The sequence below is a fragment of the Platalea leucorodia genome, assembly GCF_965183815.1.
Source record: "Platalea leucorodia genome assembly, chromosome: 4".
Classification (NCBI taxonomy): Eukaryota; Metazoa; Chordata; class Aves; order Pelecaniformes; family Threskiornithidae; genus Platalea; species Platalea leucorodia.
Window position 1 is genome coordinate 73,689,712 of NC_138826.1, and position 64,105 is coordinate 73,753,816.

General features: G+C 47.3%; 1 protein-coding gene across 1 annotated transcript; it reads right to left on the reverse strand.

Moving 5' to 3' along the window:
• Window positions 1-34,612: 34,612 nt before the first annotated feature.
• Window positions 34,613-48,885, reverse strand: EMP1 (epithelial membrane protein 1). The gene is made up of 5 exons (XM_082308913.1): window positions 48,765-48,885; window positions 37,303-37,420; window positions 36,282-36,384; window positions 36,034-36,174; window positions 34,613-35,424 (listed from the first exon to the last, which is right to left on the reverse strand). Exons 2-5 carry the CDS (start codon window positions 37,378-37,380, stop codon window positions 35,261-35,263), a joined length of 486 nt encoding a protein of 161 aa, XP_082165039.1. The 5' UTR covers window positions 37,381-37,420; window positions 48,765-48,885; the 3' UTR covers window positions 34,613-35,260.
• Window positions 48,886-64,105: the final 15,220 nt, after the last annotated feature.

Consider the following 64,105-nt stretch of genomic DNA (forward strand, 5'->3'; position numbering starts at 1 on the left):
GAGGGAGGGAGGAAGAGGAGCAGATGGGCTCTTGGAGGGAAGGCCAGTGGCAGCAGGAGCACTGCAAGGAGTGCCCTGCAGCGTGGCAGTGCTTGCTGCTGTCTCTCTGCTCCTTCCCCAGCAGGAGACGCTGACCACAGGAGAGGCAGCACTGGGCAGCTCTGCCTGAGTGGCTCAGGTACAGCCTGCATCGTGGTGTGAACCATGACTTACCACAACGTGCCTCAGCCCACGTGGCAGGCCTTGTATCATCCTTGTGCATCAGAGAGGTTAATCCAATCATTTACTGAGGAAAGGGGACACATCTTCTGTAACTCTAGTGGCCAAGACACGGACACGTGGACCTCCAAAGGACAATTCACCCTACTCTTAGAGATGTCCAAGTTAAAGCAGAGGTGTCAGACTCTGAAAGTGCATTTACTGTGGCCGGCTGGATTGATTCTCCACTTGTCTATATCTTCTGAGCGGACACCAGGCAGATACCCTGAGGGTTATTATCCTGCTTTGAAGGGGATTAGCATCTTGTTCCCTACCTTTTGCCAGTAGGAACTGGAGTCCAGCTGTAGGTGAGAAACTCAGGTTTCACAGGGAGTTGGCAGCTGTGATATGGTTGAGGAAGGAGCGTACAAGAGAAAGAGCAAGAGACAGAAGTGTATACTGCAAAGGAGAGATGCTAGTTTGTGCCTCAGTTAGCCAGGTATAGGCAAGGGGAGAGTCTAACCCCAGGCCACACCACCACTAAGGTTTAACAAAGATTTTGTGACTTAAAAAAAACGGTGGCCTGGTGCACTCTGGCCATGTGTGGCAAGGCATGGCAGAGGATTTCCAAGCTTGAGAATATGACATGAGCAAACCACATTTGGGTCACTTTTCCTTGGCACATTAGTATCACTTCTACTATGATTGCTAATGTGAGACTGGAGAGACTATGGTGCCCTGTTTTGCCTCTTACACCTGACTGCTGATCTTTCCAGCACTGCTGGAGGCTGCGGGCAACCAAACAAGCTATGATCTCTATTGCAATTCGGACAAGTGTCTGCTAATAGCCGGCCTGAGGTCCATTAATGTGTTTCCCTTTCACAGAAGCTCCCCGAACAGCCAGAAGATGGTGATGACCATGCAGCAAGAGCAGCAGGTTAGAAAGGCTGCAGCATTGCTCTCGTTTGAATTCAGAAGCAGATGCTATAAATTATCTTGCAAATGGAGCTGTAGGAATGATTTTCTGCCTCGCCTCCATAATTTGTTGGCACTTTATCTAGGTGCACAGCTGCGGGTGGGGTGTCCTCACAGGAGGGAGAAGGCACTGAGCTCTCTGCCCACTTATTAGCTTGTACTGGGAGAGATGATTATGGGCTGGGTGCAAGTCCTCTAGCAGAGAGGAGCTGATGAAAACCTGTTTTCCCCTAGGGCAGGCTGTGTGCAAGGCCGTACGCTGACTCCCACTCCCGATATGGTCTCCAGTGTAGGGGGCATCTCTAGCATGAGATAGGCCTAGAGAACCAGTTCTGTATTCAGAGCAGCCTGTGGGCTATGTAAAGCCATCAAATATTCAGATGGCCCCTATACTTCTCTAACTTTTGCAAGGAAAGGGGGTAATGGAAAGGGATAATTTAGTACTGGGCAGATGAGAATTACAGTGCTATGTTGACTTGAAGCCAGGCAGTTGGGATGCCCTCAGTGTTGGGCCAGGAGAGACTCCATGCCCTGTGGGTGTTCACAAGGAAGCCATGCTCCTGCTCCTCCTCAGGCCTTTTCCAGCTGCTGCTTCTCCCCCTCCAGAGTCCTCCTGCATGTTGAACTCAAACATGTGAACTCCCTGAGTTGGGCCTAGCAGGATGTGATACCTATACCTAAATGTGGAGATCTGAGGTGAGCTGCGAGGCAGATCATTTACAGGATCTTTGTGTTGCTTGTGGGATATTCAGTCCTGTCACATTTGTTAAGTCTGCGTGCCTTGAGTCCTGAACTCTGCGTCTTGCTCTGTGTGTCCCTGTGTCGCTGCCCTGCCTCTAAGGGCTACTGAAAATGCTTTTCCAGGATCACCTTCTGGCAGCTCTGCATAGTTGCAGAGGAGCCCTGTAGAAAAACCCTGCAGGTTTTCTCTGACTCTGCGTGGAGAATATTGCAAGGAAAAGAAATAAAAAAAGACGTGGTTGGCTCAAAATCTGCAACCCATCTTTTCAAATGGCCACCATGCTGTTCTGACGCCTGATCAGAGAAAGAAATCTACCTCATTGGTAATGTGATGGGCAATGTGATGTTGTCCTTAATGACTGTAGTGATATGAGGCTAACGGAGGCCTGTTGTGCACAGGCAGATGTAGATGTGTAGATTTTGTGTGTTCTGAGGGTTTACAAGAGAAATCCATGACAGGTGACTGGGGCAGAACATGAAAACAGGATGAACAAGATGCTACATGAGTTTTGCTGTTATGGTTTGTCACTGCCATGCTGGTGGTGGTGGCAGGGGTGAGTGAGTGGCACTTGACAAGGTAGGGTGAAAGAAGGGCTGGAGGCTAGCCTGTAGCACTAAGGAGGGAAAGCCTTGCAATGCAAAACTGCAGAGAGCGATGGGGCGATGTTATCTGTGGCCATCGGTCTCTGCCCTGTCTGCCTTCTGTAACTGCTTTGCCAGCTTCCAGCTGTGATTGGCATTTACTGCCAGTTTCTTCCCCAGAGAGAGGAAAGGGTACTGCTGTGCAGGCCCTAACGCCTATGTACATTTTTCCCTTCAGAATCCAGAGGTGCTAAGATTGCTCATTTGGAGCACAGTTTTGTAACCTGTTTGCCTGCTGCTGATCCTGGCACTGGTAGCTGAGAGCACATGTGCTTGTTTTCTCTAGCTATTGGCACACTTCAGTCTCCACTCCCCTCCTCCCCACGTTTTCTTTCCCAAAAGTTAGTCAGGCAGAGGCAAAAAGAGGAGGAACGACACTAGATAGACCTGCCCAACAGAAATTTTTCACAGCATGTCCTTTCAGGGTCTGGACCTTAAAATACAGAAGGTGGCTGTTGCTGCCATAAGTGACTGTACTGCAGCTGATCAGTGTAGAGATATCTTCCTTCCAGCTGGTAAATGCCCTCCTGCTTTCTCTATGTAATATGCTATTACAGCTGAAGGATGCTGGGTTATTTTTTTTTGTTTGTTTGTTTAGTTGGTACTGTTTCTAGTTTGGGAAGAAAATGTCTTTGCTGAAACCATGGTGGGCAGAGGATTGTCTGTCAGATTTCCATGGCCATGGAGCTGTTGTGCTGCCTGTATTTATTCCATCTGTATGATTATGCTGGGTCTCAGTGGCTGAGCTGTGTCTGCTGAATTCTTCAACCGAACACCTAGAGATACTACTCTGGAGATATTTATATCATTAGACATTTGGATGGAGGTCAGAAGCTTGTAGGTTCAACCACTTCTATCACAAACTTCCAGTGCAGCTTTAGACAAGGTGTTTTAACCTCTTACACCTCATCCTTGCCTCCCATCTGCAAAATATAGATATTGAAATCTTTCTCTTACCCACTTGGATTCTAAATTCTTTGGAGGAAAGGGCTTTTTTTACAACATGCGTAACAGTCTCTCTTTGGGCTTCTGAGCATCACCATACCACAGACAGATAGTTTCAGTTAGTATTAAAGCTGATCATTTTTAGTAAGCGATGATCTAATGATGCTCTTTGCAAGAGGATGAAAGCTATGCTTGGACTCCTGTTCCAGTTCTTCTTATATCAGTATCTTCTGTATCTCTTAAAGTCCCTCTCCTGTTTCGTATTCCCTTTTTCTCTTGAATTCTTTCATGCTGTTCTGCTGTGGCAAAACAGCTGTCACAGAGCACCTTGGCCTTGACATATATGTATACAGGCAATGGGAGGTGACAGATGGGAACAAAGTCCTCTTATCTTGGAAGAGAACTGCAACTTCGTAATCCAAAATCTGCAGTCAAGAAGGATTTTAGCTCTTAAGTTTCTGTTGACACCTTGGACCGTATTCATACACCGAAAAAGCATGGTAGAAGGGCAAAAACCGACAATGCACCCAAACCTTCACAGACATTTGGCCTGCAACAGTTACCTACATATGCCCAAGGAACTCACTCTCTGTCATCTATGGAGACAACCATTTCCAGGGGCTATGTAACATCTGAGCATTTACATACATCGAGTAGAATATTTACAAATGCACCCAGTTGAGGGAAAGGGTCTCTGTAATCATCTTTATCTTCACCAGCATCCCTAACAGGGAAAGTCCTCTTTCCCTGGTAGATTGCTTCAGCAGAAGCACCATAGGACCCGTTGCCATGGAAACAAAACCCTTTCCTTCTCATATTTCAATAATGTACTGAAGGTTTTCAGGGCCTTTTCCCCTTTTTCCTCTGCTTGGCCTTTCAGCATTTACTGTGCATCATATGCTGGAAGTGGAATGCTCTTATTCTTCAAAACCCAAACAAAAAACAACCCGCAAAATTGTTCTTCCATCTCAGCTGACTCTCTCTCTGCCATCCTTCCCTCTTATTCCTTGTCTCTGTCATTTGATGGCTTAGGCTTTCTATGGCAATCATCTAACTCAGAAACAGCAATTTGCTTTGTGTGATACAAAGTTCCTTTGCCTGTGCCCAAAAGCTCTCCCCAAGGGTGAGGGAGAAGGCCTGCTGCCATGGACCTGTCTTGCAGAAGAAGTTTTTCCCTGTTACACAATGCAGTTGAATGTCTTTTGGGGTATTGGGGGTGAGGAGGCAGGAGGTGTAAGGATTTCCACTCATGGGAAGAAAGTGATGAAATGTGCTTTCACAGCAATGATTTCCATCTCTGCAGTTTCAGTGCCTTACAGCCTCTGCTGTGAAACATACAACCCCATCCTGCTTGCTTCATTGCATAGAGCTAGGTGCACCTGCTCATTAGAGTCTTGGTTGTTGAATAGCACAACAGATGAAAGAAAGGATCTAGGAGCAGTCAGTCACTGAGCTTTAGAGATGGGCCTCACTATGCTGTGCAGCTGCCTGTTTCCTCGCATAGTCCATTCCTCTAACAAACCCTGCAGTTCCCTCTAAGCAATGCATGTCCCACCGCAGCTCCTCCCTTACAGTCCACAGGCGACTCCTGGCTTGTGAAAAGCCTAGAGAAGGGTCTTATGTTGGTGGTCATCATGGTACATCCCCTCAGCATTCATGGGCTGCACTTCAGATAAACATTATTATGAGCACATCCCCTAGTCACTGCTTCCCTCCACTCTTTATGTGCCCCTCCACAAGCACAGCTTTGGGTACCTTTGCTTTTACCTGCTAAGCTGACTACAAAGGATGTAGTATGTTTGGGTTTTGTTGCTTCTGAGTGTGTGGGAATAACTGTCAGCCCTAGAGGGCAAACAGTGTTTTCTAGAAGATTAAAAAAAGAAAAAGGCAATTTATTTGAATACAGCAGGGGTTTGGACAGCACTGAAGGTATCCTCTGACCCATCAAAGGAATAAGCTAGGACTTCAAAAAGCACTAGAGAATGCAGAGGGTTACTGCGTTTACCTGCCAAGAATAAGAACAGGAGCTGGCTCTCATGGCTGAGATACTGAGCTGGGATGACAAGAGAGCAGATAAACAATGACCAGTCTTAATGGGTGTTGGGCCCGCTGCAGAAAGAGAGAAAAATAAAAGGAGGGGCTTCCTATGATTCAAATTGCTCCTTTTTGATAGTATGGGAACACATGCCCTAAACCACTCATCAACCATCATCACTAACTCCCCATCATCTACAGCGATTGGCCCACTCCAGGAGAAGGGCCAGAGAGGAACATCAGCAGAGCCTGATGCGTGCACTGCTGGAAGGCTTAAGACTGCAAAAGCACGGCATACACGTGTGACTGCCTCCCAGGGAGATTAGTCTCTGCTGCGTTCTTATCTGTGCTCTCAAATGGAGTCAGGCTGAGCTAAGTCATTATTTGGTTAGGAGACCCGTAACTTGGGCTAGAAAAAGGTGTTGATGGATTCAGCGTTGGCGAAATTCCCACAGAGTCTGTGGAAACTGTTCGCAAGTCAAAGGTGTGCATTTGGCTGTGGGAGGTGCCTTCTTTCTGGGGAGCAGAACCACAACACCGAGCACTGAAGTCGTGGAAGGCTTTGCTCCCCACGTCCAAATGACACAGGGAGGCAAAAGTGCTAAACCACACTCTGAGTTCACAGCATAACGACAGAATTGTCTACCACCGAGGAAAGTGCTTGAGACTAAACCATTACGTAATTGCACTGTAAACTCATAATTACTTATTGTGTTTCCTTCCAAAGATGCAGGGCTGAACAGAGTGTCTCTTATTTTGTAGCAATTACTGATAACAAATGGTTTAGTTAAAGCTCAGTAAAGATACTTTTGGTCAAAGCCTTTATTTTTCCACCGTGGACTAGAACTTAATATTTTTGGCCTCAGCCCAAAGAGGTGACATTTCAAAGTATGAATAAAACTAGCATAACAACTTGCAATCGTGCGAGGACAACTAAGATCTACATTTCCTGTAATTCCTTCTGTTGTCTGCTGTTTTTTCTCATGATCTAGACCATCTCAGTTTGGTTAAACAGCCAAATAAAAAGGCAAGAGCCATCTTTCTGCTACAGTTTTGTCTAGTGCCTTGCACAAGAGCTGTTGGGGACTGCTGCTGGGGGCCAAGGTGTGGGGCCTCACCAGCAGAGATGAGACTACTGCTGCGAAGAGATGAGCAGAGACGGACTGCACAGAGCTGGGAGGGTGGTCCCATGGGAAATGTAATCATCACGCTGGTGCCAGTCACAGTTAGTGGCACTGGGGCTTAAATCCCCATCATCAGGGTTATCAGTGAGTGATCAGTGCTGGCAGGAAAAGGGGAGCAGTTTAAGCAGATGGGATATCTCTAATCTTCCTAGTAGCTGTGTTTGTGCGTTGGTGCCATGAGGGCAAATAATCTGGACATCTAAATCCCTTGTCTACACTTGGAGTGTATCCAAATGGATGTCAAGGTAAACAATCACAAATCCTGGCTTGGACTGTCTACCCTTGAGGCCTCCAGCAATGTCGCCAGGCTGGGCGGTTGCGGACTATGGTCCCTGCCAAATGTACACAAGGCGTACTCTGAATGTGTCCTTTGGAGCAGAGCAGTCTTCTGGGCATGGCTTTTAGGAGCCAATCCCTGCACTGGCACCCAAGCCAGTGTGCAGGCCTGTTTTGCAGTGGAAAAGGGCTCTGGGACTGATAAGGAGCAGGAATTTGGGAGAGCAGGGAGCTCATGGGTGACAACCTTTTCCAGGAGATTTTGCGTGCACACTGTTTTCCCCCGGCGAGGGTCTGTGCTCTCAGGCAACAGCAACACGAGGCTGTGGGGGCTTGGCTGGGCTGCTTCTGGCCCTCTGTTGTACTGATGTGCCGTAAGGCTGTGCTCTGGGGCTGCCTGGCTTCGAGGGTATAAATCGGCAGAGCTGTGTGGCATGGCGTAAGAGGCCAGTCTGCTTTCTGGGCAAGAGGGAGGCTGCCTGCGAGCACAGTTTGATTGCGGTAGGAGCAGACAGTGGGCATGCCTCTGCCCACCAAACCAGAGTCCCAGTTAGAGGTTCATTCCCCAGCCACCCCCACCCCAACTCAACACTGCTGGCCCCTTTCATCCCAGAGCCCGTAGCTGTCACACTGCTCTCTTAGAGCTTAAATGCTTCCTGCTTCCCTACCTCTCCAGAGGCTGCTTCCTACCCGCCCCGCAGACCGGCCCCAGCCCACCTTGCTTCTGTACCCCCCTCCCGGGCCCTTCCTAACTCCTTCAGAGCTGCCCACCTGGTATGTGAAGTCCGCCACAACCCCCTCAATGCCTTTTTTTCCAAACGTGTCCCTCTTTTCTCCATTCTTGTCAGTGAGTATTTCTGCTGGTTAGTGTGGCTGCTCCAGCCACCCCTCACCTGCCTCCCCCAGGGAATGATAGCTCCAGTGCATCCTGCAGATGTGGAAACAGCAGGATGCAGGAAGCACTTGCCAAAATTCCTCCTCTGCATGAATCAAAGACCGCAAAAAAAGACACGTCGAGGGAAGACTTGACGTATGCTAGTTCTATTGTTGTTGACTTCTGCTAGGGATACAGTAACTTTGTCTTATTTTTTTTTAAACTCTATCATGCATTTTTTTAAAAAATGAAGGGGTTTGGGTGGAGGAGACCAAACTAATTTGTAATTTGGCCTAGTTTGTGAAAAGATCTTGGAATTTTGAAACGGTTAATTTTGGACACAGCTAAAGATTTGATTCGGGTGATTTTGGAATAGGACTTAAAAATACTGAAAAATACAAATATTGTTTTAAAAAAAGTGATCTTTCTGAAAACAAGAAAAATAGGAACATCTTTTCAGAGTGATTAAATTACTCCAAATTGTAAGAAAGGTTGGTTTGGAATAAAATGAAAACGGTCAGGCTGGATCCAGCACAAACTACTTTACTTAAAATCTGCTTAAAAATATTGTTTCAGGTTGAATCTTATTGGAGGCTATATAAAAATGAATAAACCTCTCCCCAGCTCTACTTTACACAACAGTGAGAAATGCTAGAGGTGGACTTTCACACTTCTGAATGGAGACAACCCTATTTTTGCATGGTACAAAAAGAAAGAGACGGTCACAGCACAGAGGAATGTACAACCTCTAAAGAAAAGAACAGAAAGAAAAAGAAATACAGGGGGAAAGGATATATCCTGTCAGCAAAAAGGAAGCCTTGGTAATATGTATTTGTTTTATGGTGATATGTTTTATTAATGATTTTTTAAACAGTGTTTGGGCTTGTTTAAACACCAGTTTTATACAGATTTAACTAAATCGGTTTACAAAACAATTGAAATAAGTCAGGCAATCTCTTAGAGCACAGACACCTGTATTATAAGTGTTTGTATTGGCTTAGCTTGTGTCAGTAAATCATCCTTCCTTCACTGCCCAGCTTCTTCCCACGGCTGCCGTTTGATTGCATTGCAGGTGGCTTTGCCTCCCTCTCTCCCTCTGGAATCTGACTCCATCCCCCTGCAGCAGAAGAGCGGTGAGCTGGGAGAAGGACAGGATGAATGCAGGCCTGTCTCCCTGGTGGTCTTTTCGGAAGGTGGATCCTGAGGAGGAAAAAGAGGCAGAGGGGAGGGCTAGCAGCTTTGCAGACGCAATGCCTGCATCAGCTCAGAGATGCAGCTTGCAGCTGACTACGGTGGAGCGCTGGCTCTCCCAACAGCCATTTTAGTCACAAGAGCTCAGACCCAAGCGAAAAAGAAGTTGGGTTGTTTTTTTTTTTTTCAGAAAGTGAGCAGTGCATGTGAAGATACCACTTCTTCATGTTTTGTCCCTGTGCTGGCTAATTTTCCCCTGCCCCAAAACGTTTTGCAAAAATGTCTTTTTGCCCAGGTCACAGTGCTGCTGCTGTTATATATTTGCCTTTGACTCACACTGAAGCAGGATTCCTTGCTGGCTTCTGCAGCGCAGACCCCGGAGGGGTACAGAGCAGCAAGCGCTCCTTTCAAACCAACCTCTGTTGGTCGACATCCCTGACATTTTTGCACCTTCCTGTGGTTTACTTGTTGCCGGTCCCTGCACATTAGCAGGCGGCATTTCAGCCTCGGCCTATGACTGATGCGCAAGGAGGAAGAGAGATGGTGGCCAGGGTCCGCGGTGGAGCCACGCAGTTCCCAGCACCCGTCCTGGAGGACCGGCTGCCTTGCACTCAGCCTGTCTTCTGGTGCATCAGCTGAGGGAGCTGCGCGTACGTCTGCAGGCGATGTCGCTGTGTGGAAAAATAAGGAGTGGAGCTTTCCTGCAGTACAACAAACACACCTGTTAAAAGACACTTCTGTAGGCCTTCAATCAGGAAGGAGGAACGCGTGCCCCAACCGGTGTCTGGGTAACGTTATTTTTGCAGCGTTAATTTTGTAGCGACCTGCTGTACATGTCCCCTGCGGTGCAGGAGTGGCGTCCCAGACTGGACCAGGACGAACCTGTGCTGTCAGACCCACCGGCCCCTGGGGTGGGCGCAGGGGAGAAGGACCCTCCCAGGCCTCTCCTCCCGGACAGCAGCCGGGCAGCAAGCGGCGGAGGGGCAGGGGCAGCCCACCCTTCCAGCAGGACCCACCAGCAGCCTCGCTGCCCAGGGGTCAGCCAGAAGCCTGTGCGGGGAGGGGGGGGCTGCCCTCACCGCCGCCCCGGGGCTGGAGCGGGGCCGGACGGCGGGGCCGCAGCCGGGGAAGCGGCCGGGCCGCGCCGCCACCGGGGTGCGGCGGGCGCCACCTTGCGGGCGGCGGCGGGTGCGGCGGGTGCCGGCCCGCCCGGGCGGAGCGCGGCCGCGCCTCGGCGCCTCCGGGCTGCCCGCGGCCGCCGCTGCGCACCCCCCTGGGGCTGTGCCTGCGGGGCCCCGCACCTCCCCGGCCCCTTGGCGCCCTCCCTTGCCTGGCGGCACCGCTCCTGTCCCTTTATTAATTTCTGCTTCACACTTCCTCCCGCCTCGCCGCTGCAGCCGTCCAAGATGCTCGCTCTCACTAGGGCATCTTTCCCAATCTGGTACATATCAAGCTAAATGAGGCATAATTAGGAATAATTATGACATGACATGGTCTGGAATGAGAAGCAGATGGGGCTTCCCCCAGGATGCTCCAAGTCGGATTTCAGGGAGGAGGGGACAGGGACAGAGGGGGGACATGGCAGTCTGTCATGGTTTCCTACCTTTCATCCCCTCCGCTGGCAGGGGCTGGAGACAACATCCTGGCTGGCAAGGCGCTGCAGTGAGGCCCGCGTATGAGGTCTGTGCTGTGAGACACTCGTCTTGGTCACTCTGGCTACTCTGCAGCGGCATTACAAGTCACTCACTCTGTGTTAGAAGAGCAAAGCAGCACTTGTGTTTGGCCATGTGTGCTATCCCTCTGACTGTTCCTTCTATGCAACATTAGTCCTAATTTTACAGTAATGTATGGAGTTTTTCTCTAGGAAGGGGGTGGAAGAGGAAGAAGTGAGGAGTGGTGGCTCTTCGGAACAGCCGTAAGACTCTGGTGCTGAACTGCAGAGGTCAGGAAGGTGTTTTCACCTGTCCTTTGTGCCCCTTCTGAAGGACACTCAGCTGCTTTTTATGGTGGGCTGTGCATGAGCAGCGATGCTGAAGAGGTGCTGGGCACCACGAAGAAGAGGGATATTTAAGGGAAACCTCAGCCTTTGGCTTTTCTGGGAAGATGCTCCTTGGAAAGGGGGTAAGGGAGAGGCCCTTGCTTGTGATGTTTCTGGCACATTTATTTGCCGTGGTGCCTGTACAGGGACAGGAGGGAATGTGGGTTTTGACTGAAGATGTGTGGCGCAGTGGATCCACATGGCTGTGTTATGGAAGGGTAAGAGTGCGAGTTGTCACGTGAGCATCGATTTCTCATTAAAAACTGATGTCATCCACAAGAAAATCCAGTATTAATGGAATTTATAACCGTTCTCTTTTCCCATTACAATAATGTGAGATGTTGGAAGGCTTTATCACTGGCATTTTGTCACTCTTGCATATCTGGGTACACCCCTCTGGGGAGAGAGACAAACCTTACCACACAGAAGATGGTGATAGCATGGGGTAGACTTCAACGCCAACTAAAGCACTGCACTTGTGCATCTCTTTAGCTACCTTGCTGTCTGGAGGCACAGACAGGTAGCAAGAGGCCAGACTAGCCCAGGTCTCAGATCAGGTGGTTGGGAGTCAGGATGGGTGGCAATGCAGGAGAATTGTGCTGCTCTCACGTTCATCTGTCCTCTGCTCCCCAGCTCCCCAGCCATGCCCCCAAGGCAATACCTTCCATGCAGAACAACTGGTTTACTTTCACCCCTTGCTATACAACCTTGGCTGCAGGGAGAGCATCCAGAGGGAGTAGTTGTTTCCCTTTCCTCCGGGTTAAATCTTGCTTGTTGCTGAGAGGCATTTTGCACCTAGTTTTTCAAGCAGCCATTCTTTAAGCTGCTCCTGCCTCTAGTTACCAAATTATAGATTTGCTGTTCCTAGCAAAAAGTCTTTTTTCTACAAAAATGAAGGCAAAGTGAGATTTTCTTAAGAATGTTATGGGAGATGGAGGGATGCATCCAGGAGTACTCAGGAGCTGCAGGCTAGTTCTGCTTGGACATACGGTGATCCCATGTCTGCTTCTGTTCAGCTAGTGTTGCTTGTGACATCTCCAGTACCCCCCATGGTTGAATTCAGCCTGCTGACCACTACTCTCACCATCTTGGTGTAGATTAGCTAGCACCAGGTCTTCTTGCTTGTTGCAAGGTTTCTGCCATGTCTCATATGTAAATGGACTGCTCGGTTCAACAGTGGACTTGCAGAATAATTCCTCCTAAGGAGCTACCTCTGCACTGTGATAGTGCTGGCTGTAGGTTTTTAGTTTGCTGGGGCTTGGAAGCTCTGGCTTTGCCAAAGTCTATGGCTTCTTGACATTTTTCCTGGTGAGTGGGAATGAAAAGCAGTGTTTCTGATTCTTCCTCCGCAGGGAATTTTCAAAATGAAACTGAAGAATCACTTCTGGAAAATCAGTCTTGTCATCTCAGAGTTCTTTAAAAGTGCCATGCTGTTAACATCTTTTCATGCCAGAGCAGTTGAAATATCTATTATTCTTATTTCATTTTCAAAACCACTAAAGGGAGGATTTTTCTTAGTATCTCCTGAAACCCACTTTCTAGAATAGCTGCTTCTGTTTCTTTTATAGAGAAATATTTTAACACACTGATAGAAAGGGAGGGTGGGTTCATCTCGTTCAACTTTACTCATAGAAAAGTTAAGCATTTAAGCACAGCTTGTTGTTTGGGGTCCTTTCACAGTCAGGGAGAGAAACATGAATCAACAGCATGCTCCAGTGAGGTCATGCTGTAACTTGAGCAAGAAGAGATACACCTCCATCTCACAGAGCACTGAGAGAGTAGTACTGCCCACTTCTTGTTTGTTTTGTGATCAGACCCACTGAATCGCCCTCTGATGTTTCGGTTTCTCCTCTTCTGCTATAGAGGGAACCAAAATGATTAGTTTTGCGCAGATGCCTAATTGTTAGATAGCTAAAAGTAGTGTGATGACTGTTACGCCACAGGTCTAGTTCAAATTTGAAAATGGGAATCAGGTATTTATGTCATTTGGACATTTTCGAAAATATCCTCACTGGTAAACACAGTCATCAGTACCCTCCATACCCCTTGAGTGTGCATAACTGAAGCTTGGCTACTTCGGGAGATATTGCTTGGCTTCTCGGAGAGATATTGCTCATGAGCATAATGCTGTTGTTTGCTTATACACTGTGACAGATGCTGTGTTCACACACACTGATTGTGCCCCCCTCGGGCATCCTAGATAGCACTTTTTCTGTGATGGCATCTTTCATCATGTCCAGTTTTAAGAACTATCTTCATCAGCAACACAAACTGGGGAACATTTTATGCTAGAATCATTCTAAGAATAGAAATCTGCTGGATATCTATGCAAGATGCCTCCTGGGTTTATTGCCCTGTGGGCTCTTGGATCCTTTCTTGGAAGTACAGGTAGACACTCTCTTTGAAGCAAATCAAACTGGAAGATTTCTCTGTGCTGGCTTTTTCATGTAGCCCCACAGGTTATAGACTTGTAGCAGTATATGTACCTTGAACTTGCCCAGCGCTGGGTTCTGGCAAGCTTTCCAAGCTGAGTTTACTACAGTTTGTAATAACTGAGACAGAGTGGGGACAATCCACTTGAATGGTGGTTATGGAATGGAAATAATCTCACCTTCCCTGGACTGCTGGACACCTAAGGGTCAGCATCTGTAATTTAGATACCAAATCAGGTTTAGAAAAGATACATGTGCCTAAGGTTGGCTTCTCATGTGATCTATAGATGCCCCCAGGTAAATTAGTTAAAGAAGGCTGATGAGGAGATATCTACCTCTCTTAGACTTTTTTTTTTTTTTAATAAATGCCTTTATCTGCATTTTTAGGTTTCTGAATATTTTTGTAGATATGATCTACTCTCATCTCTATCATTCCAGCTCCAGTTTGAAAAACCCAACCTGGCATAAGCAAGCATCGATTCTAGTTCCTCTTGGTTCTGGCTGGGGGTTGCTTCTAACATGGAGAGGTGATGGGGCAGCTCAGTCCACATGATAGGAATTACTGTCTTTGCTGTTGTCTCAGTTTATGCACTGCAGGCTGACTCTGATGAATAATAGATAATGCAAACTACCTCTCCTTTCTCTGCCTCTTCTCCACATTTTGGCACTTACCAGCTGATACAGGGACATGGCTCTGCCTGGAAAAGTTGGGAGGAAGCACAGCATTAACTGTTCACTGATCAGATATTGTAGAGACTCCTGGTTACTGACCATTCCCACAATGGTTTTGTTCTGTCTTCATCATCCTCAGTCGTAGCAGCTGATAGGATGTGCACCAGTAAGGATATTTGCTGCTCAGCATATGGCTGAGTTTCACCTTGAGACCTTAGTTCTGTCAGCAGTTTAAAGATTAAATGCCACCTCTCTAAGTGAGTGTCAGAATCACCAAAAAAATCGCTGAGAGGTAAGAGACATAATCCCTTAGGAGCATCTCATTGATCCTCTCATGGTTCCCAAGCAGTGCGTAGTCCTGAACGCATGACTGTCCATTTCACCAGATTAGTTGATTTAGTTACACATCGCTTGGGCTTGTCAGGGGGGAAATTTGTATCCTTGGAAAGAAGCAAAAGTCAAATAAAAGCCACTCCAAACCATACCAAACAGCATTACTTGCTGCGGTAAAGTGCAGGTGTCTCCTGGGACTGGAAAGCAGCTATTTCTGTTGGTCCTGCTGAAACCAGCCCAATTCTGCTGTCTCCAGTGGAACAGTGCATGCTGTGCAGCTTGGTTGTTGCTGCTGGCTTCCAGCATGGGGTCTAAAAGCTGCTGTGCTGAAGAGAGATCTATCTTTATGTCTTCACCCAGATTCAGAGGGTCTAGGACCACATTCTGCCCCTAGCCAGCTGGTGAATGGGTGTGTCTACGTGCAGTGCCCTTGAGAATCGTTGACAGATGCCCTGCATATTGCATGAATGACGCTCTCCCAGGGAAACATTCTCTTTTCCCTTTCTTTGCTTCCCCTCCCTCCACTCCCTTCCTCCCTCTCTTCCTGTTTTCTGATATTCAGTCTGTGAAGATGAAAGGTGGTGCTTGTCCTGGATGTGAAGGCATGGAGACAGCAGTCATATTACTGGGGCAGTGTTCATGAGCATTTTCTCCAAAAAAATGTTGAGAAAAATTTTTCCTCTTGGTTTTTTTTTTTATTGCATATGAGGAAACGCAATGAATGGGGAGACTTGCCTGGTATTTAGCATACACAGGCGTTTTGGTATGAATTAAGGTGTCGACTTCAGCTGATCGTTTCTCACACATACCCAGAGCCCTCTGGTGGTCACTGAAGATCTTAAATTTCCTTTTTTTGAGTTTCATCCAAACGTACAGAGCCATTTGTAAGACTTATTTTGTGTGTGTGTGTTTTTTAAGGGGAAAGTTTGCAAATGTTGGTGTAACATTTTTTTCATTATTTTGCCACACACTTTTACCATTTCTGTCTTTTAAAAATTGTATTGTTCTGTTGCCCAGTAATGTTTACTTGGAAAATTGGCTTGGCCTGAGAAGTGCCATATTTACTCTGCAGGCAATGGAAGCTGTTGCTGTGCAGTTAAAGAAAATTCAGGGAGTGTTTTGGAGTTGGAATTAATTTCAAATTAGCATGTACTGAAACTATGACTTTGCCATAACATTTCCTTTTAAACCTCCAGCTCAGAAGCAGATTTTTAACTACTCTCCAAGGGTGGCTGACTCTGTGAAGGAGAACAGGGCGAGTGGTGGAAGAAGGGGAGAGGAAGGACACATGAAGAGTCAACACAGAGTTCTGCTGCATTTTCTAGATGTCACCTTTCCTTCAGCCTTTTCTTCTTAAGCACTTTAGCTGAAACAGCACCACTGGCTGGCTGGTTACCCCAGACTCTTAAAAAGCTAAGACTGGCCATGCTTGCTTAGACCAGAGGAACATCTCTTCTGGTGTCATGCCTTCAAGAGACATCATGATCAGAAGGCGGTTCTCCCAGGTTAGACTCGCATCTTGAGCTCCAGGTGTGCTGATCCCTGTTATATCAAGCTATGGAGCAGCTCTCTGTCTGTATCTGAAAAACCAAACGTTCCTCTTCATGCTGTTGTCAGACTTTGACCCTCCCATAGTCTACAGGACACAATGGAGGTCATCTCTGCAGGTCTATCTAGAGAATAGGAGCTGTTCTCCGTTAAGAAATCACAGGATACTGTCAATTATGATGTAAATATTCCCCTCAAGATCTCTGTCATTCAGGGTCCCTCATCTGTGTGTTTCTGGGACATCCCAGTACAGACCAATACAGGACCTCTGGAAGAAACTGCCTTCTTCTGAATGAGTGGGGCTGTGATTTGTGTGCGGGGCTGGCCAATGAAAGGCTGCTAGCAGTGGAAATCCAGCAGGGAACAATGAGATATTTCCTTTTTTGCCAGCTGAGGAAGGAGGCAGCTGCCCCTTGGGAGGAAGAGGCAAGGGTCAGCTTGGAAGGAAGGCAAGAGACTGACTTATAGCAGGAAGAGAGTAAATAGTGCTTGAGAGGGCACATGTGATCTTTTTGGTATTCAACATGCAGTAAGCTTTTGTGCGTGTGTTTATGTGCATGCACACCCAGGGGAACTTAAAAACCTATTCCCAGAAGGCTCAGATAAACCTATGCCTTTTAACCTTTTGGGGGCAAGGCAGCCATGTAGTCCCTTTGGGGTGCTGGCAGTGAGCTCATCGCTTGGTGGTTGCAGGACGGATTATGAATGATGTGATGTGTTCAAGGCCAACCAAGGAGCAGCTGGAGGGGAGACCTACTGCAGAGCTGGGGCCAACCTGATGCTGCTGCTCCTGCCATCATGCTGAGAACTGTAGCAGATTTGGATTGCTTGCTTTCTAGTTAGGCACCACCCCAATCTGATTACTAAAATGCTGCCTATTTGCACATAAGTGGGCAAAAGAATTATTGCGGTCACTTATGAAATATCACTCTGGCAGCACTAGGCATCTGAAGAAGCAGCCGGGGGGGCAGACAGTTTGTATGAATTTTCTCATGACATGGATTGAGTCTTCATCTTGTTGCTAAATTGGGTGGAAGCTGTAGGGGTCAGGAGGAGGCCTGGGAGCCAGGCTGTTCTCGGGTCACTGTCCTGCTTGTACTCTAAGTAATCTCTCAGCCACAATTCTCTCTTGCATTGAATAGCAATAATAGCCATTACCTGCCCTTCCAGGCTGCTGAGAAAACTGAACAGTTAATCAATTTGAAGATACTATGATATCGCAAGCCAGGCAGATCTGGGCCTGATCTACCTTTGGCAGAGAGATCTGGGTGATACAGAGGACGACATTAGGATCCTGTCTGTGACATAGTGCAGATGATGGCCCCTTTGTGGTCCAATAATTTGTATCAAGCAAGAGAGTCTTAGTTCCTTTCTTATCACAGGCTCGTTAGCATTTTCACAATTGTATGGCGTGGTGTGAACCGATGACCTTGCCTTTCTTTAGTCTCCTAAGCCAGCCCCTGATACAAGCTAAAAAAAGATTCTCTTTTCCGATCTCAGAGAGAAAAAAAATCAAGTCCCTACAGAACAAAGAACCTCAAAGTGCTACAGAGCAGTAGGAAGCCAAGTCAAGCTATTGGACAGCATGAGAGCTTTGAAAGCCTGGATTAAATTGGCAACTTGCTGAACAACCCTCCTGAAGAGAAGAGATGTCACCTTTCACTCAGAGGTGGAAACTTGTCCTCCTCAGTGCGTGCATGCATGTGTGAGGGAGGCAGGCAAGGAGGGGGAGGAACAAGGCTGGTGTAGCACCGCAGACTCCTATCAGGAGCAGAGTGCACTGGGTTAAGCAATTTGCAGCAGCTGAGATGGTCTGTGCTGGCTTATGAGCTGCAGAGTAGGTCTGTCCAAGTCCTCTAGCAGGTAACTAACTTACCTAGCTGTCCGTTCTCTGTTATATTTTCTCAGACAGCAGATGGCTGCTTTTCCCTATCCTGGTCATCTTTCAGATTTCTGGGGTGGTAAGGGACACAGGACAAAAGAGAGGTGGTTTTGCTCCAGAGAAATAATAGGATTGTTGCTTTTGAACATTGTAAAAAAAAATTGTTCATAAGTCCTTCTAAAATAGAAACAATCTCAGGGTTCCTCTGTTGTCTGGAATTAGAGGCTAGTGTGCCACCAAGTTTTTCCATTGGAGTCTGCGGAAGTACTGTAATGTACATCCTACAGGCAAATGGCCTTATATTCGGAGATTGTAACCTCATCCCCAGAATGTATGTTCCTTTTCCACGAACCAAAACTTCAGGATCCAACACAAAAGAAAAGCTCCATTCCCTCCCTCTCTTCTGCCATAGCCAGGCATAATCACATTTTCTCATGTACCTGCTGATGAGAAGAGCTGGGTACCTACCTCCAAAGTGGTCTCTGTCCCCCTTAGCTCTGCTCGCTTCTTCCAACTGCTGTGGGGCCGAGGGCTGCTGGAACCACTGTAGTGCTGCCAGCCCAGCTCCCACCAGGCAGGCAGAGCCTCTCTGTGTTCAGTAAGCTATGCAATAGCCTGAAGCCATTACACTGTGGCTGCTACTTTTATTTTGTGACATTGAGGTCAACACTTACTGTATTCACATATGTTGGCTCTGTAGGTCAATGCAAATCAGCCCAGGAGGAACTTTTCCACTTACATTATTGGGAACTGGGGGAAAGTGGTACTTTCACCTGGGGGACTGGGAGGAATTGCTCATTGTAATCTGCTTCACTCCTGCTGTGGCATAGATTTGGGGCAGGGATGGGAGGGAGGGCCCTCTTCCTTCTCAGCAGCAACAGCATGAGAACCTGGTCTATGTATCTTTTAGGGAGGTTGCTTTCCTGATGTTTTTCTGACAAAGCTCTTAATTCCTTTTATTGATGTAATAATTGATCTCCTGACGGTGCAGCTGAGATGCTGCTAAGCATTTCCAATGGACTCCGATTAAATAGCATACAATTCCTCCATTTGGCTTTGAAAATACCTCCCTGGAATTATCCTGTAGATGAGATCAGGATGAGGTAGGCTACCTCTGGCTTGTCTGTAGCACTTCAGAGGAAAGGGGAGCATCCCACAGGACATTGTTTAGGGATAACCTTCCCGGAGGGATACTTTCTACTTAATCCCTGACACTTAGAAGCTGTTTTTTATGTCCTGCGATAAACACAAAGCTCCTAAAAATTCCCGTCCATTGCAAGATGCATGAATCCTGTTCTACATTTTGCTAAATTCTTAACCTGAATGACATCTTCCAACAATAAGTTCCACAAGTTATTTAGATGCCATGTGGAAAACATTTCCCTGTACCTTCCTCTGTTGTAATTGAATGCCCTTCCATTTCCTGCACAAGGTAGTAATTTTGCCTTTTCCTTCCTTTGATATTTTTATCTATTGCATCCCTCACTTATTTATTGCCTCTTGAAACCAAGAAAAGCCAATAATTCTCATGTCTCTTTATGCCACAGTCTCTTTACTCCTCTGGGTTTTTGCCCCTCTGTTTCTCGTTCAGTTTCTGTGATGTCTTTCTTGATAACCTGGTCCCGTTGAAGTTAGAGGCAAAATGAGTGGATGGCTTTGTTGGTCCCTGGGTTTCACTTCAGAAGCTTGGAGGGAGAGCGCTGTTTCAAGTGAAGGTGCATCACAGTTTTGTCTTCTGTATTTTCCATCCTATTATGTACATTTAAAATCGGTACCCCCTCCTTTGCAAGTTACTGATGCTACCAGGTATTCGGGTTATTCCATGCTCTTGGAAGAAGAAATGCCTAAGTGCTGTGATAACTTTAATTGCTTGTCAAGAGATTTGCAAAAATTCAATAGTAGCTGCTGTTTGCCATCCAGAAAGTGCACTCAGGTTGTCTAGGATGAATTATGCTGGAAGAAGTGAATTTGTCATCCTTATCAAAATTAGCAGCTTGCATTACTGTCCATAAAGATAATGATTTCAACTCAGCTAAGTGATTTCTATATTTTAGCCCTGAAGTCCTTCATGATCTCCAAAGAGTTAAATCCATCACGTGCTTGGCGTTGGCCTCAGAGATTTTACAAGGATGAAAACTGGTATTTAGTGTTGTTAGCTTTTTCTTAGAGGATAGTAGTCTTTGCCGAGGATACCTAGATCTGTATTTAATTGAGGGAGAAAATGCTTGAAAAGGTACGGTTGGCTTCAGCTCTGTGATGTCTGAGACACGGAAGAATGAATCACCAGAGTGGAATAATTGCTTGCTTTTTTTTTTCCTCGATAGCCCCAGCATGGTGTCAGAATGGAATCTGCAAATTTATAGCTTCAAACCAGCTCTGGATATGTAGATGCCACGTGGGTTCCCCATTTGCTTGCAGGTCAGACCACAGGCCTGGCATGCTGTGTGCAGGCTGCTGTAGATACAGGGGCACAGCCATTCGTGAATTCTGACCTGGTTTTCTGCCCTCTCCCTTGGTTCATCTACAAAACTTCAGGCCTCTTTCCTGGCTGGCCATTCCGTCATCGTGAGACCTCAGACACTTGGTCCCTAACAGATTTGGAGTAAATAAATAGTAAAAATGCTGATGAGGACAAGGACAGTAATAAAATTCTCCTGTCAGCAAATTCCTCATCAATGCAACTCTCCAGGGTGGCTTTCACAGTGCTGAGGAAGAGGAGTGCACAAAGAGGAGTGGGCAGTTGCCCCTCTGCCAAGTTGTCTTGAGGATTTTGGTGACTGCTTTCCCTCAAGGCACCATGCTCTCACAGAGGAGTGGACTGGGTCAGTTGCTTGTACTGTGAGGGCTTGAAGAGTCACATTATACACAGAGGCTCTCAGGTGTTGCACAGAGGCATGAAAGGATGGAGATGCTGTCTCTGGAAGACTTGTTGGGGGGTTGCGAGGCTCCAGGCAGTACCCTGATGCTTGATTCATTTGGACTACCTGTGTCCTGGGGGTCCTAGAAGGATCTCAGACTCTTGAGATCCCTTACTTCTAATTACTTCCAGCTCAGAGTCCTCAGAGTGGGCTCTTCAGTCTCACCAAGGTTTATGGTGTTGGGGTTTGGCCTCAGAAGTGCTTCTGGGGTTTGTGTTGTGGCAGGGTAGACCTGTTCTCAGACACTGGTTCCCTGAAGGGCTTATGTTTGTACTTAGCTCTGTCATTGCACTGCAGGATAATGTAGACTGTGATTTATGAAAGTCCTTAAAGCTGTGTTTGAGCACTCCAAATTAGACTTTCCTACCTTACAGAATTATCGTGAGGGGAAATTAATAATTCCAGGTATATTTAATCCAGTGGGGAAACTGAGCAGGCATGGAGCTGGGCAGGAAAGTTAACACAAGGTGCAAAGAGTATTTCTGAGGCTCTCAGATACTGGAAGTGCTTCTGTAAAGAAAATGTGGAGTAATGGTTTGGTTGTGTATTACTTTGTGGCTTTCATTGCTAATTGTCACTGGGGATTATTTCTGCATTGGAAGAAGGCACCAAAATAACTGTTCAGTACAGGAGACAGAAAATGTCTCCATTTGTAAAAGGTCCAAAAAGGTTCAGTGTGCAGCACATGAGGGACGAGTGGCTATCAATCAGGGCTATGGTTTCGAGCAGTAGATGCTGAAGTGCTCATATTGTTGTTGCATCCAGCATGCTCCCCAGGATGGAGAAGGGCTGGCGTTGGCAGGAGTAAATGGCTTATGCATAGTGCTAATGCAGAAACTGGTTAACTCTATTGCAAATAGAGTTAGGATTAAAACTGGGCTAGGCACTGCTACCAGGGGTCTGGAAGGGCAAGGTTGAATGTCTTACACGTAGTCCCAGGGCTATTAGGATCTCTGGGCCCAGACTGGTTTCCAAGCAGTAGAGCTATCCCTGAACTTAGCCTGATCCAGTGGCATATCTTGTCCTAGCCCCCTCCTTCCCAAATAACTTTCAGTCTTGCACTGGTGATATCAGGCTGCCGTCTTGCTCTTTAGGATCCACAGATATGCCAGGACTGTCAGGTCCTGAGCCCTGTGTATGTGGCTGTTGGGAATAAAACGAGAGAAGAGCTTGAAGGGGTACTTAAAGAAAATATTTAGGCACTGATATCAACAGAGATGAAAGTGCACCAGCTTAAATTAAGCATTAGTTAGAACAATGTAAAGTTAGTGCATCTTGGGAGAAAGAAATGTAGAGCTGGAAAGGCAGGATAACCCTAAAATAGCAGGTAAACACCTTATCGGAGTCCTGTGGTTCTGTATGGTCATCATCAACCTCATTAGTACATCTTAATTTTGAATTAGCCTATAATTTGCAGAACCAATTATAACTTAAGAAACTGAGACAGGGGGGTGGATAAAGAATTAAATTAAGCTTAAGGATGCACAAATTGTTTAAAAATCGCTGCGTCTGAATTTCCTATTATGTACGAAGTATTTTATCTCATTTGCCTATTCCTCCTTCTACCTGTCTGACAGCTACTGAGCTGACAACTACATTGTTTTTAAAAAAAAAGCTAAAGGAGAAGCAAGTGCTGTGGACGACACACAGAGCCATGTTGTTTGCTGACAAATCTCAGGCAGGTGCGTGGTCTGACATGCACACAGGTGGGCCGGCTGCAGACACGGGCAGAGCAGGATGTTTCCTAGGGAGGTAGGCTGCCCAGAGCGGCAGAATGGCAGGATCTGCCACTGCAAGAGGAGACTGGTACCAGCCACTTGAGCAGTAAGCGCTGGCAGTCTCTGCCTCCTCGCTCTGCAGGCAGAGCGGGGCAGCCTGGCTGGTGTGTCTGCCAGGAGCAGGTTTGATCGTGTTTGGTCCTTCTGTCTCCCTGAGTGGCGTTTGTCCCAGCACCAACTGCTGCTACCCTGCCCCAACACAGTGGCAGATCCTGCATGATCAGCGGCTCGGGTTTGGTGGTTTCACTGCTGCCGCGTGACTCTGATTTCCTGCCAGAGAAGAGAGGTTTTCTGTTTAAAATACGATATTTCCAGGGTCTTGTCACAGCTAACATACAAGACCTTCTATTCTGGGCGTCAACGCTAAATTTTGCCTGTGCTGCTGGGCATTTTTGAAGTAGCTCTGAACCTGCCTTCACAGGCACACACATGCACACTTGTACTTATGCAACACCCATTAACAGGAAAGAACACTCAGTATAAACACATACACACACAGAGCCATATGGACACATGCTCATTAATTGAAACCAGGCCCATGTACTGAATCTCTTTGTTAGCATCCAAATCCTGGCCAATCTGCTAGTACTTATGAGATGCAAGACTGGATCACTTCCATTGTCTGTCACTTAAAAGCTGAAAATTATTTCGCTGGCCCCTGGCCCTTGCACCCATATTCTCTGAGAAATAGCATTGACATTTTGTTTGAATGCACATGTGGATATATTTATATTTTGTGGAGTATATTACATGTAAGCTATAGCTGATTCTTACTTCTATGTAGATGGTTAGCTCAAGGCACACAAATCACTTAAGTTGTCAGATCCAGCTTAAGTGGATGGAAACACAGTGAACTCCACAGGAGTGAATTTCTTCTTATAAGTATACTGCACACACTGGAAAACAGTCTTTTGATGATAAAAAGACTTAATTTGAGAAACAAAATCAAGTACTCAGGAAATGTCACAATTAAGTTTGGTATGAACCTCAATTAATTGCTTTTGCATCCCAAACCATTCACCAATCTTTAAATACAAGAGCGCAAGGGTTTCAACATAGTGCCATGCCTCACTGAGCAGGCACAGTGGGAGCAGCTTTTGGGAGAGGTCAGAGCTCGGTAGCAATAAGGACTGCAGAGCGTGAAGCCTTAGTCACTACAGATATTGGAAAGTTTGAAGAGAATGAGATGGAGGTCCCCAGGCTGGACATATCCTCACTTTAAGGCTGTTAAGTGCTGTCAGGACAATTCAGAGGCAGTGCCTGCCTCTGCCATAGCTTTCTGTGTGATGTTGAGGGGGGCAGTCAACATCACTGTGGCCATTTACTGAAACTAAGTTTGTGAGTGCCAATTTACCCTCTCATCAAATGAAAAAAGTATCTTATGTGGCCACACATAAAGATATCTTGAGATCTCTCTGCAGCGCTTGAGTTCTGGTCCTGTGAGAAGATCCCTGTATTCTGTGCAGTGCTCTGTGGGCTGAAGATGCAGCTGGGTCTCATGTCACGAACACATACATCTCCTGGCCATGACCTGAGCGTGTAAAATTCTGCCCTGGAAGCCAGGGCTCCAGCAGCCTCTGTGGTGAGCAGTACCCAGCCTTCAAACAGACCAAACTCTAGCTTTTCTTCTGGAGATTTTTCCAGAAGTTTTGGTCTGCCTGTCTCTGCTAAAAGAGCCTTTCTTCGGAGGGGACAGGGAACTGCAGTGACCAAGAGTGGAGTGACCAACCCAAGTCTGGCAAAATCTTTGCCTGGCAAAGGAGGCAGTCCCAGGCACAGGGACTTGGGAAGGGTGAGCTGGCTGGGAAAGATTACTTGCAAGCATTTTAAGTCATTCAGCTGAATCCATGCTCTGCACCAATGTTGCAGACCATAATTTTCTCGAGGACTTGGTATTTTGAAACACAATATATGTATTTGATCTGTCTTCCCTCTAAAAGACCATCGGGAAGATTTGCCAGTGATTTACTGTGCCCGTACTGGGAGGAGGGGAAGCAGATCATTAAGCCTCGAATACAGCCTGCCATCTGGATGGGCTCAATGCGCAAGAAGGCGTAAAGTTGGGATGCAAATGTGCAGCACTTGGTTGTCAGCCAAGACAGAGCTTGTGCTCAATTGTTTAAAAGCAGATCTACGCAGACATGGCTTATTGCAGGGGAGGAAAGGGGCTGATGGGAGCCCTTGAGGTCTGCTTTGCAGAAATCACTGCTACAGCTGAAGCCCATGGGAGCCATGCTTTGAGTGCATGGAGATTTCCATACATGGGCTACTGGTGTCTTGATAGTGGCACCTAAGATTAATTGATCTTTTTGACATTTATGTTTGTGCTCTTGTGTTTCCCATCCAGAGGGTTCACATTGGTGGGAAGTTTCTGGGTGTTTCCCAGATCTGTAATCCTGATCTGAGGTGACTGGTGGCTTAAGGAGATGCATGAAAACTTCCTTCCACTTCCGTGTGCAAGCAAAAAGATGAATACAGCTAGCCCCATTGAGAACATTAAAGTGGGTTGTAGAAACCCATTCTTCTCTCTCTGCCTTTACCATGGACTCTGAATGTGATGCTGAGCAAATCACATACACCCAACTTTTCAGTAGTGGCCATGAGCTGTTTCCTTTTGTATGTAGAGGCAGCCAGCCACTGTGGTGGCCAAAATTAATGGTCAGCATTGCAGATTTTTAACTGTGATCTGCCTATGAATCAGTTCCCCTGTCTCTAAAATGCCTGTGATAATGGTTTGGTTTTGCAGAGGTGACTGGAAGACAAAAGTCCTTTTCAGTTTGGGAACTGCTCAGTGGTGATAATAACGAGGCAGATCGAACAGCCCAGGAGGGAAGCAGAGTTCTGTATGCATTCTGCGCTGCTGGTGTGCAGATAAATACGGCCACAGAGCGAATAAGGAAGATGATAGCCTCATCTGCGGAGCACTTCTGTGTGCTGAATGAGGCAGCGGGTCCAGTAGAAAGAGGAAGAATATAGGATCAATTAATTAAAATTGTACCTCTATTATTACTTCTGTTTCTAGAGTTTGGTCTTTCTCCACAATCCATTTGGTATCAAATCAAGGGCGGGTGGGAACAAATGCTTATTTTTAGAGACTCTTGTGGGGTTGAAACTTACATTTGATATCAAAAGCCATTTCCTGTCCATATTTGAAGTTGGTATCATGCTATTCTGCAGCAGTTGCTAGTGGAAACTGTTGATGTGTTGGTACACTTCCATTATCCATCACTCTGCTCTGCAGTTCGGGAACTGGAAGGCGTGCAGGTGGCTTCATTTTAATATCTATTTAAAGTGTAAATGGCTGTCTGCAGTGCCCTTTGAAAAGGCAAGGGCTGTTGGAAGCTTTCAACACTGGTGGGAACTAAGAGTGCACATGTGATAGAGAAGAGTGGCAAACGTGATGCAAGATAATTGCTGATGGCTTTGAGGATTAAAGCTGAGACATTTGCCCTTTGAGTACCTGTGGGAGCTCTGGAAGGAGGCAGCACTGGGAAGCAGAGGAAGGCAGTCCCCAAGGAAGCAGTGTGGTGGTGGGTGACATGGCATGTGTAGACCCAGAAGGCAGAGGTAGTATCATTTCTCTCTCTCATACTAGAAATCTGTTTTCCCAGACCTGCTGGAGGTGACTTTGCAGCCATGCTCTCAACCTTTGTAAAATAGGCTATATGAAACTATGAAAGTTGAGATGAATCCATGCATATGAAGAATACTGTTGTAAACAGAGTAATTCCAGACAGTGAAAGAGATAGATAAGAAGGAAGAGCTCAGGGTCTGTGGCTTCCCATCCATTGCACCTTCTCATAGTGAGAGCACTCTGATGAAAGATGAGCTCCATTTTGCTTGGATCCCATTAAGATCAGTGATTCTGGGGAAAAAAGTAAGGTTACTACACAGGGACGTGGATTTGTTCTCTTAGCTCCACCTGGCATGCCACATGTGTGGCTGTGCAGTGCTTTCCACCTGAGTTGCATCTAGATCTGACTCTATTATGGCACAAAAGCTTTGCTGATATTTGGAGACATGTGCAACACAGAATGGTCAGAAAGTTAGAAACGGGCTAACTTTCCCAATCACGGCTTCTCTGAGCAAGCAGTGCTTTTATCTATAGCATATGTGTTGGCCTAAGTGTCATTGATTTTCTCCTGGGCAATAAAGGGCTCCTGCATGACTCCCAGCTTGCTGCTCTGCCAAGTTTTACTTCCATCTCTGCAGCAGGGAGAGGGTAGAAGTCATCTAGGGAAGGATGAAAGGAAACAGTCATGGTAGAAAGCATCTGCTTTTCATTAAGTTTTGCCTTAGAAGCAGATAGATAGTGCAAAAATCTGTTTTTTCCCTGTGAGTGGAAAAATAAAATGGGACAGAAAGACCAAGCATGGGAGAAGTTCAGCGTAGGTGCTTAGTATGTGTCAAAGCCATAGTCATCTTAATGTGAATGTTTGTAAGGGCCAGTGTGCAGTAACGGCTCTGTTGGCACTACAGGTCAACTGGGTCTCACTCCTTGTGCTGCACTGGTTCTGCTCTGAAGCACACTGGATCTGGGTGTGACTGTGCTTGATTCGTCATGACCAATATCTGCTTAGTCACATTGTGAAAGTAATATGGAAAGGTTCTCCTTGGAGGCCTGTCTCCTTTCACCTCTCATTGCTGCTCGTTAGCCGCAGGCATGGGTGAAGCAGGTAGCTGCCCAGGAAAGCAGCTGGGGAGGTGGTGAGGGGTGAGCTGACTGCCAGCTTTACCTGTGCTGGCACGCAGCAAGCATGGCCTAAACAGTCGATCCCCCCTCCTGCCTGGGGGGCAGAATATCCCCTTCTTGCCCTCTGAGCTCTCTGCTGCTGGGGGAGGCACAGTTGAAGGCTATGGGACTGCTGGATCTGTCCTGCCCCCCAGATCTCTGCTGAAGTGCCTGATATGTCCACAACATTTCCCTTTCTCTTGTCCCAAGAACAGTGCATCACAGAAAGAGCCTGGCTGGTCCGCTCTGATTTCCCGCTCCTACAGAGGCAGCCTGGGAGGTGACAGCTGAGGAAGCGGTGTGCTGAGGCTGCAAATGGCTGGCGGGACAGGGAGGTCTCCTCTCCAACACCTGAGAGGTCAGGCTGAAGGGGCAGAAGGAGGCACTTGTCCAAAGCACAACAGAAACGCCCAGAACTCTCCAAAGCCATGGCCTTTTCTTGCACCCCTCTCACCTCTGCCAGAGCTTTGATGACTGGATCAAACACATGCTTTATAATTTGCAGAATCCTCTGAATTTGAGTGGAAAAACTCACTTCCTATGCTTAGCTTCATTTATCTCCTGTTGTTTGGGCTCTACCACACTTCCACCCCATGTTTCCCTTTTCCTCAGCAAGAGAGCAGTTGTGCTTCTCTATGGGCATGCAATTATACAGCAGGGACTACTAGATTTACTGCACCGCAAATACAAACTTTGCCTTTATTGCAGCAAGGTCATCGCAAATCTTCTGGTAGGCACATGGCAAAAAAAGCAATGACTTCTCTGATCTTTTTGTCTCCTTGCTGTGGGGTTTCAAGGTCTCCACTGGGTGTCTGTGTTCAGTTTTTCTGGCTTGGGTGTTTGAAATGAGATACTGAAATTGACAGACTTTGCTGAGCCTCTGCAGCTTCCACAAGTTTCACTGGCAACTCATCAGTATTAAAACCACACACTTGAAAGCTGGTTACCTTAATACAGACTTAGCTACTTGCCTGCTGCTATCAGTCTTTAGGAACCTAGGGCCTGCTCTTTGAGAATCTGAGAAAGACCCTGTTTTGTTAAGATCCACTGGAAGTGAAGGGAGTTAGCTGGAAAGGCTTCCACCCTGAAGCAGGAGCTGTAGAGGCCCTAAAGGACTGTGGTCTTTCCATCTTCAGGCCACCCTAGCATCTCCTCCATTCTCTGCTTCCAGCCTGCTTGCCCCAGCTCAATGCAATTTCTCTGCCTCTGTTTCTCTGACAGTACACAGCAGAGGGGATGCATTAACTGCAGGAGTGAGAGGCAAACCTGTTTATCTCCTTGAGCCCAAAACAGCTCTCAGTGGCAGAAGGGAACTGAGCCACAGTCATCTCTTCAGGCCTGATGGTTAGAAAGTTTTTGCTCATTCCCCCGTAGAGTTTCTTCTTCAATTTCCATTTGCTTTGTGGGTCTCTCATTGGTGATAAACACTCTGACGATGTTACCTCTTATATGGGACAAGATGCCCCTGACATGCCTCTTTCTTCTTCTACATGACATGCCACAGGCCAGTGGGGAGCCCATCTGAGGGCTGCCAAGTGAGGCTGGGGCATGCTCCCATTTCTGAATTATACTATGATAAAGCAGCACTGTCCCTGGCTAGGGATGCCCATATCTCAAATCATAGGATCATAAGATACATTCAGCAGAGACATTTGCTGGGATTGCACTGACCTCTAGTGACAATGCAGGGGACCGGGGTCTTCAGCCATCAAGGGGCTGAGAGGGCACGCATGGGTCCTCGGTGCTGGATGGTTTACAATGATTTGTCCCACTTTTTGGCAGGACTGTGCACATAAGCCTCTGGTACTGCCATGGGGAAGCAAGCCTACTGCCTGATCAGGATCTTGGTAGATGACTGCAGTGGGTCTCACGTGTCCCAAACTCCATACACCGCCCCACTAAACCACTTGTCCTCCCCCAGCCCACCAGTGCTGTGATGGTCTTCAGGTCTTCTGTAGTGTTTGTTTTTCCTGTCTATCTCATTCTCCCTCCCATCCACAAATCTGATCCCCCATTTCTTTCTGCTGCCCCATTCCTTCATGGCATCTGATCACTGCCAGTCCATCCTCCTGGCTAGGTAGTGCCCATGCTCCTTGCTTCTGGGATGGTCCTGAGTACTTCACTCCTGCCTTTCACCTCTGCCTCCACCTCCCCACACTCTGGCTCTCTTGCAGAGCCTGCAAGCCCTTTCCAGAGCTGGGATGCAAAGTGCAGGGGTTCTGGTTTCTTTGCCACAAAGCTGCTTGCTGTGCTGCGTAGTTGATCATCCTCTATGTGATGCACATGAAGCATCTCCTGCTTCAGAATGCTGTTTAGAAACAGAACCCCCTAAAAACATACATTCAAGCTGTGCTGAGGCTATCTTTTACCTCCCTGAGTCTGTAAACAGAAATGGTGAGGGCTTTGGATCCAATCCTGGGAGCTGCTAAACGTGTCCCCAAAATGCTGAGCAGCCTCAGCTTTTAGGGACATCAGTAGGACTCAGGGGCTGTCAGCAGCTCCTAGGGAGCCCTGCACTGCCCAGGAGCGTGGGGGAGACCTGCCATGGCTGCAGTGTGAGGAGCACTTTGCCAGCCCCCCACCCATCTCTGCATGCTGGCCCCCTCTCTCACAGGCCGTGCCTACAGTACTACCTTTTCCTTGCTTGGCTAAGCTGCCCTGGTGTGTGCATGTATGGTTTCAAGGCTCTGATAACAAGATAGTGCCTCATTCAGTTGATATTCCGCTGTCTCTCAGAGCCACACATCCTTCCACCCTCCCAAAGCCCTAGGAAGTGCTTTTACTCACTGAATTACAGCTCAGCCCCCTCAGCTGTGTTGTCATCAGAGCAAGGCCCAAAAAGCTCTACAGTGAGCATGTCCATGAAATGAACCATTCATTCTGGGAGTTGCTTCCAGAGGAAGAAATAATCTATGATGCCCCACAAAACTCAGGAAAAAAAAGTCACATCCATCTGTGAACGCCAAAAGCTAGGCTTCTGTGCACCCACACATTTATCTGGAAGGTGGAGAGAGGCAGGAGCACCCCCGACACCCCTTTCTTTAGCACCTCTGACTGTGTTATGCTTGTCAGGTCATCTGTATGAGAGTGACAATACTCACAGGGCAGAGCTCCACAGCACTGCCTCTTCCCCTAGACCTCACTGCAGACAGATCCACCTCTGTTGCCCAAATCCTGACATGGGGATTAGCCTAGGAGATCAGATGAAGCATCTTGGCTTCTCATAAATCTCTGCTGAGGAGCATGCCTCCTGTACTTGCCTCTAGGCTCATGCTGGCTGGAGACCCCTCACCCTATGAATTGACCCCTCTGGTCCCTGGCTAGCCTGGTCCACATGAGAAGCCTGAGAGGGGGTGGAACAGAGGAAGGCTGCCAGCTACAGCCTTCCATGCTAGGTTGAGCAGAAAGGCAATCAAGTTTCCTAAGCACTGTAACAGATGACAAGGTGTATATTTATACCAGATACCCACATACTTTGGGTGAATTGTGCAACATGAGATTTGTCATCATGCATCAGATCACTGTATATCTAATCCAACACCATGGCTCTGACAATGTCGGGAGAGCTGAGCTGCCTGCAGTGATGCACCTCGCCAACTGTGCAATGCAGAAACAGAGGGTCTGGGATTAAAATTCCTCCCCAGTTCCTCCAGCAATCAACTGGTACCCTGACTGCTCTTATTATCTGAGCAGGCAGAGCTGCAAATGTAAATAATCACAAGATTAGGCAGCCTTCTAAAGACAACTAGTACAACTGCAGCATACATTTCTGGGCTGCCCCCTGGGCTGGATATGTTTTGAGTGGGATAATATTTCATGCTGATTTTGCCTTACTTTCCTCTGTTAAATGATTCTTGGGCTAACTGCACCCTGGATGCCAGCTGTGGAGAGTTACTCCAGTGCTGGAAGTGACCTATAATCTTTTACACCACTCCTAGCATCATCTTTTATGCCTCCCATGATGTCTCCATTCCTTGCACACTTTTTTTTTGTTGGTGTTGATGATGGTTTGTTTTTTCTCTGTCATCTTTGCTGCAAGGGAATCAAGCCATTCTCCTGCTCTGGGTGTGCTGGCAGACAGCTGCATTCTGTAATGGTGCTGCTGCCTTTGTGTTTGCAGTGCTGTCATCACCCCTTGATCAGCCCAGGAGTCAGTTACTTTGCTTGGCTGGTTTTGGCTTCTGCCATTCACAGAGCAGGCCTCTCCCCTGGCCTGTCTGCAGTGGCTTTTGCAACACTCCCGTGAACATGTACAGATAATTTCAAACCCGTTAATGTGTGCAGTTATTGGACTGCTTCTTCCCAGCCTGCACAGCTTGGCTCTCTGGTCAGAGCAAGAGTGTCTCTTGCTCTTTCCCCCTTGGCTGTCCCTCATTTTTAGCGCTTCCTGCAGCTGATTTACTGTAGCCAAATGCCCTGAATTAGTCAGTTGTTTATCTATGGAAAAACCCTTTCTCCTTGCAGTGTGACCTGCAGAAAAAGGGCCGGGGAGGGGGAATCCTTCCTTTGCTCTGCAGTGGAGTCTCAGGCATGGGAATCGTTGTGTTTCTCTGCTTCTCCTCTTCAAAGGCTTCTCTTCCTAGTGCAAGGACTCTGCTGTGAAGTAATGGAATCAGTTTTGGTCCTGGTCCTTGTGAGCCTTGGTCCCTGAAATCCCTGTAATGGCTCTTGCAGGAGTGCCATGACTTTGTGTCTCACAGACTCTGTGGCTCTGGCTCAGTGTTGTTTCAGGCTGTGTTGAAGATTTTTGAGCAAACACCCATCATATGACACAACCAATAGTGCCATTTGCTCCTACCCTTTTCTGCTTCCTTCTGTTTTGTAATTGATCAATCATCTTTGTTGGCATCTGCTTTTCTGTTTGGTATGTTCTGTCCTGCTGGCACCCAATGTGATTCCCTACCTGCCAGCCTCTAATGTAACAGGACTCAGAAGATGGTGGTGGGAGCTACCAGGTGTAGAGCAAAGACTGTCTCATTTGGAATGGGTTATACTTCAGGGACTAGATCAACCAGGTTTGCCAGATGCCAGAGGACCCAGTGATTTTTTCCAACTGTAGATTGGGGCACTGATCCTTTAAAAGCTCAAGTGGTTTTTCAGGCAAACCAAGCTGACCAGAGTGTCCAGTAGCCTTCCTATCCTTGCTGAGCTGCCAATGACAACAGTTCGTGGTGAGGCAAAGGTTGTTGGAGACCATTGTTCAAAAGTTGAGACCATTGCCTGTGACCTGTCCTGGGCATCCCAACAAAGTTGGGATTGCTTTGTCATCCTGTAAGGTATCATATTGTCACATGTGATCTGTGCTGTGCTAGAAACAGGGCACAGATACCAGCCTAGCAGTGGGTGTGCTCCTGCAAACCTCCCTGGCTAACATCCCCCAGTATTCTCACCTCAGCCACTGGCTCATGTCTCACCTGCCAGTGTTAGCTTGTAGCCAGAGGAGCCTTGTCCCCAGTGCTTGACTGGTCTTTGGTTACCCTGCACTTATAGGAGTGCCAGGAGGATAAGGCACAGCAGGACTCCTGGAACCTCCTGAGACCAAGACAAGTGTCCACCCGTTGCACACCATGAGCCTTCCCACACCCTGCTGTGTATGAGGTCCTTCTCTGGTGAAACTTCAGCTCCTAAAGATTCATGTCACCATTCTGCCCTCAATTAGCATGTGTCTTAGCTCTCCCTAAGGCGGATTAATTGATAAAGAAAAATTTCCTACCCAACTGATTCCCACTAGGCCTTACTTCACCTCACAGCTCACAGGATTGTGCACCAAGTTGCTGAGATCTGCCTGTGCCCTGGGCTTTGGACTCTTTGCTCAAGCTCTAGAGCTGCTGAGGTGTTTGACCAGACAACTCTAAGGAGACAACAGCTATACCAACTCACGTGGCACAGGCAAACATCTCGGTGATTTTGTTTTGGGACTCACTTGTGCTGAGGGTTGTTCTAAGGTGTAAAAAATCCTGCAGCATCTTAGGCACCAGCTTCCACAGAGGTGAGATTCTGCCAGAGTGAGAAAGTACATCTCCAGCTCTCCTGGGTGTGAAGCAAAGCCTGGCTCTGGGACTGAGTGTTGCCATTCCTCACACTATCTGCTTGAGCTTGCAGAGAGCCTGAAACAGGAGCTCTGAGAGTTGTTCTGCTTCCTCCTCCCCTCCAGAACAGGAAATCTCATATACTGACAAGCAAGAGAATGTGGTATTTCTGCATCATCTTAAAGGGATGAGCTTTGATTCAGTGAGAACAGCAAATGTTTTTGTTAACAAGTATCTGAAACACTAATGAAAAAAAAACAAGAGCAGAACTCTTTATAATAAAGGGAATCAGATTTTATTTTTATACCCTCAAAGTTAAAAATATGCATTTCAAAATATTTACAATGACTGTATATGAAATAACCTTTGTTAATGAAACAGCAACATACAGTACTAGAATATATCCACCAAATTGATAAAGTCTACATAAGAAGAAATTGTAACAGAAAGAGCGAGAAAGAGGGAGAGAGAGAGGTAAATAGCATCCATGCACAATCTGCACCTGCATGTTTTTTTATACTCTCTGCCTTTTAGTTGTGGACGGAGTCACAGGAAGTTTTGACCTCTTGTCCCTTACGAATGCCACTTGTGACTGAGATTCTTCGAATGGAGAGAAATTTGTGGGTTGCAGCAGTACCAATGCCTTACTTTCCCATGCCAGCCTGGGGACCTTGTATTACAGAGTGGACTCAAAATCTCTCAGCAACCCTGGGAGGTAGGTGTAGTTTTACGGAAGAATTTGGCAGATGGAAAAGCACCAGGTTAAATGACTGGCCTAAGGTTGTGCAGCAAGAAGCAGAACTCACAAGCCCTGCCTCCCTTGTAGTCTCTCATTAGAGAATACATTTCCTCTGCTAACCAGTATCATCTGCCTTTGAGATGAGCTGTGTCACAAGGTGGGGCTCTCAATTAATACCATGTACTGGGTGACAATGTGGGAAAAAAACCCTGCCTGCAGATAAGTACTTGTCTCAGTAAAGATCTGCGATGTTGCAGTGCTGTTGCCATGTTCTGGAGCTGAACAGAAGATTTGAGTGTAGACACACCCCCAGATGATTCCCTCCCTGCATGTGCATCATTGAGCAACTGCATCCTCTGTAATTAGGAACCCCTGTGTATTTTCACCCCCATTCTCTCTCTTCCCCCCGCCCCCCATGTCTCTCCCTCTCTCTCTATCATCCACACCTGTATATTTGCCCTTCCTACCTGCATCTGATTCAACCATGGGAATGTCAAATAGTAAACAGAACAGCAAAAGAAATTTGCTGCCTTATTTCTGTAGATATTTTAATACAAATTTAATTTGATTTCTATTGTATTGCTTCTCAGTTTAATGTCTTTAACTTTCACATATATGTGCATATATATATATATATTTAAAAAACTGTAACAAAAGGCCCATCCCATTTGTTTCAATGGACAAAAAAAAGGGTCATAAACCTCACTGCCCAACCCACAAGGCACACCCAAAGGTGAGAAGGGCTGTAGGAAGGGAAAAAGATGTAGCCCTTGTTTTTGTGGCGCCCTTCTATCATCACTGCTGAGCTTGAAGCTTTGTGAAGGTATGACGTGACTTTGCAGAAAAGGAGAAGAGCTGTCTGGGTCACTTGCAGATTTCTGGTGCAACAGCCCCAGGAGTGCTAGATCAGTTGGAGCTGTTTCTCCCTCTCTTTGGTGAAGGAGTTTCTGAGGATTCTAGCTTTGTTAGTGATTTTTCTGTGGTGGTGGCAGTGGTGATGACGGTGGCTGTTTCTGTCTATTGGCCCAACAGTTCTCTCAGCAGAGCAATTCTTCCCCATTCCCAGTAGCCAACCCTCTCCCCTGGACTCCCATCAGCCTTATTTTTTCCTAAGAACAAGGTAGAGGATGCCAATGATGAAACTGAAGCAAAAGCAGATCCAGGCCAATATGAAGCAGTAGCCGTGGTGAGAACTTGTGGACTCGGGCACCTTGCCTGTGAATCGAGCTGTGTAAATGGAGACTCCAATCAGAATGCACAACCCTGTGGGAAGGAAGGGGGAAAAGAGAGAGTGTTGGAAAACGCACAGAAACCAGCATTGCTGCAGGACTTCTGAAGTACTGTTGTCCCCTGAGATTGTAATGCGTGTCTTGTGCCATATGAGAGAGGGGCTGCTGCCCATTAGGCTTATTTGTGGAGAATTTCTCTTGCAGACATGATGACATAAGACACTTGGGGCTTGCTTAGTGGGTGCCATGGGGAATAAACCTTTGTCAGGAGGAAATCAGTAATAAGATCTGCAGACAGTTTGGTGGTATGTGTTGAATCCCATGAGCAGTAGCTGTCTAACTGTTTATTCCCCTGCCCCCCACAATACTTGAATCCTTTTTGTAGTCTTTCAAAGGTATTTTGCAAAACCCACTGGGCTTTTCTAATGAAAATCTGAAAATATTTTCATTATATAGAGTAAAAAAGCCCCAAAACTTTCCAATTCCTCAGTGCTTTGTTTTACCAAAAAAATGGGCCACTGGAAACATTTAGCTGGCTGACAACCTCCCTGATGGCCATGTGTGGCAGATGATACGTGCAGCTACTTTTGCTTGCAGAGGCAGTGGGACGCGTGCAGAGCCATCGCAAGGCACCCATACTTACAGCAAACCAGCATGATGGCTCCAGTCATGTAGAAACGTTTGCCTTTCTCCAGGGTGAAGAGCTGGACAATGAACATGACAAGCGCGATGACGGAGAAAATGATCGAGAGGATCATGAAGGCTTGCACGGCTTTGAGGGACGCTGTGAACACAAAGGGAATAGATTTGAGAAGGTCAGGCCTCAACCTTGGAATTGTGCACTGAGGTCCTACAATTCATCACCACAATGAAAATGCAGATGTAACTTACCCTCATCACGACTGTTGACTGGCAGCTGCTCGCAGGTCTTGTTGCACAGTAGCCAGAGTCCCGATGAGGCCGTTCCTAGGTTGGAATAACCCACCATCCAAACCTGAAACAGGATGAGAGAGTTGCGTCAAGGGGGAGAGGAGCTTCCTTGCTCTTCTGGCCAGTTGTCAGACTAAACCATAAGGGGAGCAAGAGTAGCCCAAGTGCCACGAGCTGAAAAAGCCAGCAAGCGTCAGCAGCAGATGAACAGCTGAAGCCGGTGGGAGATGACGCAGGCTTCCAAAGCCAGGAGGCATCGGGTCCAGGCAAAACACCGGGGAGGTCTGTTCCCGTGATCGGGGGGAAATCGCTCAGATCATCCTCCCCCTCTCCCCGTGCGAGGCGGCAGGAGGGCACGGTGGGGCGAGCAAGCTGCCGAGGCGGGTGCGAGGGGCGCCCGAAATCCGCCCCAGCGGGGTGCAGGGGGGCGCGGGGAGACCCCGGCCGCGCCGCCCCCGCCGAGCCGCCAGGGGTCACCCTCGCCCCGGGTTTCCCCGGCGGCCGGGGGGACGCGGCTGCATCCCCTTGCTCGGGCTTTCCATCAGGAGCAGCACCGGGAGCTCCGCTTCTGGCGACCCCCCAGCTCCCAGCAGCGGGCTGCTGCCGTCAAAACAGACAGGCATGGGAGGGCGCCCAGTTGTGCAACAGCCAGGCCGCCAGATGGGATGATAAATACTGCTTCAGAGCTGTCATCTGCTGATCTCCCCTGCTCTTCTTGGATGAAAAGTGTTGAGGTGCTGATGGCTCTGGGATTTGGGAGTGAAGGATGGCAGGCAGAGGCTGCCTCCTGTACCACCCCAGCTGCCTTTCTGCTCCCTGAGCACACCCATCACTGCTTCATGTTTACTCATGGCCATGAGCAGGTGTCTCTCACCTGTAGACCTGAGCACCCACCCACCTGTCCCCCTGCCAGCTGCATGAAGGGTTAGCTATTGCTCCAGAAGGCGACAGCCGTGTCTCATCCAGGGTGGTCTCTACTTACGTTGGCAATGGTGGAGACGAAGAGCATGATAACAGTGGCAATGTGAACCACAAAGATACCAGCCAGTAGCACCAACATCTTTGATCCCTTCTAGGTGGTGTCACCGATACAGAGAGATCTGGAAGAGAACAAGAACAGAGGGAGGAGGTGAAGGGAAGGGCTGAATCAAAGAATAGCATTACTATAACCTTTATTTACATGCAAGAAAACAGGTTGATCTTAAATCCATTCTGGAAGCACATAGTCACAAAAAAAATCACTAAAACCTTTGTCAAAATCCCCCAGAGAGTTGCTCAAGAGGTTAAAGAAAGCCTGGAGGTAAGGAAACCAGTTTGGGAGGAGATGTAGAGCAGGGGTAGTTAGCTTGGGGGCATTTTAAAAATAGCCTGAGTACATACACAAGTTGCTTAAATTAGTGTGTGGTTATGTAAAGTAAAAATTACATACTCCAGGCCTACACTCCAGGAAGACGAGTTTTTGCCCACAGGATTCACAGAGGTCAGGAAAGATTTTCTCTTCCTGTTCTCCCTTTCCCTCTCGAAGAACAGTCTCCTCCAGCCAGTCTGGGACACAGACAGGGGGTGTGGAGGACTGTGTGTGCCTGGGTGCATCAGGTGTTGAGCAGCGGTGGAGAGTGGACTGGGGGGGCTACCCCTACTCAATGGCCCACTCCATTATGTGAAGAACAGAATAACCAGAACAGAAATGCCACTGAGGTGTTCTGGGGCAGAGGAAGATGCTTAGGTTTGTAATGAAAACTGCCTGTATCCCTTTTGAAACCTGAGGCATGCAGATCACTTTATTACTGCAATAAGATTCTCTTGTAATGCAAATTCCTCTTTGGATTGTTTTGGGGTTTTTTGCCTCTCTACCCTGCAAGCTTTTACTTTTTATAAGATTCCATGTCATTGATGAACATGTGATTGGGAAGGGAGGGCAATGTTCTTTAGATAGCTCTCATGACACTGTTCATCAAGGCTGCTGACTTCTTCCCTGAAAATGCGAAATACAAGCAACAAATGTAAGCTTTGAGGGTGAGCGCAGACAATTCACACAAAGTGAGTGAGCATATTTCCTCTCCTTCCAGGCATTTATTAGTAATCATGCAGTATAGCCACAGAAATCAGGCAGAAGAGTTTCCTGGATCCACTCACAGGGCTGTGTTGCTCTTTCTCTTGGTAGTGCTGGTACTGAAGTGGTACTGAAGAGCAGTATCAAGTATGTGATTAATGTTGGCTGTCAAGTTATTTTGGTCCAGGCGACTCAGGTAAGTTTTGATTCTGTCACCATTTGTACAGGGTGTGGTAACATTGTCATGGAACAACACAATTATACTTTATGATGTCTTCCAAGCAAACGGTAACAAAAGGCTTTGTAATGTGGGTTTTTTTACTCAATGACTCCACCTCCTCCACTCCTGTCTTTCCTCTCATTGTGGCCATGTGTGGGAGTGTATTCCTGTAAAGCGCTGCAGCTATTCCTTGCACTGCTTTGGATACAGTTTCCCAAACCACAGCGGGCAGACAGGCTTCTCCATCAGTGGCTCTTTGGCCAGTTCAGCATTAGCTGATGACCAGGAGGAATTCCGAGTTCAGGATCTCAAGGAACCAGCTCTGTTAAGTCACTCCTCCCACCCAAATGAGGCCACTCCTTAGAAGGACAGATTAGATTTGGTGACTGGTCCTATCTCCTCAGCAAGAACTTGTCCACTGTGAGGTTTCCTTCACCTGGGAGAACTCTCTGGAGTTGTTTAGCCTTGACTTGCTAAACATGGGCCAGGCTTGCTTGTCTGCTTTGGGGTGTCCTAGCAAACTCCTCATGCTCTAGGGCTTGATTTGCATGGATGGCCTGGTCACTGTGCCCTCTCTTGTCACAGTATTTCCCTTAATGATGATCTTGGAGAAAGTACAGCCTTCTTAGGAATTCTTCTCTGACTGCAGTGACAGTCATTTGAATTCAGCATCGCTAAAATCCAAGTTCTCAATACTATATGCAGGCTACCACATGAACACACTTGACCTAAGCATTAAACCCCTTCTTTCCATTGACTGCAAAAGGAACGAGGGTTTCAAAATGCTGGATGGCAACTGATATGGATATCACCACTGTACCTTGAGCTGAGAAACTATTGCTGTTACCATGACTAAGATACATATCTGCAGCAGGTGCCTTGAATGGAGCCTCTGAGTCGAATCTTCCCATCCCTTTGACTACTTGTCATCCTTTTTTCTGATTACCTTGGTTCTCACACAAACTGTAATGAGTGCTCTTGCCACCATAGTGAATTGGTATGCATACACCAAATTGTGGCAAGTTTGCCTGCTCTGAAATTTGCCTTTACTGAACAGTGGCTAAACTTTCTTCTTTATTAGATGGATGTATTTTTCCATGGCCTCTTTAAAAACGAATTCAGCAGTTTTTTTGCCGATTAGTTTTGAGGACCTTCAAAAAAGCCCTGTACTTGAAAGACTAAAAACCTACTTTCATGACACCCTAAAAGACTAGAACAGTCCCTTTAAATGCATCTTCTGTTCGCATTCAAAAATGAAAATGAGGGATGTTACTTTTCAATGTAAAAAAAAACCCTACGCCCAGAACTTTGACCAATATGCTAAGAAAAAACCAAATCCTTTATTCTCTTTGCTTTTTCTGCCCTGTTCTCACACTGCTTGAGAGTACTGTTAGTTCAGGTGCTTTCGGTGCATCTACTTCCTGAGAACGTCAGCACCTCTCCCTGAATACATGCGCTATCAAATCCTCCCCCGGGGATATGTGCTCACAGCTTAGTTTTGATTCTTTGTGACTTAAAGCACAAGCCTCCCTCTTTATTCATTCGCTTTCCCCTTCCATCATCTCTCCCTGCCTTTTAAATAAAACACTAGAGAACAATTCCAAAGGAGCAGTGGGTGAATGAACGGCACTGAAATAGAGTCATCTCTGTCTCTGACGGCACGGCATGGACTTTTCCTCCCATTAGACAGAGAAGCCAGCAGAGCATTGGTGACTGACAGGACACTCTTTCCATTTGTTAAGTGTGAGACATCTTTCTCCGCTACAGGGTGGGGTCACATTGCTGGAGCAATAGGACACAATTGCATGCAAATTCCTTTTCTTTTATTCCCCTACCTAAACTGCAGCTGGATTTGGAGCTCCTCAGGCTCTTCTTGGGCTATGAGTCAGTCCTAGCCTTCCTAGAGCTGCCAGTTTTTTCCACTGACTCACCCCAAAGCTCTCAAAACCACAACTATTTAACCCTGCAAGTGTTCAGGACACTGTCAGTTTTAGGACTTCTCAAGAACCAGCCAAGCAACCAGGTTGTGAGTCCTGCATTGAGCCTCCTGGCACATGTTCCAGAGGAGAGACCCCAGCTAAGCCAAGAAAAACAGAGCTGAGACATGAAAGTAGAATGACTACTGAGGTAGGACATGCTGGTGGGGAAGAAGGAGTGAAGATCATGCACCTGCTGAACAGCCTGCGTGGTTAAAGAGATCTTGCACTGATGACAGTAGACTGAGTTTCCTTTTCCTGGGATGATGGATGAGGGGAAATAACAAGCCACACCAACAGTAACCATGAATAACAATCACCATAGCAGCCTTCAGCACAAAAAAGCCTACAGATAAGTATGACAGACTTTTATCTGTATAGAGACTATTTCTCTGACCATGCAGGAGTACACATTTTGGGGAGCAACACATAGCTCTGCTGCACCCTAGTTCAAGTTTAAGCAGGCAAGCATTATGCATTAAAAACTAAGACAAAATCTTCTTGTGCAGGCGAAGTGTAGCCACCCATATCGCCCCTCTGTCTACTTAAGTGTTTTGGATCCTTCTGTCTGGAGGGAGATCTGGAGAAGTGAGTCCTTGCTCTTGGTTTGCTGCTTAGCAAAGCATCAGAATGAAATGCAAAGTGCCACTTGGAGATATGACAAAGGCCAACAGCATAGTTCCTCAAATATAGGGAGTGGGTTACTCAAGAGGGTAAGCAAGATTAGGTAGTGGTACTTTGCTTCTGGCAGAAAGTGCACTGCTGTGAAAGGAGTGGAGGTGAAGTGTACAAGAAGTTTCTGCAGGAATGATCAGGTTGTTTGGGGTGAAAAATTAGAGCACTCTCAACTAAATCTGAAATATTTCAGATCTGAAGTGTTCCTAAGGGATGTAGCTCATCTGGCTTCCATTCCCATTCTCCTATCTGAACTGAGGTTCCTGCTTGGGACTGCCTCTCCCAGGGTGAGTTGGTGAGGTGTACTGTGAGTAATGCTGGGTGAGGGGAGAACTCAGCCAATAGCCTATAGCAGCCTATAGTGTCCAGGGAGCAGAGGACATCTAAACTGCACCACCTGTGAGCACCATGGTGACCTCTGACTCCTCTAAAACTCAGGTTTTCCGCTGAAGTCCCTTGGGTTTGATACATTCAGTTTCTCAACAAGGGAAGGATGGCATTTCAGGGGAAAAGCAAATGCTTTTGGCCAGAATGTCAACAAAAATCTCCATAGATTGAAAGCAACTGAGATGAAAGAAATTCTGCCTTCCCCAGCTGCCACCACAGAATATAAGCAATGCAGTAGTAAGTCAGACGAGTGATCTGTCTCACCCAGTATGCTCTCTCTGATGGTGACAGTAGGAGGTCCAATATTTAGAGAAAGCACGTGAACCTGGCCACTGTCTGAGGTGGCACAGAATCACACCAGGAATACTGGCGGTTCAAAACAGGGCCAAGGCCACTTGGGAAAGAAGGGGAAAGTTGGATAGGACAGGACAGCAGATAAAAACTATTTGATATTGTTTGAGACAGCCACAAACTGCCACCTCTGTCACTGATACATTCCTCAGTGCAAAGCCAACTTACAAATAGCAATGCTGCCATGATGCTACCAGAAAGGGAAACCTTAGGGTGAGATAAAACCTTCTGCAGAATTTGTAGATCTGCCTTTTGACTGAGCTGAGGGCCTGACTGCATCTTATCCCTGCTACAACTGCACGCCTTGTCATTGTGTGCAATATGAGCATGAGTCCTCATCGTGCCCAGGGTCATTTGGCAGGATGCAAAGATGTGAAGATCTCTGTGATATTCTGGTGGCATGGTGACTTTGGACCCATCACATTGTTACTAGAAAGCTCATGACAACTGTAAACAACCACAGGGAGGATCTTTTTGCTTTCACCCTTTTCTCTGTTTCTTGCTTCAGATCCAGCTGAATCCAGAGTCCTTGCTGACTCCAGACTTTTATAAATCACTGTATGCCAGCACTGCTGTTGACAACCCGGTTTTGACAGACCGGCCTGACTCAATTTACAAGTCAGATGCTTTTTATAGACATGTGGATGAGTAGGCTGGTGCCTCTAGAAAGAGATTTCACATGTGTGGGAAAAGGGTTGGGCAGGAGGTGTGCATGGGCACATGGAGACCTTTGGAGCCTCTGGTTTATGGCAGTGAGAAGATTTTGTGTGTGCATGGGTGGTGGCTGTGGTGATGACATGGGGTACAGTGAGGCTGTAAAAGTAGCAGATGAATGTCAACCAAAAGGAGAGTGTAGAGCAGCCTGAGGGGCTACAACTGAAAATAAGCTTAAGTGAATGGAAGATTTTGTTTGGTTCTTAGGAAGCGTTCTCTGGTCTCCAAGGGATCAGGGGGAATTGCCTTCCCAGGGGAGTGGAAAAGCCCCAGCATGTGAATCATTTCTTGTGGGGCCAGACAAAGTCCTCAAGAATCCACCCTTGGTAACAAACCTCCACTCTCCCAGAGATGCAAGGGGGAGTCACAAAAGATGACACACAAGGGTTTTCCAGCTCTTGTGCTCGTGATTCATATGAGAGTGGGGAAATATCACAGCTCCAGAGCAGACAGTGAGAAACTGGCATTTTCTCCAGAAGAAACCACCCTCGAGCACTCAACATCAACAGAAACTCCAAAGCTCACTTGGTAGTAGGAAGGGGAAGAGACAGCTGCCTGGGGCCTGGCAGGCAGCCAGCAGCCGCTGCTGGAGGAAGACACTGTCACTCCTCACACTAGGCACGCCAAGGAAAGGCTGGGGCTGATGGGCAGCGAGTAAGAGGGAGGGGTGGGGAAGGGGACCTCAGAGCTAATGGAAGCACAGAAGTGTTCCTCTGCACCTTTGGAGGTACAATGGGGAGCACCCTCACCCCTTAGTGTGTTGGATGGTCCCCAGGTGGGCTAATTAGACACGGGAGTTGCTGGGACTTGCAGGGGTTCAGACAAGATGCCGAGATATGCGAGAAACATTTGTGGGAGGACTGACGGTCTGGGCGATGACGTGGTGTACGTAGGGGTGTGCATCTGCAGCTCTGTGTGGCTCCCTCTATGAATGGGAGTGTGCATCTGTGGTTCCCCTGTGAGCAGAGCTGAACCGCGTGTGTGAGTGTGTGTCTGTCTGCGTGCTTACTCATGCATGGCTTCCTTATGGGTGCATGTATCTATCTGTGCGACTTTGACACTGACAGTGCCCACGTGGGAGAAACCATCTGACAGCTCTGACAGCAAAGTTCAGGTTACAGAGTGGTGTGAGCAAAAGTGCACAGATCATTTCTGGTGGGACTTTCTGATTTTCCTCCTTGCAACAGCCTTTAGATAGAGGTGGAAGGTCCGTGGACCCCATGTCAGCTGTGCTTTTGGCTGCATTTTTAAATTAAAACTGCAGTTCTCTGATTTACATAGACAGCTTTGTAAAGATCTTCCTTTTTTTTTTTCAAGGGAGGGTAACTCTGAAAAAGAAGTGGCTCCTTATCAGATAGCATCCCTCTCTCTCAAGACTGCAAAACCTCTGAACATGTCAGTACAGCCCATGAGACACTGAGGTCAATGCGACTTAGACATCTAAAGAGTCTGAGCTCTTGGGCCAGTCTGCCTCCAGGGTGTCCTTGTCCCTGCAAGCCAGCTTGGAAAAGACTGTGCAGTATTAAATTGCAAAATCGTGTGATAGCTCCTTTCAACCCACAGTGCACGAGTGATGGGCTGGGGGGAGCAGGAGCATGAGTATGAAGCAGAAACAAGAGGATGCCGTGCAGCCTGGAGTTCGTCGGTGCTCTGTGCAGGGCGGGGTAAAGGTGGTCGTGAGGAAAAATGCCCCACCTGACTTCAGGAGGGCTTCTTACACCTGTGATTAGTATGGCCTGGCAGAGTGGTGTAAGGGTCATTCTAGCTCATGTTACATGCAGAAATGGCTTTCCACGAGGCATCAGGAACTCCCCTTGTCAGGGCACACCACGCTGGCCTGGCTGCAGCTGCTGGAGGCCAGCTAGCAGGCAGGTTGGCTCAGCTGCCTGAGCTGGCATGATCAGCAGCTGTGCCAGCCTCAGAGCCCAGCTTTCCTTTAGCAGCGGTCCACGTTCCTGAAGCTAGTCTTCCGCAACCCACTGACCAGCTTGCTCTGAGCTCTGAGCATTTTGCAGCTCTTCCTTCTTGCCCCCATGGCTCTCACTCTCCCTTCCAGAGGCTTGCTGGGGTCGGTAGGGGAGATGTCTCTCAGGAATGAGAAGAATGTGAATGCTGGACCCAGTTGTGGCAGCTGCTTTCACAACTCATCTCCTTGAGCAGACTCTGCCCTGTGAGGGCAAAAGGATAGGAAAGGCTCTCGCCCTGGATTTCCTCTAATCCAAACACATTTCCAGGTGGCCCCACATCACAAGAGCTAAGCCTTCGACATGAGTCACTGCTCACCTGCCGTCAGCCACTTCAATGCTCATAGTTCATTGCATTCCTCTGCATGGCTGGGGATGACCTAGCCCAGGACCTGTCCTTGGACTCTCACCGTGGGTGTCTCCCCAGTCCTGCAGTACAAACTGGTTTTCATAGGGGAAAGGGGATAGATCTTAATTATGAGCTTGGCAAACCAGTCAGTATCTTGGGGAACATGGGTTCTGTTGCTGAGTTGTCCTAATCCATCCCTCCCTATCATGACAACGCATGGGCTACATTTGGTCTTACTCAGAGAGCAGCTTCCATGTACTCTCTGCCCTGCTGCGAACAGTTCAGGAGGAGGAGGGTGCGTGGAGCTGCAAATTTGGCCAGGATTTCCTTTGTTCATTGTCTAGCTGTTCTAACTCAGGAGGTACTTTCCAAAACTCTCCCAGCAGGGTTTGAAGAAATCATGCTCCAGATTGCAGCCCCCAGATGTGCTACTTTGCTGTGCTCCCTGCAATGTAACAGCAGGAAGCAGCTTAAGAAAGAAGGCACTCTAAATTTCCCTCTGGGCAGCTGATATGGGGAACTGCTGCTGGACCCTGTGTCATACTGTGGGATGACTGAGTGTGGACTGGCTCTGACAGAGGATCTGTATAGTCATATTTGAGCTGATGCTTCAGCACATTTATTCAGGGCCAGTATTAAAGCACTGTGGCTACCAGTTAGTTATCTATCTGTCCTGGCAGGGGATATCAAAATAGCAGGGCCATGGAGAAGAGCCTCTTTTCCTCTGCACGCTGCTTTGCCTCAGCAGAAAAGACCCATGAAGTATTAAGCATCCATCTTCAGATGGGGAGAGAGGAAATCCACTTCCTTGCCCTCCCTTTTAGAGTTGTAAAAGAGCACCTCTAGGTCTCTTACTTCTCCCTGCCTTGAAGGAAGAGCAAAGAAATCTCATCTTTTAGACCTTTTTAATTACTTTTTTTGCAGGAGAACAGGAGGAAGGGAAAAAATTAGGAGTGCCACCCCCTGCAGCCTGCCCTGTGTTGTGTTGGGTGACAGTGCTGTCACCGTCCTATTGAAGGGTACAGGCACAGGAGCCCGTTGAGATCAAAGGGGTCTAGTAGTGCTATTTCTTGCCTTGTGGGGCATTTGAGTATCCGAGGGCAAATCCCAGCCCAGCATCAGGTGCCTCCCCCTTCGCCATCGGGCTTAGCACTCAGTGGAGATCACCCGTCCTGCAGCCAAAGGTAATTGAGGTGGTAAGCAAATGGAAACGTGCCGTGGAAGGGGTGTCACGGCTACTACGTGGGGTTGATGGGGCCTGTGAAGCCCTGTGGGAGCAGGCAGGGCTAAGGAAGAAGGCTGTACCCTGCCACTTCTGCCGCTTTTGCTCTGAGAAAACTCAAGCAGGCACAGGCTGAGTGCCATGTGCCAGCCTTGCAGCTGGGAGAGTGATGAATAGAGAGAGAGAAGGATTCATGCTTGCAGCAGATCTGCCCTGTTTCATTATAAAGGCGGCCCCGAGGTGGGTCTTTTACCAGAAAAATGCTGGCTATTATCAGCAGATCTCCCAGAACTGTTTCAAAATACAATCTCTTCTCCACCCCAGGCCACCAAACAGTAATTCCCGCATGCACTTGCATTACTCGCACACTGCAAAATTCAAAGACCACTGGCTGGGCCAGAAGGGCCGGTTTTCCAAGCCTAGAGCTCTCTGTCCTCAGCAGGGTACTGGGGAACACTAGCAACCCTGCAGCTCTTAGGCACCCACTCCAAAATGGGGAGTTTCTCCACAAGATCCCAAGTCCCTCCTTCACTAACGTGTCCTTGGGTGTGGCTCGACTCCATCTCTCTCAGATGTCTACCTCGGGATGGCACGTGCCCGGTGGAGATGCCCAGCTCTTACACAAGAGTAGCCGGGATGAATGGCTCGGACTGTGTGCCACGTGCTTGAATGGTTAGTCATAGCTGGGGGGGGGGGCTTCCGTGGGAGCCTGCTGGGAGGAACTCCTTAGGTGGGTGTGCAGTGCTTCGCATGAAGGAGCTGCATTTCAGGGTGTGGTTCCAGGCACTGCTGTGTTAGTGATAGTAAGATACCCCAGTTTTGATCCTTTTCCTATGCTGATCCTCAAGGGAACAAATAATAGAAATAAGTTGCCTTTAATCCCACACTCTCTCAGTGCACACAGTCCCCAGGTTTCGCAGCTGTGTGAGGTGGGCTCGGTGGAGGCATTCGGCTGATTTAAACCCCCATTATCATAGCCAGAATAGCTAATGGGCTCCAAGTTTTCACACTCTTCATGCCCAGCTCCCTCTTGTATGTTTGCTCAGAAAAGAATCCCACTCCATCCAGAAACGTCAAGTGGGCAGTTCATGGGCAAAGTTGCTCTCAGAGATGTCTTGAGGAATTCAAAGCTTTTGAGTGAAAGTTGCTCTGTGGCCACAGCACTATTTTTTTTTTTTCCTGCAAACCGATTTCATTGTTAATCGTGGTAAATAACAACTTCCGAAAATGTTTTTTACCCAGACTGATTGCGGACTGCCCTGGAAACACTCGCTGCCTCAGTCAGCTTCCCTACCACTCAAACACATCTATTTCTCAGGCACGAGGCACCCCTGCATGATCGAGCTACAAGCAATAAGGCCAGATGGCACCTTGAAATTCACAAAATCCATCCTTCTGCTGTAAGGTTAAGGTCAGCTCCGCTTCTTGGCCATTCGCACAGTAACTGTCCACAGCACCAGCCTGAGCCCCAGCCATTCCCAGCAGGACTGGGCTAAATACTGTTTCGGTCTCTTTCAGACCCATGAAACTGTGCAGGGGCGTGCTGGGTTCCTGCAACAGGAACCAAAGCCTAGTGCCAACAAACTTGCTTTGCTTCACTCCCTTTCTCAGACCTCAAAAATAGTTCAGGGTTTTGACCGCAGGATACAAACCATAGCAGACAGATGAAGTGAGAGTACTGGTGAAGAAGGGGAGGGAGGGAGGGAGGGGGAGGTTGCGTTGAAAAAGGCAGGTGAATAGGGAAAATTGCCAGTCTCTGCAATCCTACGCTTCCCATCAGTGCCTCCCCCCACCACACCCCATCATGCAGCCTGCAGTGCTCTTAGCAATTCCACCCGCTCCCTCACTTCGCCTCTCAGTGCTCCCCATTCCAGGATCTGTGCTGCTAAGGAAGGTGTAGCATGCATTTCTACCCATCGTGTGGCTTTGCTTAAGAACTGGGGCTTGGCTTCAGCCTCAGGAGCTGGGACCCCAAAGGAAAAAGAGAGCTTCTTCCCATTGTACCCCAGAGCCTGAACTTTTGGGGCCTCTCAGACTTCACTTGGAATGATCATTGTTGTTTTAAATTAAAGCTTGGCAAACGACCGATGGAGGGGAGAGAGACACAGAGAAAAATATGAGTGAGAGGCAGAAATGCTGAACCAGCAGCCTTAATTTCAAGCAGGCGTTTTCCTGCATTTGTAAACAATGCCACTCCAAAAGTGTGCAGCAGCTCCTATGCTGGGGCTGGCCCAGGTTGGGCGCCCCGTGCCTGCGCCCTGGCTGCACATGCCCTGGAGGCGAGAATAACATTGCTACTGCCAGCACTTCACGGTTACAACCGGGGCACCTTGCAGTGTTGCGTTGCCCTGTAACACAGCTGGATTTCAAAGCAAAAGCTGACAGGTTAATGTGCATCCCGTAGCCAGCTTGTGTGCCAAGTTGAAGAGAAGTGGTGGAGCAGAGGAAAAAAGCAGGCTGGAGCTGCTGGGTGAGGGGAGCAGCTGCCAGCAAGGGAGAAAAGTTGCTGAGGATTTTCGAGAACAGCTCTTACCGTGTGGGCTGGGGCTGGTCCTGGCACCTGTGGGAGCAGGAGCGTGCTGGGCTGCAGTGCTGATGTCCTGGAGTGCGGAGCTGTAGTGAAGGGGAGTGACCTGGTGGTGGTTTAAGTTTCCTCTGGTGGTGCAGGAGGGTGGTGTCTTTCCACTCTGTTTTAAAGGAGTTACTATGAATCAGTCTGCCTTTAAAGAGAGGGAGAAGGGGGGGGGGGGGGGGAAATTAATGAGCTACGCCCTGCTTTGTTGGCAGGGTGTCAAGAGTCGCTGGGAGGAAACCAGCGATTCAAAGAAATCTGTGCAGGGCTGTGTCTGACTCAGTGTGCAGTACAGAGACCGCAGCCTGGAAAAACGACTGACGCTGATCCAGCTGAGTAATAGAGGCCCACAACAGCATCTGTTTATAAAACTTCTGGTTGTCATAAAAAAAAATGTATAGTTACAAATGTGGCAACGGGACTTCAACAATACAATCACTCAAACAAACAGCCGGTTGGCAGGGGGCATGGTGAGGCTGGGTGAGTCACCACATCCCCTCCCCGTGCTGCACAGAGAAAAGTTGCCGAGGTTGGCGGCATGGGGGGATGTAAGTCGGACCTGTGGGGTTAGCATGGACAAGACTTTCGGGAATATACCAAGGAGCAGAGATGCTCAAAATGCAGCTCTGGCCTGGTGGTGACTCTGGGGCAAGTTGGCTAGATGGTGGTGGTTTGCTTCCACAGAGAGAGAGCAGGCAAGGAAGATGAAATAAGGAGTTTGTGATTCACAGTTTTCTGAGGTCAGCATTTCTTGTCATCTTAAAGACCTCTAAAAATAGGTCCTTTACGTTTGCAGAGAATTGACTGGTGTAGTTGTCTCGTGGATGCTACAAGCAAGATTGAGTGGGGCTGTGCTTGAGAAGTGGGTGAAGGGGAAAGAATTTTGTCAGAAAGCACCTGGGTTAAAATGTGATCCATATTGTGATAGAGTTGGTGATCTGCTACTGCAAGGAATCAAGCCTGTCTTTGCAGAGGCCCAGAAAGAGATAAGCAGATACTGATAAAATACCTGGCAAAGGCCTTTCCCACTTTAACGAGGAGGACACTGGATTGCCTTTATTTCAAAGACAAAGCTAGTGCTATTTTAAGTCTATACGGATTAAAAGACCTTGCTATTTTTCAGATTATTCCTTCTCTCTGGTGTAATTGATGTGTGTCTAGTCTAATTTTAGACTATAGCAACCTGCTTAAAACAGAGCTATGGATAAAAGAGCAGCAAAGATGACACATATGGTGGGCAAAGACATCGTGCCCAGACAATCCCATGGGAATAAGCCTGTGTTTAATACCTGTGGGTTAGAACGTGCTTCTTGGTGATATACATGAATATGATATCCAGGGAAAAGAAAATATGTTTGCTTACCCTGCAGAAGGAGCTGGCATTTGCATTGAACTGCACTGTCCATTTGCCCTTCCCTGTTCCCTCAGCAGAGTTTATTGGAGTGAAGGATGCTCAGCTCCACACAAAATACTGGAGCGCACAGTCCCAAGCAGACTCCGTGGACCAGAGTTCAGCTGTGGTGGAACATCCTCTGCCCCAGACCTGCTTGCAAGTGACTGCCCATCTGCCAGAGGGCAACTGCCTGCACACTCACAGAATTGCTTACCTGAGAGCCAGCAGCCAAAACACCTGAGTCTAAAACACACTCACATGAGGCAACAACAGTGGAGCCCCCTAAGAAGTTGTGTGTGAAGTGACCCATGACTGGCAAAGCATTATTTGTCCAGAAAGAGCAAACTCATTTTGTACAAATTGCTCTCTAGCCTGGAAGACCGTGTCAGGCAATGGCCAACATCAGACGCTTCGCAGGGAGGCAGCAGGATTCTGCAGCGTCAGCTTGCCCACAGGAGTGTTGCTTCCTAGCTCTCCATCTGGAAATGTTGCTGCCCAGCCAGCAGAGTAAAGAAAAGTAACCGGACAGGCCACATAGGCTGTGACTGTGGCCCTGGAGGAGCACTGGTACCCTGCCAGCACTTGGCTTCATCCCTGTTGCTATACCTGTCAAGCCGGGTGTGAGAGGGGGTAACTGCAAGTGTTAAGCGAACAAAGGTGCAGATCGCTGCTCCTGTTTGGGAGCAATGCTGCACGTGGGCAAGATGATGGTTTACACAAGTGAAGGTACCTCCTGAATGTCAGGGCACAATAAGGTCGGGGGAGAGCTCAGCTTCCACTGAGCAGATTGGCAGCTCTTCAGGATATTTGCACCTTGTATCTGAACAGGGAGACAGGGTAGAAGTGAGAGAACTTCCTACCAAAAGGTAAAGGTAGGAGAACATTTTAAGTTGATAATATTTGTTGTGTTTTCTGTGTAGCTGTTTGTCTGTGGATGAAGCATCAGCTCAATAAGCCTTTATGTGTGTGTGACGGAGAACCAGCCCTATCCACCCATTTAGAGAAGAGACTGGTCTTTCTGTGTGCCTCTGGCAACTTCTCCCTTTAGGGTGTGTGGTTTCAACAGGGCAAATTGCAATAGAAAACCCATGACGTGAAAAGTCTCATCATGGGATCAAAAGTCTAAAGCATGCTGCCAGTTTGACACACTCAGGTTGAATTGCCTAAGATCCCCACACCGTAATCCATGGTGTCCCTTGACCTAAGCATCATTCATTTCATAGGCTTTTCTGAATGCCTACAGCCAACTAATAGGAGGTGGTCAGGTCAAAGCCATGAGAATTTAAGCTGTGGGAATCTGGATTGGCATTTCCACAGGCAATGAGAGGGTGAAGCTTTCCCATGCATGCCATGCCTGTGCTGAAGCCCTTCCCAAACAAGCAGCTTGCAGCTGCTGTGTGTCTGCTTGTTTTGCCATGCCCCACACACTTGCAGACACCACTACTGTGTATGAACAGTAGTCCTTGGTGTAACAAGATGAGCATCTGCAGTGACATTAGATAAGACAAACATTAAGCTTTTGCAAGCCCAGATCAAAGGAGGAATGGACAATGATGAGTGGGAGATGAAGTGTAGAGTTAGGAGTGGGGGAGGCATGGTCAGGCTCAGCTGGAAGCATCCAGAACAGATTGTTTCTAGAGATGGGGGTGCCAGGGGAAATAGGCCGTGGTCTCCCTACACTTTCTTCAGATGCCAGAATCTGTGCCTGGGAGAGGTCTGTAGCTGAGTTCCCATGCTCCCTGGGATGCTTTCAAGTACAAATTCAACAGGAATTCAACATATGCTATTTGGACATGCTTTTCTGGATAACTATCTGCAAACACACATTGCATACTAAGCCCCCCTGCCCCAGTCTAAACAGCATGCCTTTCCACCTAAAGATACTTAAACCCTTTCCTCTCTCTTATATGTGCTATTTACTCTGTGCAACATCCTGCTGGCTGGTTGCAGGACAAGTGGAAGTGATATGTTCCATGCTGTTCACTACTTCTCTGCTTGTCATGACATGGAGAAGGTGGGGTTGAGCCTGAGCTAATGTGTGGGTTTAAAAAATAGAAACCAACAGGTTTCATACTGCTCTGTAGTGGTGTAACTGATGTGTTTGTGTGTGTATCCTGGGGTTATCCATGTGATACAGTAATTTGCAGAGACATATAATACATTACAGAGCCATATGATAAACTGTATTTATCACGCATGACCCTGCAGGGCCTCAAATGGGAGCATTCATCCACTGGAGAGGAGATGGTGATGGTTCCCTTATTTATAGCTTCGCTCAGTTCTGAGGAAGCAGATACTGGAAGTCACACCTTTATGGTTTTGGTCATTTCTCTAATGTGTGTTGTCATGTTCCTGTCCCCCCAAGGACCGCTAGACTTCCAGTACTTAGGGAAGCTGACTTTACAAGCTCAGTGGTACAAGAAAAGACTAGATTGCAGTCAACACTGAACAGATGTAACTCTTCCTCTGCACAGTCTGGGGGTTTTTTGTTTTGTTTTGGGGTTTTTTTTTTGGTGGCAGGGATAATCTCTGGCCCAAGTACTTTGGTAAACTGTATAAAGAACAAAACGTACAGAAGCATCTACATCTGAGTTTTTCAAAATCACTTAGGACTGCCAGACTAACTAACCTTTGGAAAGTGGGTGATAGGTACAGAGTTGAAAATGCCCCGGATTTATAGTGTTTGTGTAGGAATGGTGCGTCACAAGGCTTTAACAGGCAAGAATTGCAGTAGTTCCCACCAGGACTTGAGCATTATGAGTGGGGTCTAGCCAGAATGCTTTCCCTGCATCACACCTACCACATCTGGGAAGCCCCAAAGCTTTCCTTGTTTCTTAACAGGAATAAAAAAAAGAATATGGGCATGAGAAAAGGAGACCATTCCTACCATAACTTGCAGAGTGATTAGAATTTAGTTTTGTCCTACCATATGAAAAGGACCATACACTTCATTCTTGTGTTGGAATGGGAGATGAGGATGGATTATCATTCCTCTGTGCAGTGGGTGAACTGGCATCTCACACTGTCTTAGAGTACTGACATTCACATTGTGGTCTCTGCAGCAGATTTCGAGATTCTGCCAGACTGGGTAAACGACAATCCGTTCATAACTGGCTGAGGGGTTTGGACTAGTTCTCAGGGTGTCAGGTAGCCCAGAAGTGCCTTGCCATCCTAGGCACTGTTGTGTGGGCTGAATGTGATCCTCAGGTTGAATGTGATCCTCAGGCTGAGGTTCTGAACACCTGGAAGAGGCACCATGAGCTGGCTGGTGCTGGGAATAGAGACCTGAACCTGGGAAAACATAACTTTCTTCCATGCTTTGGAGCAAAAGAAGGTGTGGTGAGATGAAATGAGATCTTCCCCTGCTTTTATGAGACTGGGGGAACTGCACTCTCCATCTCATTTTCCCTTACTTTAACCTCTACCTCAATCTCTTCCTTTTTTCTATTGGAAACAGCCCAGCTGAAGACATTTGCTTGGAATGTGCAAATGGTATCTCTGCCCTGGCAGACCCATCTGAGCTGTCACTTTCCCCAAGAACTTTTCCCATTCCACATCAAAGAGGTAGTGGTTGGTGGTATTTTCCACCTGCACATGAAGGTCTCTCTCATCCATTCTGGCAGCCAAGGTTTTTTTTTATTGCTTTCTCCTGCTCCTGGCTCGTTTCTACCTCTGCCTTCTGTGGCTGCTGTATTGCGCAGTACATGCTACTGATTGCTTCACTGACAGGGTTTACTGTGTTAGTGGAGAAAAAAAAATCCTCCAAGCACAAAGAAATGGCATGAGTTGACAGTGCGTTATTGTTCCCCTTTCATTCAGTGCTGACAAAGGGAATTACCTGCATGACCATCCTGGAGTGCAACTGTATCACTGGCTGTAGAAACGGACCTTGGCTAAGAGGCCAAGGCAAGGGCAAGTGCCATTTGTGCTGCAGCTGAGGTTGGATAATAGGACATCTTTTTATTTACCTGCTGCTCCCATGAGCTGTTTGCAGGTGTTATCTCTGCTCAAGGATGACTGGACTTTCTTCTTAGAGCAGATGTTGGTGTCCTGAGAAAGTTGCAGGATCTCCTTCTGCAGCCAGAGATAAGGTCTTGGAGCATGCATGAAAGCTAACCGTACTTGCCTTTCACTCTCTACAATATCTTGCTTTTTTTAATCTCAGAATGCATTTATTTAAGTAGCATTGCAGTGTCACAGGCTCTACATGTATGCTGGAAGGGAGAGTGCTAGCCTAGAAATATAAATGGGAGAGTCTGCAAGGGATCAGTCAGAGGCAGATCACTTGGTCAACTCAATTGAAAGAAAAGCCCAGGGAAGGCTTGCTAGGGAGGGCAGTGGTACCTGTACTGGTCTCCCAGTAAGGGTTAGGGTTGGTGGGAGGGGAAAAGCACCAAGCTCAGTGCATGGTGAGGAAGAAGGAGAAGGAAAACAGGGAAGTGTAGCTGAGATGGAAAGACAGGCTGGGCATTGACGGGGTCAGAGCAGGGCAAAGAGGGCTGAACACCATAGGTGATGCAGCCAATAAGGAAAGTGCCTTGGAGCTCCAAGTCCTGGAACAAAGTGCAGAGGGCTGGCAGGAGGTTGGGAAGTCCTCTCCCTCCTGTTGCTGTTGCATGGCAGAAGGGAGGGGAGGATCTCTAGGTTTGATCTTTCATTCCCTGACAAAGAGGGAAACAATTCCTGTGACTGCAGAGGCATGGTTCCCTTCTGAAAGAGGAAACATCTACATGTGTCACGCTATGGGCCAGCTTCTGAGTTTATTTGCAGCAGAGCAGAACTGGAACAACTTGCATTGACTTCATGGCAGTCTTTCTGATTTTGAATCAGGGATTGAAGCAGTGCCACCATGTCAAGAAACTGCTGGTAAAGAGAGAATTTGTGGGGGGGAAAACCCCTCACCTCAGCAGAGACTGATCATTGAACTAAGCTCTCTCTCCTTCCTTGCTACCTGCTCCCCTGCTTCTTGTCAGCTGTCCATTGATCTTTTGAGAGGGAACATAAATTATGCTTTGCTTCCCTTCATACACACATGCTCCCTTTCTGTGCTTTATGCATGCACAAACACAAAAATTTTCATGACTCCATTCCTTCTCCTTTTGTAATGTACAGTCACCACTTTCGTGGCTCCCTTGTGTTTGAGGCAGGATATGGGCAGGAAATAATAACACAAGATTCAAACTGGAAAAATGCAAACCTATTATCTGGGGGAAAATAAACCCAAAGTTAGCTATTCAGAGGGCGGGAGCCTTTGGAACTTGCAAGAGAAATAAAGCTGGAAGCAGCTTAACAGGGACAGCAGACAGAGAGCTGGAGAAGAGCTTGCAACGTGATATAGCACTTAGCGGGGGAGAAGGCAGCCAATGTCATTTACAGCTCTTCAGATGCTGATGTCCCTCTTGCATCCACAAATTTCAGAGCCATATTTCACCCCTGGAGAGGCCCTATCAGTGGTAATAACAGAGAAAGCTGAAGGTTCTCATTGATAAGAGGATTTGCCTCAAATCCTATGGCAGGGGATGACTCTAGTGTAGTCCCAGCAGTGCTGTGGGACTGAGGAATTGTCTGGCTGGTCTGTGGTACCTTCATACTAGTCAAAGTCAGAGGCATCATGTCCCTGTGCAGCTCTGTGCTGGGAGCGTGGGGGAAGACATAAGGTAGACAAGGCAAAGGAGAAAGGGAGCATTCACCACATTGCCTGGCTCTGGGAGTGATTAGGTAGCACAGAGAAGTAAAAGCCTGGGCTTTTTGACTTCAAGTGTGCTTATGAAGGGTGATGCTTTGTGGGTATGGAACGAAAGTCAAAAAAACATCCCAATGGTACAAAATGATTGCTTGAATTTGATAGGTATGTCTGGGCACTGCCATCCCTGTGAGATACATGATCAACCAGATGAAAAATGAGAATGAATGAACTGAACAAAAGGACATGGCAGACTGATAAAGAGTGCTCCCAAGTGAAGCATAAGGACTCTTGGAGGTGGACTGAAGAAATGCTGAGGCGGATGTAATTATTTGAGGGGATTTTTTAACTAAAGCTTAAGAGTAACCCCAAAGCTATAGGTACTACCTTGCTGAGAACAAATGTTACATCTTCTGTGATACGCAAGAGCATGGGTCTACTTTATAATACTGGTCAAAATTGGACCAGAGGGTGAAACTGAGCAAAACAAGGCACAGGCTGAATAACCTGCAACAATAACTTTGCAGTGGCCAGGTTTGGTATGAATGATGAGTGTGCCGGATGAGGGTGAAACACAGAGGAGCGAGGGGCACTATCATCTTCACCACTTCCAGAAGAACAGAGCAAAAGCTTTCTGAGTGCAGAGTCTGATCCTCTTCACAGGGCTGCTGTGCGTGTGTTGGGGTGAGCAATGTGGAGGCAAGGTGATAGGCCACTTCGACATCCGATTTCTATTATTGTGGCTAAAGAGGCAGTGAGCCATGTGTTAAGAACGCCCATGTGGTACTTGAGATGTAACTCAAGTACCTTATAACTGGTTATACTCCTTAAACTGGTGATATTTTCCACAGGTGATGGGGAAGGAGGCCATCCTGCCTCACAGACCGCTTGCAGAGCAGCTATTCCCAGCAGGCATCACGAGCAGCTCCATCTGGCTGGCTGCAGAGTCCTTTTCTCTGTAAGAAGAAAAGTGGTCAGGATGGAGGGGAAGGGAGGTACTGAACTCCTTTGACCCCTCCGAGTTTCATGGCAAGGATGGGCTCAGTGTGACTCAGAAGCAGCATTGTGGCCGGGCAGACCAGCTCTGATCAGGCAGTGAATGCTTGTGGGCTGCACTGCTGCTTATGGAGGTTCCTTGTGCTGCCTCCAATCCACTTGTTCCAGTCCACTGCTGTCACCTTCATGTCTCAATGTAGAGGTGATATCCATGCCATGGGCCAAAGAGCGGGCATGACGGAGCTCTGAAAGTTAACAGAGACCTCTGCATGTCACAACTACAAAAATAAGTGATTGTAGAGTGAAAGCAGGGGGGAAACAGCAATGAAAAAGGAAGCCGCAAAGTCTTTGGTAGCTGACCTGCTCTCCATCTCTCAGAGAGGTTTTACTGCTGTCTCTGGTGTTCTCTTATGGGGAGCAGGATATGTGGGTGTGTTGGAGACATGAATTCTCAGTCTTTCTCTTTGCTGGAAACCAATTGCACCCAATATTAACACAAGCGGCAGCTGCTCGTTGTCCCACTCCCCATGCCAGCTGGCAGCTGAGTCTGTCCCAGCAGCAGCTGACACTGCTCACCCGTGCAGGTCACTGAATATGCACTGTGTCCCTCCCAAAATGCCTGGAGAGAGTCACCGAGCTGAGAGGCACTGAGTCACAGGAGATCTGTGGGGGTTTCTTCTGCCAGGAGAGCAGTCTCTGAAGTCAAGCTGCTGCTCAGCCAGTGCCTTGCTGGGTACCATGTGCTATTTGTAAAGCTGAGTTCTTAATACAAGAAAGGCCAGCTTGTCACTGTAATTTAAAAATCCTTTTGCCGTCTAGGGAAATGTCAGCAGGCAGAAACAAGTAATGGGATGGTTTGACCCAGACACAAAGAAGCTGTTGTTTTCTGCCTGTCCCAGCTCTCAGTGGTGTTGGGTTGCTCAATGCTGCTCAGGAAAGCAGCTCTGGAATTTCTGTGCCTTCCATGAAGGCTGAAGACATATGAAGTGAAATGCCTCTGCCTGAATAAACACCTGCCAGACTGTCATGGGAACAGTTGGGATGCTGAAATGCAACAGGGTGAGGACTGGCACTGGGCCCAAGCTGGGTGTTGGGGAGAATCCTCTGGCAAAGCTGACATCTTGTTTTTGATCACTTAGTTTCCACCTGCAGATGTAATTGATACCCAGGTGGTGGAGTGACTAAACTTGCCCACTGTTGCTGCTGCTGGGTTCAGCTGCACGGAGCAGTGGGGAGGAATAGAGGGGAGGGGATGGGTGTGAAAGAAATTCCTGTCTCAAGAACCACAGAAGCATTTTCATGCCTGGGATACTTTCCTATTTGCTTTCCCCCAAGGTGGCCCCTCTCACCTTGGAGACAGTGTGGCACCTGAAACCATGGGCCACATAACCATGAGGTTATTTACAGCTGCAAAGTCAGGAGCAGATGACACATTTTGCAGGTTAGAATCCCAGCTGGGGCAGTTTGAGGGATGGATGTGGGGGAGCTGGGGTGTTTCAGAAGAGGATATCAGGGTGACAAACCTCTAAATGATCCTGGCTCAGAGAGCCTGTGATTTGGCAGAGGAGAGTGGAGGCTGTGCTGTGCCCACACTTGGCCCACTGATCTGTTTTTTGATCCATCCCACTCTTGAGGGATGGCTCAAGAGGATCCTTCTGTGTGCAGGCTTGTTCACAGCTGGTGGAAACTTTCCCAAGGCATCCTTGCCTGTCTTCATCAGCCATAGTGAAAGGGAAGGGACACATCAGGAATGATCCAAGTCGAGGGAGGGGAGGAGTTGCAGGGGGCATGGTGCAGATCTGCATCCTTCACAGATGTGAAGAGCCCGAACCTTTTCCATGCAGTAACTCTTTTTCCTATGCAGCCCTCACATCCCCTGGAACTCAGCAACATAAAAAGCAGCAAGCACCTGTGTCCAGTTTGTTCCCTCCCTGTATTTGCTAGATTTAGGGTCCAAACCATTAAAGCAATTAGGTTTAGTTATCGCAGAGAGTGTCCTCACATACCTGCTGTCTGAGCACACTGCATCTGAGAAAGGCTGGTGCCAGGCAGTCCTATGCGCTGGACCACTCTCAAAGGTGAGCGAGCGCTGGCTGTGGAGAGCTCTGCCAAATGGGACCACAAGTAGAGAAAACAAGCGTCAACTTGAGCACTTCAAATGGTCAGTCTCGACAAAGAGCTCATCAGAAGGACCTCACAGGGCTCTGTGCTAACACTAGTGCTATTCAACACACTTGTCGTGCTCTGGAGAGGAACACCAACAGAAAGTTAACAGTTTACTTGTGGCCCACAATTATTCCAGAGAGGCAATCTAAAGCTGACTGCAAAGCATTGCAGACGATCTCCTGGCACTGAGTGGCTGGGCACTCCCTGGCAGATGAAATTCAGTGGCAGCAAATGCAAGGGAATTCCACGAGGAAGAAAACTGCCTGGCTGTACAGATACACTGAATGGCTCTAAGTCAGCTGCTGCCAGCAGAGAAAGAGATCTTGGATTCATTGCAGACAGTCTGCTGAAAACACTCTCTCAACGCTCTGTAGAGTTCAAAAAGCCAAACAGAAACGTTAGGACTGAGTACAGAAGAAACAAAGAACATGATTTTGCCTCTGTGTACTTCATGGTCTGCTGAAAGTTTGAAAGTTGTGAGTGCTTCTGTTTACTTCTTTGAAGAGCATAGAGAAACACTAGTAAGAATAGAGAGGACATCAACAGTGATCAGAAGTAGGAGATTGCTAATCTTGGAATAGAGATGCCTGAAAGGGAATTACAAATGGGACGGAGAATGTCAACAGAGAACTAACATTCACACAGTTCCATATCACAAAAACTAATGGCACCTGATAAAATGATTAGGCAACAAGTTTAAAACAAACAAGCTATGGACTTTTCCACGTAGGCATCAAGGAATAATGGAACTCATTGCCACAGACCGTTGTGGAAGGTGGTGCATGTCCTAAACAGCAGGCTGATGGAAGGTGATGGGATGTAGTTTAGCTTCCTCTGTTTCTTGTGCTTCTTTCCTTAATACCTGGTGACTGCTAGAGAAGAGATACTGGTTCTTCAATCTTGGCTAGTGCAGGCCATCTTACATTTTTCGTAAAACTCTTTTTTTTTTTTTTTCCTATAGTCATTTCCCAAATTATTATCTGACAGCTGATGAGATATTACAGGAGAAGTGGAAAGTGAAGCAATGAGCTGGAGAAGACCGCAAACTTCCAGATGGAGAGCTGACACCTCTTATGGACATTCCTAATGTTCTGTGCTAGGCCATGTCATAAACCAGAAATAGGGACTTTTGAGTGAAAGTAAGCAAAGACTGTGGTCATGTTTTTAAAATGAGGAAAGCATTGTTTTTCCTATTAGCTTTGCCAGGGCAGTAGGTGTCCTGAGACATTTAGGAGATAGATAGAAGAGAGGCATAGTCTTCCCTTGCTGGACAAGCAGTAAATATGCTCTGGCTGTCTGATCCAAACAGTTACACCTGTCCAAGCAGGAAATGCCAAGTTCCATATCAGCAATGAAATCTGGATTCTGCGTATTTGCAACCATGAGTAGAACATTTGCAGAAATAACTGAGAGTAAAATTTGTCCCCAGGGATGCTGGTCTTTCCAGCTTGCACAGACTCATTGCTTGGGGCTGAATTTCAATTGAGGAGAATAATTTTGCATGAATAAGCTGGAAGGAGGTATAAACTGTCCACAGACAATCTTTGCAGGGGAAAAGATAACTAGCTACAAGGCCAGGACTGTGGGGTGCTGGCAACAGAAACATGTTGGCTGTGGCTTAGCACAGTTTCAAACAGCAAGCGGTCCTGGCCACAGCCTGTCCGGGGGTGTTTCACAATGTAAGATTCTGTCACAGCTCTGGGAGGGGGAGAATATACTTTCTGCAAACAAAACTACCTTTTAGTTTATTCAGCCCTTTCCAATTCAAATGCCTTGATTACTGATGTCTGCCATGTCTTAATGACCAACGTCTACTCAGAGACTGCAGCTTTTAAGATGATACATGTCCTGAACCATTTCAGCTGTGGTTCTGCTTTTTTTCCCTGTTCTGTTCTGCCCAGTTTCTGACTCCACCTTCTTTGCCTGCCCACCCTCCTCAGTAGACAATGTTTTTCCATTTAATTTTATGAGACAAATGTAAGGCATTCTCATCCCCTCCCCCAGGCCTGGAGAAGAAAAGCCCACATCTGGAGGTCATTCACAGCTGGAAGATCTCTTCTGGCATTCCTTCCTTTGAAATCCAACCCATGTAACCTTCTGTCTAAATACTCTGTGCAGGCATGGCAGAAAGGGGCTTTGCGAGGGGAGTCCTTGAAGAAACCTGTGACCCCTACATCCTTTTGCAAGTGCCAGGCTTAAAGATTACAGACTTTCTTCCCCACAAGGCAATTGTTATTTGGGTTTAGGGCTTCCTAGTTTTGAGGTCTCCAAATACTCACTTTGAAAGCAATTCAAAAAGGAGACTTTATTCTTCTGTGGTGTTAAACATACACAGCAACAGTTAAATGAAGCTGTCTGAAGCATTGTGTAGGTTCCGCAACTGATTTTGTCCGAACAGTCCGTCCAGTGGCCTGTGGGCTACATTTTGTCTGTAGAGCAGTTCACCCAGACTCCTAGTGCCTTTTCTACCACTGAAGAATAAAACTTTAGGTCTCTTGCATCCTCCCTCCCCACTTAGAGTAAATTGCTGTAATCTGACCCCTGCTTGCCAGGAAGGTGGATAATCTGTGATTCCATTTTAAATACCCTCGAACAGAGACTTACTTGTTATCTTTGTGTTTGCTTAGCCTGTATATGCTTTCATTTGTGACTGCATTACTGAGTGCTTTACAATGCTAGCAACCACACTCATCATCGTTGTAAATGCCCCTGTCATGACTAACAGGACAAAGATCACTGAGCTGCTGGTTTGGTATTTAAGGCCTGGCACCGAGGAAGCAGGTGTGTCTTTTCCCTAAAAAAAAAAAAAAAAAACCAAACGTGAGGGGGGTGTCCTCTTTGTTTCCCAATGGGATTCTGTCTGCTTTTATGTTCTGATAACGGCCATCGGCTCCCTGTGCCCCGTAACACATCCCTTTCCTGGGGGAGCTCACTGTTCTGGCTGTGCAATAGCCTCGTGTGTTTCGCATGGTATTGGGTCTCTGGGACCCGAATGGGACCAGCTACCTTAACTTCTGGTGTCACACCAAGGTACTGTTGCACTCATATTGTATGCCTGCTTGCCTGCAAGCATGCGCCCCGATGTTCCTTCTTGTATTGCAAATCTGAGCAGACTAGAGAGGCTATGTTCTTCTACATTAGTATAATTTGGGAACTGTTCGTGGTTGGTTGTTGAATTTATACTCTTAAAGTAAGTGAGCCTTATTCTGAAAAGAATCGATGTATGTGTATGTACAGGCACTCAAGAGGTGGAGGAATATATTATAAAAGTGCCGTATCAGTTTTCTAGTTCTTAGCCTCTGAGAGATTAAAGGCATCCATTCACCTTTTTAAAAGTTAACTATTGCAGGATATGATTTATGCTGTCCTGTTTCACTTCATACTACTACAGGCACTGTTCAGCTCATGCGTCTTAGCTGAGGTGATAGTAATAAACTGCTGAACAAGAGTGACTTAAACCATGACACAATTTATAGGGACTTGTCTGACTCAATTTGGCTTTCTAGGCTGCCCCATATAATGTAATGTAATATAATGGTCTGCACATATCTGGGCCATATTCAGCCTACCTGCTACCTCAGTTTGACTCACATGTTGTGACTATTTTCCTGAGAAGTCTGCTGAGGGAACAAGGGGTTAATGGCTCTGGGGAAAAAGTGACTTGTTTTTTCTTTTATCAAGCTAGAATTGTTCTTTGTGTGATACAATCACCAGAACATCTGGAATAGACATGTATTTCGGGGAATATGGCTGCTTGTGCCTAGAGCTAAAGTGTCTCTAAGGCTTCATATACCCAAAGGAATACCTTTGTAGCACTGGGATTAAATTTGCGCTGGTATGAAAGACAAGCACAATGCTCAGTAGTCTTACTGACACCTTATTCTAACAGTTTGAGAAAACAAACTAAACGGTATTATTACTAATGATTATTACTGTTACCTACTCTATGGCAATGCTGAGAAGCTAGGGCCCCAACGTGCTAGGTGCTGGTCAGAAATATAATGAGCCACCACTGTCCTTAGAAGTAAATGCGATGCTGACATGCAATAGTGATCACTAGTGTGGCCATCACAGAGATCTGGGTCCTTGTTTCAGAGTGCAAGGGTTGGCCTGGAAGGAAGTAATTTTCTTTTCATGTGCTCTTCAGTGGGGATACTTTGGGGAATATTTCTAGACATGTGATGCTGACCTTACCACCTCAATTATTCTGTTGCTGGTGACCATATGGCTGTCATCAGGAGCAGTGAGACCTGCAGTCCTATCACACCAGGATTGTAGGTTCTTTGCCTGCTGTGGGCAGCTGGAGATGGTCACAGCTGCTGCTCCCACATACTGCTCTGGAATTGTAATTTCTCGTCACTTCTGAAAATCTGGCTCTTGCTCTCAGCATTGCAAGCAGTGTGCTTCCTTTTGACAGGGGATTGAACCAGGGCAGGGCAGGGCTGGGACAGGCAGTTCTTCTGAAAAGCTGGGCTTGCACACACAGTGATGAAACTTTGTCTTGGAAGGATGGAGACAAGTGGAATACACTGCTTAAGGGAGAAGATCCAAAAGAAAATAGCTGGAGTAATGGAAAGAGTTTGAGTGAAAGGAAATGTTCAGTTGAATATCAGAAAATCTTTGCTAGCAACTGACTTTTGTTGGTGTGTGGAATAGCTTCCCAAGAGAAACCCAGTAATGGAAGCCTAGCCTATTGGTTCTGGTCTCCAAAACTGGACTGGACACAGGAGAACACACTGCAGGCCAGAAAATGAACTTGCTTTGGCTGGGACAAAGACTATGGGTGTAACCCTGCACCATAAAAAACCAGTGCAAGTGTTTCCAGTGACTTCAGGGAACACAGTCTCCTTCTAAACAGGAACCCACTGCTGATTTTCCATCTCTCTTTTGCACTCGAAGGTATTTCTTGTCAGTACGGTGGTGGTGGCAGAGTCACCAGGATATCCAGAACTGTGCCTTTCCATTCAATTCTGCTGCTCATTTGCTTCAGGCAGCTGGTAAGGAACGGTGCAAGAGTCTCTGAGATGCACAGAGCATTGGGAGGAGGGAGCCATATCTACTTCC

What these genes read in the sequence shown, in the direction of transcription:
- EMP1 (XM_082308913.1), bottom strand. Translation starts at nt 37,380, where the DNA reads ATGTTGGTGCTACTGGCTGGTATCTTTGTGGTTCACATTGCCACTGTT. An exon ending in TCGTCTCCACCATTGCCAAC is followed by an intron (nt 36,385 to 37,302) that starts GTAAGTAGAGAC and finishes ATCCTGTTTCAG; the next exon opens with GTTTGGATGGTGGGTTATTC. An exon ending in AGTCAACAGTCGTGATGAGG is followed by an intron (nt 36,175 to 36,281) that starts GTAAGTTACATC and finishes TTGTGTTCACAG; the next exon opens with CGTCCCTCAAAGCCGTGCAA.